The following is a 72,089-nucleotide window of genomic DNA, read 5'->3' on the forward strand; positions in this document are numbered from 1 at the left end:
GTTGTTTCAAGAGCCATATGATCCCCACCTAGAAATTGTCAACCTGCACACCCTCAGGATAGGTGATTGCAAAGCCATTGTGCATCCAAGAACCAAGGAATTTATACAGTTTCTACTTCTAAGGTTCCGGGTTGTGATATGGTCCTCTATGCTGTAGAGAAACCTCAATCCCCTTGTAAATATGGTTTTAGAATTTGTACTTACAAATACTCTCTGAAATGCTAATTATCTACATTAATATGATTCTTTGTACTTCTCAATGTGGTGCCATTGAAATGTATGTGTGTGTGTGTGTGTGTGTGTGTGTGTGAGAGAGAGACAGAGAGAGAGAGAGAGAGAGAGAGAGAGAGAGAGAGAGAGAGAGAGAGAGAGACAGAGAGATTATACATCAAACTCTGCATATGTTGTTCAAATTATACAGTAATCACAGTTCCAGCTAACAAAGGGACAGAGGTAGTGAGACAATTTCATCTTACAATTGAAATAAAGATATAACCAAATTGGAGTCTTACCATAAACCGAGTAGACTTTATCGAGCAAATCGAAAAACTGAAAGGAAGTATAACAACATGAATAGGATCAAATTTAGTAAGTTGGGCTTGCAAACCTTAAACCGGCAAAGTCAAGGACTATAATAGCCGTGAGCAGGAGACCAAAAGAATAGTCTAAGAGGGATCACCTAACACCAGTCAACCAGCCAGGGGATTATAGACTGTGGTTCAAACCTAGAACTAAGTTTCCAAAATAGTTTCCAGAGCCATCATCCCGTTTTTTCCAGAGAGAAAGAACTTTATGTATAGGATGTGTGTGTAGCTGTTTTACCATAAATAATATGACATAATTGAACTTTTAAATTCAAAAGACAGCTGGTTTTGGAAGAAATGAAATGATAAGTACAAAAACAATTCAATCTTAGAATTGTTTTGTACAATGTTTGTAAGAATGAAGCCTCATTCCAGTTATACAAAGTGACAGAATAACTTCCCAAGCAGTAAGTGAAAGTGTAGTCCAGTGTAGGACAGCTTGCCAAACCTAAGTATATATATCCAAACTAAATTCAGTATAGTCCTTAGTGAGGCCAAGGTAAAAGCGGCCCAACATTTTTTTACACAAACAAACTACAGCGCAGCTGGATAGAGAGCAATCACGGCTAGCCACTAGTCTATGTATGATTAAGCAGTGTAGTGAATAACTTAACCAAGTTAGGTAAAAAATAACCAGATGGTGAAACCGAACTCAAAATATTCCAGGATCTAGACAAAAGGAGGATAAAGAACTCCGACCACTTAAGTAGTTAAATATGTCAAGCAAGTTAACCAAATCTATGAACCAACAGGTATTCGGTAGGCTCTTTTTTGTATCAATTTTCCTCCGTTAATTTTTAGTCAAGCAAGGTAACGTAGCAGCAATCCCAAGAGGACAACCCATTGCTACAGTAGAGTGGTCACATACTCAATCCTATTTGATGACAAAATTCAACCAAGCGGCCTAGTAGTTGGAAAACATACCCGGCTGTAAGAGAAAGACAATTTTTACAACCAGTAGCCAAAAATAGCGACACTTTTTATTAATCCATGTAGTATGCTGACGCCTTTTTAGGCCATCATGGTATGCTCAGTACCCCTCAAATGAAATAGATTTAGGTTCAACAGAGTGAGAGAAAAAAGGCAGAAAAACCTCATGCATTAAGCAAGTAGTAAACACATTTATCATTAACAATGCCCACAACTTACCATAGTCACCATGACATGGCATTATTAGCCATATATGCTTCTCATGAAGGAGTATCACAACCAGGAATTAGAGAAAGAGCAACATGCTTAGTAAAAGAACACCCTCAGCAATAGTTACTTCAAAACAATGCTCCCCTTTTCATTTTTTTTTTATAAACTTGCAACGAAAAACATATCGCCAAGGAAGCAGACCTGTGTGCTAGTAGTAGTGAGCTCCATGCTTCAATGTCAAAACAAAACACAGATTTTTCTGGGCAAGGTGGCAACCAAAAAGCTAAGTGAGGGCTAGAGAAGTGGCCTCAACTCTTTATATAGAGGAAGGAGGGAGGCGGCCTGCTAGATCGTAGTCAAGAGAAGAATCGCCATGAGTGTACCGACTCCATTACGTGACAGTGAGGCTGCGCATGGTTGCAGAGAGAAAGCCCCTGCGCCTTTACGGAAAGTATTGGTATTAGGGTAGTAAACCAGTAAGTAAAAACCTACTTGCAGGTACTAGATGGTAAACGGTCCACAATAGCATGGTGAACGTTTAGCAACTTTTCTCATTTTCAAACTTTCTCAATGCTCCAAAACCTTGAGGAAAACCATGTCTCCTTCTTGGAAAGTAGCAAGACGACGATGCTCATATGCGTACTTCTTGTAAAGATCTTGAGCTTGCTTAACATTCTGTTGAGCAACTTGAAGCATGTCAAAATGGTCTTGGAGAAAATCCTTCAATTGTTGTATTTTCTCCTTAGCCAACCCCACCATAACGGGTGATCTAGGTTGAAAACCATATAAAAGCATAAATGGACTAAACCATGTAGTCACATGCTTGGAATTATTATATGAAAATTCCAATATAGGTAAGTCGTCTTCCCCATTGGTTTTCTTCCTGCTAATGTACACTTGTAGCATATCCTCTAACACTTGATTAACTCTTTCAATTTGGCCATCTGTTTCTGGATGATCAGTTGTACTGAGATGTAGTTTAGTTTCCAATGTTTGAAACACAGCTCTCTAGAAGTGATTATCGAACTTCCAATATATGTCACTAATGATACTAGCTAGAGGACCATATAGTCTATATATATGCTCTACAAATAGCCTTGCTAATTTCATGTCTTAACCATAGTCTTAGTGGGAATGAATTGACCCATCTTTGCTAGACGGTCTACAATTACCCATATGGAATCATGGCCACGATTTATAGTAGGTAGTCCTACTACAAAATCCATAGAGATACTCTCCCACTTACCTTGTGGAATCTCTAAAGGATGTAAAAGTCCACCTACCTTGAGGCGCTCTGCCCTATTAACATTGGCACTGTTGGCAGTTTAGTATGTACTCTTGAACATCATGGTGTAAGCCTCGCTAATAAAATTTCTGTTGAACTAAGTCATACATCTTATAAATACCTGGATGACCAGCACTTGGACTATTGTGACATGCTAATAATATTTGGCACCTAGTGTATGAGTCCTTTGGTACACATAATCTTCCCTTGTGGAGTAAGTAGACATCATCAATGGAAAAATCCTTCCATCGCTTAAGCTCTTCCTGAGTAGGGGTGGAGCTCTGTGTGTTGAAGTTTTTATTTGCGCGTGCAGAGACATGTGAGTGGAGGGATCCCTTTTTAAAAATGCACTCCACACTTTAGCATATGATTGATCTTGTACACACTTGCCACGTAATGACTCCAAAAATCCACTCTTTAATTCTGTGAAAGAAAGTGAATTAATTTGAGGCACCCGGCTGAGTGCATCCGCTACTACATTATATTGCACTTTGTGACATCAGAGCTTACAATCATAATCTTAAGGGATCTTTGCCCATCTAGCCTTACGACCCTTCAAGTATGTTTGAGTAGTAAGCCATTTTATGCTCTCATGGTCAAAAACTACTTCAAACTTGGCACCATATAAGTAGTGTCACTACTTTCATAAAGCGTGAATTATGGCATAGAGATCTCTCTCATAGACATAATAATTTTGTTGAGATCTATCTAAATTTTTACTTTCAATGGCTATAGGTCTTCCCTCCTTGAGAACTACCTCACCAATTGATTTATCATTAGCATCAGTCTCTACCACAAACGGCTTAAGTGGGTCAATGATTGCTACGATGAGAGCAGTTGCTATAGCTACCTTGAGTTGTTCAAAACTGCGTTTTTGGGCTTCTTCCCAAGAAAATATCTTACCTCGTGCTTTAAGATGATCCATCACAGGAACAACAATTTTGGCACAATCACGGATATACTGTCAATATGTGGCCATCAAAGAATGGTAGCGACCTTGTAAGTGTCTATCTTGATGCCAGAATAAGAGATCACATGACTAAGGTAATGTATCTCTTTGTTAAATAAATCACACTTGCTTTGCTTAGCATATAGAGCGTGAGTTTATAACTGTTCAAACACTAATTGTAAGTGTTCGATGTGGTCATCTTTAAACTTACTGTAAATGAGAATGTTATCAAGGAAAACCACAACAAATTTTCCAAGATAGGGACGTAAGACACTATTCATGAGTTTCATAAATGTGGTTGGAGCATCGGTTAAACCAAAAGGAATAACCAAAAATTCAAAATGCATGAACCTTGTTCTAAAGGTAGTTTTGGAGATATCTTGTAAAAGTATACACACCTGGTGGTTTCTTGAACGAAGCTCTATCTTTGTATAGTATCTTGTCCCATGGAGTTGATCAAACAACTCATCCACTCAAGGTAGAGGATACTAGATCTTGATGGTTATGGCGTTTAATCTGTGATAATCTACACACATGCACATGGTACTATCTTTATTTTTTACCAATAGAATTGGTGATGCCCATGGCGAAGTGCTAGGTCTAATGAAACCACGGGCAAGGTAGTCAGTCAACTAACTCTCAACCTCCTTGGCTTCTTTAGCACTCATACGATAAGGCGGCTTACTCACCGGTTTAGTGCCTATCAAGATATCTATCCCATGTTGCACATCACGTGTAGAGGGTAAACACGGTGATAAATCACTTCAGAATACATCACTATACTCCGTGAGTAAGTGACACAATTTTTGACATGCAAAAGGAGAAAGTAAACTAGAGTTATACTGGGATGGAGAATCTTATAATTCTTGTATTGTTTGTTTTACAATAATTTCATGTTGCTCAATAGAATTAAAATTGAGAGAACTTTTCTCTTTAGACTTGTTAACACTTTGCTTATCATTAAAATTCATAGCACTTTGCTCTTGAGAATTCATAGACTTGGAGACAAGCAATAACACAAAAAGACTTCATCTATTAAATCTGCTTTTTGTAAAATAGAAAGCTCGATTGTACATATAAGAGGTGCAAATGGTATATTTTTCTCACCAAGCAAAAGCACATGTTTACCATTGTCCATAAAGGATAAGAAGTTGTGTTTATAACTAGTGTGCAATGTGTTTCCTAAACTATGTAGCCACTCCCATCCGAAAACTATATCAGCATGGTCCATGTTCATAACTTGAAAGTCAAGGGTCATTGTATGATCTTGAACAATAAGCTCAACCCCTTTAACTACTGTGTCCCATACTTCTTTATTATTACCAGACATCTGCTCTATGACATACTTGTGAGAGTAGGGAGTCTGTGCAAGCTTCAATTTCTTGACTAGTTTATAGTTCAGGAAGTTATGAGTCGCACCATCATCCACTAAAATACGAACTCATTGTCTATTAATAGTGCCATGCATGTGAAACAACTCATGGGGGCGAAAGTTTTAAGAGACAGACTTGTTTCCACCGAAGCCGTCTCAACCTATGAATGTCATTCCATTTGTGTAAGAATGTATTGACTGCATCCTTGTTGCGATCACTCTCTTCCCCGTCAAACTCAGGAATGGTGATATTCTTAAGCATTGCATTTCTACCTTCTACATCTTCTAAAGAACTTGTCTCTTGGACTCCTTGAGTCATGCGAGCTTGGTTTCCTTGAACCCTGCTAGTTGTGGCTCCTTGAGCCGTCTGTGAATTCATAAATTTCACAAGTAGCTCAGTAAGATTTGAAACATTTTCATTGAGTGCAGAGAAGTTGCGTTCAATTATGCTTTGGTAATTTTCCAAAGTCTTGAAAGCGGCCATGTCTACAAGTCCATGATCTCCTAGATCATCATCGTCATGCATATTAGTGTCGACAGCACCCGTGGTGCCTAGATTTTGATGTACGTGCTCAAAATCAAAAGTGTGCGTAGGTGGAATATCCTTACTAGCCATAGTAAACACACACTAATGTAAAGAGAGAAACAAAACATTAACTTTTGCCTTGTAAACCTTGAAGTCTTGGTTTGTGTTATGCTTGATGACGTTTTTGTTGCATGCGAACATCACGTTCGTTGTAAGAATACCTCTGTTGATTCTTCACAAAAAACTCATCGTTTTTGTGAAGGCTTTTCTTCACATGTGAGGCTTCCTCCTTGAGGAAAAATGAATTTTGGAGCAAAACTTGCCTTCCACTAAGAAATGAAAAGGAAGGGTGAAACCACTTCCTTGAAGTTTGAAGCTTTCCATTTCTTTCTAACTTTCTTATCAACACAAGTATGCTATTTTTTGTTGTTATACATAACAAGGCTCAATAGCTTGATGGTAAAGTGTGGGCCTCTCACCCTCATGGGGTGGTTACAACCCTCCTTTGTGCAAGGTTTTATGGGGCCTTCCTATGCGTGCAGCCAAGAGAGCTTGGTGTCGTATAGTTGCTGGTCGAGTTTGCCTTGGTCACCCGCTTTGGAGGGTGTAGGTGGGGTGGTAGAGGCAGGCTGTCGATGTCTGTCCTTGCACGTTTTGCACAGAAAATTGTGCCTAACTTCTTTTGCTGCAGAGCGAAGACATTACTGTCTACAAATTGTGGGAGAGAAGCAACACATCTCATGCACATGCAACCCGCTTTTCCCCTTTTCCTAAATAGCTCCGACACCAAAGACCATATTAGGTATTATGGTAAACGTCCCTCGTTATGGGAATCTCCAAACTGACTAAATTCATGTAATTTGGGAATTTTTCATGTAGAGTGGGAAAAATGTTGATATACTTGCTGATGGGGTAGAGTGAAATCTTAAAGAATTGTGGTGTTGATAAACACCAGGGTTCGAGGAAGCACAAAGCATGAATTCGAATAAATACTAGTAATGAAATAAAAGAAAAAAAGGTCATTACAATCAAAGGTCTTGTTTACAACCATTATAGTAACAATAGAAGCTCTATATAATCGACTCTAAATTGGACGCCATGTCCAAACTTTGGTCCAAGTGTGGTTGATGATGTGCACGAGCAAGGTCAGTTTTAGCTTTTAGAGCATGCCTTTTTGGAATCTTAATCCTTGAAAATGGACCTTCTTTGTTGAATCTCCAAGACCAAACAATCGCATCTACAGATTCCCACACTTGCGGGTCCTTATAGTTGACAGCCCAAAAGCCCTTCTAACAATTATTGTAAGCTTGAGTATCTGTCATCCCACTCTTTCTTGCACAAGGTGCCCAATATTGAATCAAAACTTTTCCGTAGTTTGGTGATGTAGGCTGGTTGTCAATGTTTGATAAAGCCATTGCAAGCCAAACTGGATAGATATCCATGTCACTCAGAAGTAGCATAACAAAGTCACCTTGGTGCACATCAGATAGAGGGTCAAACTCTTCCCTTGGTCTATCTCGTTGAGGACCACAGAAATGATCATTTAGATCTTCAAGACCTAGGAATCTTTTGACTCCTTGTTGTAAGCTCATTGTACTGCATTGTTCGTGAAGAGATTCTTGCGTTTTTGGCCAAAATTTTTCGTACAAGACTCCCTCTGATATGATTTCTCTTCCAATCTTGTCAATTACCTTAGTCCAGTAATCTATCACTGGACCTATAATATCGTGGCACACTTGAACCATTTCCTAAATTTTGCCAAAACTTAATATAATTCTTCAACCCTGAAATCACTTCTTTAGGGGCCTTGACATACTCTACCTTGGTACCAAAGATGGATCTCCATGTGGTAACATTGGATTTCTTTCTATGTCAGTTTTCCAACGGTGAATACTTCTACTCCAATTTGATACACCTACATGTGCCTTATATTGCACCATGGGTGTCTCATCTTGCATAAAAAACCTAAATTGAAGAGGTTTGGAATGGCCAACAAGTATGTCCTGTCCATCACAAAGGTGCTCCCTTTTGGGTTTTGAACATTGGAACCTGCTTTGGTATTGTAGACGATGTTTTGGGCACACAAATTTGAATCCGCTTGTCTTTAAGCTGTGCTTTTGGTACCCAAATTTGCCTTACTCCTTGCATGCTACTTGTAGCATTTGTTTGTCAATAGGATGGAGAAGATTTCTTGCTTATGGTTTTTTCTGTTGGGCACTTCTTTTCCATTCCTCCTTTCTTGGTGCCATTGGAACAAAGAGTTGTCCGCCTTTAGGTGATAGCTTTAGCTAGTTGGTCTCCCAATCTGGCATTGCCTTGTATGTCCGCATCCATGAGATCCCTAGAATCATTGTCTGATTCATGTGTTCATCCCGTAAGCATAAAAACTGATGAGTGCATGAACATCCATGTACTATCACGTTCAGGTTGACTACTCCTAGTGTCGGTGTTGGGTTCTTATTGCATCCTTTAATAGTCACTATTCATTTTGTCAAAGACTGATTTGTGGCTTTCTTGTACGTGGAATAACTAACTACATTTACTCATCCTCCTGTGTCGAACAATGCATTCGTGTTATGACCGTTCAACTGTACTTTGATGCAAAGGTCCATTACATCTAACCATTCTTCATCTGTTGACACTACATCCTTCGGTAATTCCCATTGTCGGTCAGCTAGCTCCATAGTGTTGATGGGAATAGGTATTTGTTGATTCTTTAGAGCAGCTTTTCTTTTGAGTACTCAAAGCCAAGCTTCTTATTGGGCTTCATCAATAATCTGTTGTCGTTTTATCTTTTGTTGCTTGGCTATATGCATTCTTTCTAGCAATTCATTGGTTAGTGGTATTTTATACTTTTTTAAACAACATACACTAATCCAATTAGACATTGATTCACCATCTAGGGTGGAGAACTTCACTGCTCCACTCGGAGATATATCTTCAATTACAAACGGTCCGTTTCCTTTTTTCTTAAACTTGGGAATGTGTTTCTTAAAAGAATAGACTAAAACTAAGCCCCCTTTCTTGAAGATTTTTGTAACAAGATGGAAATCAAAAAATTATTATTTTTTTCGCTTTTGTGCATAGATGTGGGCTACAGCTGTTAGCCTTTGCTCATCCAGTTTTTCTAAATTTTGAAGTCTGTTTGACAGTTCATGTCCTGTCCACTCAAGATCCTTTGCTACCCTTAGTGTCGATAATAGAAATTCTTCTGACAATATGGCATCGGGACCATAAACAAGGTTAAAGGGTGTAGCATTTAAAGCTATTTTGAATGAAACTCAATAAGCCATAGAGCTGCATGGAGATTCGTTTCCCAATTTGCTCTTTCTAAACTAGCCACTTTATTCAATACTGAGCTAAGAATTTTTATCGTATGCTTAGCTTGCCCATTTGCTTGTGGGTGATAGGGAGTTGATTTGTTATGGATGACCATAAATTCATTAAGTAAATACTCAATTACATCATTGAGGAACTGAGCTCCTCTGGTTCTCGCATCATCCTTTTGAGTTGCTTTAGCCTTGGCCCACTTAGTCAAATAGTCCGTTGCTACAATGATATATTGACCTTGGGTCCTATAATCCGGTGGCTATATTGGCCCAACAAAGTCTATCTCCCATTTTGAGAAAGCTCTAGCCCCCATCATCGGTCTTAAGAACATGCTATCTACACGTGTTGGCATTTTAGCTCGTTGGCATGCATCACACTTTCGAACATATTCCTTGGCATCTGTAAAAAGTGTTGGCCACCATATGCCTGCCATTAAGATTGCTCTTGTGGTGGTCTCACTTGAGAAGTGACCTCCGGCTAATCCAACATGTGCTTGATCTAAAATAGGAGTATATTTGTCTTCATTTGCACAAAGATGTAGATGTTGAACTTTACCTCTTCTATACAATTGATTTCCAATAAAAGCATAGGCTCTTGGTTCTGTTTCAATTGCTCTTTGACAGTGTTTACTCATATCCTCAGAAAATGTTCGGCTTGACAAGTGAATAACTAGATAGTTACTCCACTTAGGAACATGCCACATTTGGAACAGTGTCACATGAGGTATGGGTGTTTGTTTTTGACATTGAGGATAATGTTTCACAAACTAATGAACATCGCTCCTCATAGTTGGCAAAAATACTCCAAGTCTCAAGATTCGTCACTTAGTTTGGTCTTCCGCAAAGTGAAGTCCTACTATTGTAATATGTGCTTGACACAAGTATTGGTTTTTTTCCTCGGGATTACTGCATAAAAAAAATATTCCATCCCGATTTCTTATGTACAACCTTCGAGCAAGTAATTGATACATAGCCAATTGCTCAATTAATCCGATTCTGATAGGAAGTGGTATTTGTGAATCCACTTGAGCTATGATCACCAGGGATACCACGTTTTTTGACCATCTAGGTATCATTTCAATGGAGAACAGATATGCATCTAGTAGATCATCGTCTACTCCCTTAGGTGGTTCTCCTGAAACAATCCTTGACAAATGATTACCTCTTTGATGAGTGGCGCCCTTTTTCACAACAACACTAAAATCAAATTCCAGAAGAACGATGAACCATCTCACTATTCTTCCTGTGTTGCACAAGGCTTGTTGACCAAGTACAATAAAGCTTGGTGGTCCACAAAGAACAGGAATTTGTTTGCACTTAGCACTTGAATATGGAAATCAAATATGCGTTCTACTCTTAGCACTTGCTTAAATCTTGCTAAATGGTCATAGAGATCCCTAGATCCACTGTATTTTCTGACCCATTTCTGAAAATCAACTGGTCTGACACGTCTATTTGGTTCAACTCCTGGTCTCCTGGTAGTTGGTCCTGTTCCGAATCCTTCAAACCAGTATGTTGGAAATAGTGACTCATGTAGCCCTGGACTAGCTTTAGTGTCACCCAGTTTTCTTCGTGATGAGGTTGGTTTTGGTTTCTTAACATTACTCTCGGAAGATCTCTCACGGAGTTCTTCTCATGGAATAGTTTTTGGTCCTTGGCCCAATATCCAATCCCTTATGGAGTACCCTTGGTATTTGGTTTTTCCCACCTCTTCAGGAGTCATCACAAAAAGTTATTGCTATAACAATCCCTAAATAGGTAGGTCGGTAGATCTGCTGGACCCTTGTCTTTGATTTTCAAGATATAGATGATCTTCATGGGATGCAACTGTCCTGATTTGGCATCGGAAGTCCAGAGAAGATCTTTGAAGTTTCTATCCTCCCAATAATAGAGTCCGATCCCAGGATTATTCGTGGTAAGCCATTTTAAAGGCTTCAAATAAACTTGATTGTATCCCTCGAATTCTAATGTCGGTGGTCCTTCTTTTGCTGCCATATCCGAAATGAGTGTATTCACCTCTAATTCCCATTTATCAATCACATCAAGGTTTCCAACTTTTAAGTACTGAGTTTTGTTTCTATCCATGTACATTTTTCCTTGGTTATTTGCTCGTATTTCCTCTTCAAACTCTATTTTGTGGTCATCAATGCGGATAGCATACTCTTCATTAGGATCTAGGTAAACTTGAGCTCCATGTTTATTAGTCTTATAGAATGTGCAAATGTCCTTATACCGCATTGTCGTTCCGGTTCCAGAATGAGTCCAATAGGAAGGCATTTCAGATGTTATATCTGAAAAAGTGTATGAGACGTCTTCTAAGATAGTTTCCAAGTGGTCACCTTGGTTCATACTTTCTTCGATGGATACTCTACTCGAAGTTGAGAAATGGGACAGATGTAAATAATCGTGATTATTTACTTCTGGTAACTTTTTGCATCTTTTTGATGAGCTGAGTATGTACACATGTCTATCACATCAATATAAGCCTATGACTCAAGTTTCATTGAGTTTGAGCAAAATCGTTTCCAATTTACACTCAAGTTCTCGAAAGTTAGTACAGAATTTAGTTTTTACCCAGTTTTTTGTGAGTTTGGTGATCCAAATTTTCTGGTCCTTTACAAAAGTTGTTTGTACATATGCAATGAGCTGAAAGTAAATAATCACGATTATTTACTTTAGGCCCAAAATGAACACGTTTTTGCACTTTTTCAATGGACAGTCTTTTCATGAGCTATTTTAAGCCTGTGAATAAAGTCAAAACTTAATTTGGCCTAAAATATCAAGAGAAAGTAAATATTCTGAGTTTTTGTATACTCTTGAAATTTTTACCTCAATGTGTCCTTGAGCTTACCCCCTGGCTCATACTATTGGGAGAAGAGGGGGAGATTGACCGCTTAGAATATTCCACATAATCTTTCAAGCCGTCACCATCAAATTGTCCACCTCTTCTTTCAATTTTCAAGCACACACACTCACTTAGACTATGACACACACACACACAGTAAACATAGAATTGACATAGACAAGCTTGTAAGACAGTGTAAGAGATGTGTAAGAGATGGAGACTAGATTAGAGAGTACACAACAAAATAACCATAGCTTAAGAGAGTAGAGAAGAGAATCTGCAAGAAAGGCCTAAATCTAGCCCCAAACTCCATGACACCTCTCTTGTGGAGTTGGTATTTAATATATTACTTTGAGTTTAAGGTGCCAAAAATTGAAGCCCCTCTTTTACAACCACTTTACTTTTGCAAATGAGTGAAGCTCATTAGTTCTTGCATGACCCATAAGGGGAGTTCCCACTACAACTATTTATAGAGCCATAGTGGCTTATTGAAATGATGTTCTAAGATACTGTGCAAATATAAAGTGGCCAAGAATAGTTGCCGTCGCCTCGTCATCAACTCCCCGCATTCCACTCTACAAAATCATCATCAACTCAATTAGTAAAATAAATAGACAACACATAATTAACCATTATGCCCAGCTATCCCAATTGCAGCTAACCACTACAACAGGAGGGTGCCCAGTCTCGTAACATCCCTCCCACCAGGGATAGCAACTGTCCTCAGTTGCTCAATAGAGAAATAAACTGGACCGTGAGTGATAGAAAGTGTGGAGAAGGTCGGGAAAGTTGCGAAAAAACTTTTCAGGCATCCATTTGGCATCCTCTCTAGGGTGCCCTTGAAAGTCAAAAGGTAACGGTTATAAACCATTCCAGTGCGTGTAGTGGTGGTCTCATGGTTAACTATTTTGTCAGGGATGAGTTGCTCTTCTTGGTCTACAAGTGATGGTGGGTCTTCATAAATGTGGTGTGTAGGTAGGGGTCCTCGGAATGGGTGTAAAAGACTAATGTGAAAGGCATTGTGAATGTGCCAATGTGCAGGTAGGTCTAAACGAAAAGAAACGTTGTTAATGACAGTTGAAATTTTGAAAGGTCCATTAAAACGAGGAGCAAGCTTAACAAAGACATTAGTATCAACACTTTTGATCCTTCGTTTTTCGATGCCAAGTAAAACATGATCACCTTGTTTGAATTGGTGTGCCTTGCGGTGCTTGTTAGCATGCTTGGTGTAAAGTTCTTGTGAGTGTTTAATGGAAGAATGCACACTTGCAAAAATATCATGAAAGTCAGTAGTGAAATCATCAGCGGCAGGCACAACATTAGAAAGACGTGAAGCATGAGTAGGAAGTGAGTGACCATATACAATTTCAAAGGGAGATTTACCCGTGGCAGTGTGAGTGGTGTTATTGTATGCAAATTGCAAAATATGTAGGTAGTCATCCCATTTCTTAGGTTGAGAGGAAACATAAGCCTTCAACAAGTCAATAATAGTGCGGTTGGTGACTTTGGGTTTGGCCATTAGATTCAGGATGAAATGTAGAAGTGAAATCAAGTGTAGTGCCAAGATTTTCAAATACAGTAGTCCAAAAAGCACTACAAAATTTTGAGTCTCGATCAGAAATAATCACTTTAGGCAAACCATGATGTGGAAAAACAATCTTCAGAAACAAAAGTGTAGCTTGATGTGCTGTGAGTTTTTTCTTACATGGAACAAAGTACGCTTGTTTAGAGAAACGATCAATAATAGTCCATATCATGTCATGTTTGTGTGTTGTGAGTGGGAAACCAGTAACAAAATCCATGGAAATATGTTCCCAAGGTCTTTCAAGAATGGTGAGAGGGTGTAAAAGTCTCAATTTCTTACCTGTAGCTGCTTTGATTTTTTGACAAATCAAACAAGTTGACACATACTGTTTAACATCCATTCTCATATTAGGCCAATAGAAATCATGACATAAATTTTGAAAAGTGGCAAAAAATCCTCTATGTCTAGCATAAGGTGGTTTGTGCAATTCTTCAATAATTAATGTACGAAAAGGTTTAGTTACACACAATTTTTGTTTGAAATCAAGGAAGTTTCCTTGAATAGTGTATTCGAGGAATGTGTGTACAGAATTATCAAGCATGTGCAACCATGTCGTTTTGAAGTCATCATCATGTGCATAAGTGTCAGGCATAGTATCAAAGGAAGTTCCCGTAATGGTTGATAGATGATTAAGTGAGGGTCTTCTACTCAAAGCATCAGCTACAACGTTTTCTTTACCAGGTTGGTATTGAATGTTGGGCTGGAAACATTGAATAAAAGCGGCCCACTTAATATGTCTATCATCTATTAAGGGCTGAGAAAGTAAATATTTGATACTTTGTTGATCAGTTTTAATGATCAAGTCAGTACCCATTACATAGTGTTTCCAAATTTTCAATGCATGTACCACAGCAGTTGACTCTTTATCATAAGTACTGAAATTTGTTTCAGACGGTTTGAATTTACGACTTTCGAAAGCAATGGGATGGTAATCTTGCATAAGGACTGCACCGATACCTTTCCCACTAGCATCCGTGACTACCACAAAGAATGGTCTTTCAAAGTCAGGCAATTGCAATACAGGTGCATTAGTCAAAGCATGTTTAAGTGCATTAAATGAGATTTCTTGCAAATTGGTGCATTCATAAGGCGTGTTTTTCTTCAATAAGAAAGTCAAATAATGTGCTTTGTAAGCAAAATTACGAACAAATTTCCTGTAATAGCTACAAAGACCAATAAAAGATCGTAGCTCATGCAAGTTTTTGGGTCTAGGCCAGGATTGAATGTCTTCAATTTTCTTTGGATCGACATGTATTCCCTTACCCGATACAATATGTCCCAAATATTCAATTTCAGATTGGAAAAATGAATTCTTGTCAGGATTCAAATACAAGTGATTTTGTGCAAGCAGATCAAATACACGTGTTAAATGTTGCTTATGATCTTCTTCAGATTTACTGAAAACCAAAATGTCATCAAAAAATACAATCACAAAATCTTGGTGGTCAATGAAAATGCGATTCATCATGCGTGTGAATGTAGCTGGTGCATTTGTCAAACCAAATGGCATGACAAGAAATTCATAGTGCCCAGTTTGTGTTCTGAAAGCAGTTTTGTAGACATCATGTTCAAACATTTTGACTTGGTAATACCCTGATTTAAGGTCAATTTTGCTAAAGATGTTTTCCCCTTTCAGTTTGTCTAGTAGATCATCCACTCTAGGAATAGGAAATCTATTCTTAATGGTGATCTTGTTTAAAGCCCCGTAGTCGATACACATACGAAAGGTTCCATTTTTCTTTTTAACAAGAAGTACTGGAGCTCCGTATGGTGAATTACTGGGTCGGATTAGGCCTCGGTCAAGTAAATCAGTGATTTGAGTTTGTATTTCCCTGTGTGCGGTAGGATTTGCACGATAAGGTGCTCTACGAGGAGGTTCACTCCCCGGTATGATGTCAATTTTGTGGTCTTCAGGGCGTGATGGTGGAATTCCAGGTGGCAGATCATGCATGAAACATTCTTTAAATTGTGAGAGAAATTCATCGTGTGTGGAATTACGCGAAGTTTCAGTTTCATTAGAAATTTGATTTACCAAGACTAGATATGTTTTCCCCAGTTTTTGAATTGCTCGTTTGGCTTGAGTGTGAGAGAGGAGTGGAATTTTTTGATGTGCCAGTGTTGCTTGGATGGAGAAAGTTTTATTATTATGAGTGAGAGACATTTTACGTGTTTTATAATTAATCAACAGGTCAAATTCATGACGAAATGGCATTCCCAAAATCATATCGAGTCCATGCAATGGTGCTACCAAAAATGTACGTGCTTGTGTGAATTCACCAATGCAAACTTCAACAGTGACTTGAGTTTTACAATTAAAATGCTAATTATTAAATACAGTTTTGACCTTATGAGGTGATGAAATTTCAAAGAGTGATAGTTGTTGTGCCAATCGTGTGGAAATGAAATCATGGCTACTACCATCATCTAACAGAATTGTGACATTTTCACCCTTCACAGAGCCTTGCACTTTAAACAAAGTGTGAGGAGATATAGGAGTACCTGAGGATGGGTTTTCATCGTTATCATAATCAGGATCATATCCCTCACCGTAGTTAACTTCCACTTCATTGTCGTCGGGTGTAGCATCTTTGATGAGGTTAAGAGTAGCTCCGATAGGGCGGTTGTTGTTGAAGGGTTTCTGATTTGAATTCCTGTTGACTCCATTTGAATGGCCATTGGATTGACCATTGCCCTTAGCATGACCATTTGGGCACTTGTCTGCATAGTGACCATATTGAAATCATTTAAAACACTTCACCTTTTTGTTACCATTAGAATTTGGAGGAGAACGTTGGTTGAAAGAATTTTGGTTGCCTCGTTGTTGGGTGTTGTTGTTGTTGTTGCTCGTATGAGGTTGAGCAGTTGTAGGAGAATTTTCGAATCTACGTCTTTTGAAAAAAGTACGGCTTTGGTGTTTGTTTCTGTCAAAGTTAGTAGAGAAAAGAGGTCTCTTGTTGCGGTTAGTGTTAGCAGGTTGATCAGTGTGAGAGGAATGTCCACCTTTCTTCTTTTCTGCGTTGAGAGCCAAATTAATAGCCTTTGACACAGAATCTGGTTCGAACATATCTACCTCAACACCAATTTGTAGTGCCAAGCCTGATATATACTTACTCTTCAATTTCTTGCGACTAACATGTTCAATAGCTTGCAGCTGAATTAAACAGTTCAAAAAACGATCAGTGTAACCCTGTACATCTTCATTTCGATCCTGTCGAATTAAATCCCATTGACGTCGTGCTTTAGCTTTGTATTATGTGGGCAAAAATTGAGATAAAAACACTTTTTTAAATGCATGTCAGGTGCGTGGTCTTCTACCGTGTTGTTTGGATGCGTTCCACCACAATGCAGCGCTTCTAGTGAGATGATTGGATGCACACTTTACCATTTCACGCTCGGGAAAGTCTTCATCATGAAAGTAGTCATCTAACTGACTAACCCATGATAGAACCATGCTAGCATCTTTAACGCCATCAAAATATTTGAAAGTAAAGGCTTTTCTGCTAATTTTGTTTTTCTTGGGTGCCGGTGCAGATTCGGTGCGTGTAGAATGCAATAATTTATCTTCAAGTTCTTGCCTTCGCATGCGTTCATATGTGAGTGACTGCTGCAAATTTTGAAGTTGCTCTGCAATCGTGGGTGCACGAGGAAGATGTTCCATGATTGCGTGCTTTTTTGTTTCCTTTTAAATAAATAATTGAGTGGTAATGCTTAAAAAGGCTATTTGGTGATATTTACAGTTGCAATTTGCGGCATAAAATAAAATAAATAACAGAAATGTAATGTACTTAACTGAAAAAGAGCGGTGGTGTCCAGTCCAAAATGGCGATGAGCTACGAAATTGCCAGAGAAGAGATAGTCCGACGGTGCGTCACCGAGCCAGTTGAATTTGTAATGTCCGGTCTCCCTTATCCTCCCGAAAGAAGCCAACAATGTCAATTGTAGAACAAGAGTCCGCAGTTTATTCAATTGAGTGATAAGTTTTTTGATTAATTTGACGATGTTCGGATTCTCGGGGAATAAATTTGCAGCTCTTTGAAAACAGTAGCCCTTTGTGACCGAATGAGGGGGAGTCGATCGATTTGGGAAGCCGTCAAGTGGAGAGCACCATAGGTAGTAGGGGTGAATGGGAGTTAAGCAAGGGCGGCCGAAGTAACACGTGAAAGACCTTTGGAGGTTTTTGGAAAAAAAATTGGGAATTGCAGTGGGCGGCCGAGTAGAACAATGGGCGGCCCAATAACAAGGGAAATGCTTTTGAAGGTTTATAATGGAAAATAAAAGTTTTTGGTACTATTATGGGCGGCCCTGGACATCCAGTGGGCAGTCACTTTACATGCATGACTTAACTTTAGTATGTAAAGCTTGGAAGACAGCTGCAGGCAGCGAGGACGATAGCGCGCCAAAGTTGATGGCTACTGTGTGGCGTGCAGGGGCCGTTTGAGGCTGTGAGGAAGAAGGCAAAAATGCCCAGCAAGCCAAGGCGCCCCTACTGGGGTTACCGGGGTGCACTTTGGTGAAGGTTGACAGCTAGGAACAGTTCCCACTACAGTTTTCCATCTCCAAGGCGGGATTTTTGAGTATATTCCTTGTCTTCACTTACACCTCCCGAACTCCGCTCCTGGTTTTTTTTTTTTTTTGTCAAGGGCTTATTGGCCTTTCAACCCCTTCTCTCTTTTCTTCGACCTTCAAGTCTTCAAAAGAAGATTTTAAAGCCTTACCAATTTTCAAAGGCTTGCCGATTTCAAGGGCTTGTCAATTTTATTTTCTTTTTGAATTATGGTCGACATAGCTTTCCTTGATCCTTGCTCGGATTCTACAATCCCTTGCTACTTTCTTCTTGCCTTCACAGTCCGCAAGGATTAAGCATTAGAATTGAAAGTGAATTCTCGACATACCGTCTTTTGACCATCATGAAGCCGAGATTGAGAATCAGTTGCCGATTAGCCACCAATTAACAATCAAGTTTTATTCTGTGAACTCGATCAATTATACTTCGAATTTCCATGAGCCCTTGAATTCTTGAATTGCAAAGTCGATGAATTGCAATTGGGGTTTTGTCGATTAGAGGAAACTCCTTAGAACGGAAATCTGGTGCTGATTAATCCTCGAACTTGACGCTCTGATACCACTGTTGGGAGAAGAGGGGGAGATCGACCGCTTAGAATATTCAACATAAGCTTTCAAGCCATCACCATCAAACTGTCCACCTCTTCTTCCAATTTCCATGCGCACACACTCACTTAGACTATGACACACACACACACACACAGTAAACATAGAATTGACATAGACAGGCTTGTAAGAGAGTGTAAGAGATGTGTAAGAGATGGAGACTAGATTAGAGAGTACACAACAAAATAACCATAGCTTAAGAGAGTAGAGAAGAGAATCTGCAAGAGAAAGGCCTAAATCTAGCCCCAAACTCTAGTGCACCTCTCTTGTGGAGTTGGTATTTAATATATTACTTTGAGTTTAAGGTGCCAAAAATTGAGGCCCCTCTTTTACAACCACTTTACTTTTGCAAATGAGTGAAGCTCATTAGTTCTTGCATGACCCATAAGGGGAGTTCCCACTACAACTATTTACAGAGCCATAGTGGCTTATTGAAATGATGTTCTAAGATTATACTGTGCAAATATAAAGTGGCCAAGAATAGTTGTCGTCGCGTCTTCATCAACTCCCCGCATTCCACTCTACAAAATCATCATCAAATCAATTAGTAAAATAAATAGACAGCACATAATTAACCATTACGCCCAGCTATCCCAATTTCAGCTAACCACTACAACAAGAGGGTGCCCAGTCTCGTAACACATACAGCTTTTAAAGTGTACACTCCAGTCGGATTGAGAGGTTGACAGCCTTTTGGTGTTATTTCTAACCGTAGACTTGAAATTCTGCAACTTCATATAACAAACAGCTCACAATTGATTCTTTTGGAGAGAGCAATGTCTTGAAATCCACCTCGGATTCTACTTACCCTACTTCTAGGGTCTACTGCATTGGGGTTGTGGAAAGTGTCCACAAACACTCGTTTTTTTGTTTTTTACAATTTTCAGAGTCTTGATCTTAAGACTTGTCTCGCCTTTCAATCACTCTGCAAATCCTAATCTAATCTACAATCCTAAAGGCACTCAGCCCAAGTACGATTACATCCAAGCTACCTCTACACGTCAAAAGACGACAATCTTAAGCTATACAGTTTTCAAAAGAAAGTTTTGACTCTAGGAGATCCTAGAGGAAGTTAAAGGATAACTTCACAAGATGCTTGTGTTTTTTCCTAGTTTAGGTATCTTCGATCCCCGACAGCGGCGCCAAATGTGGGACAGGTGCCTAACCTCACTCCTATCTTAGCAGACAACGAGAACCACGAATAAATTGTCAATCCATGGGACGAAGTTGACTCAACTAAGGCATAGAGGACACAAGAGGTTGTCAATCTCTAGGAAACAACAAACAACTCGCATCTAGCTCAAGCTACAATTAAATGACCGAAATCACCAAAAACTAGTCGCTCATCAGCACACATGCTTATGGTCTCAAATTCCACTTTAGGTGACTGCAATAATCGCGATTATTAACAAGGGTGGATTTTTGACCTAGTCAGTTTTGACCGAGAATTCATCTAAATGCTTAGCAATGATGTCCCAAAACCCGCCTATGCTTAGTTTTTTATTTTGAAGTCTAAATTCGGACTTATGAAGAGATTAGCCCCCGGGTCGGCGATGCCAAAAGCTACAAAATACTGTGAACTATTTACGTCAATGTGTAGATCTCTTAATTGAGGTTGCAATGTAAAAGACGCGACTGCAATGTGACAACCCGGAAGGGAGTAGGAAGCAAGAGAAGGAGATAAGTGAGCGCCATTAGCTCACGCTGTATATTTTATTATCCAAAACTTGAAAATAACTTACAAAAATTGGCTTTTATACCTTAGCCAAGGTTTTTGGTCATCAAAACTAATACTCTAGGACCTCTAACTAAAGATAGGTTGATACAATCTGGAAGCTTGTAGCCCCGGCTCATCAATTACAAAGTTTATCCGGAAACAATATTCCCGATTTATCAAAATAATAAGTGCTTTTACAATGAGAGCTTTAAAAAATGGTATCTAAGTTAGTTTGTTTCTAACAGCTATGCTTAGACACCAATGTTTAACCTATACACACAATCGTCTCGGAGTATGCCATCTAGGAGGGGTGGAAGGGAACTAAGTAATTAAGGGCAATGTTTGCAGAGAGAGGAAAAAGTTGATGTTAATGTGTGAATTTTTGCAAAATTATCTAATAATGCCCGTAACAAGTCGTCAACAGGGAAATTTTAACTGATAACATCTCTTTGATGAGTGTGAATACTATATATACTATCAAAAAATCATTAAAAGATGGTCTCTTTTGTCATTTTCATCATTTTTTCTTGATATTGAGACTTAAAAATGGAGAAATCCACCAAAAAAAAATAAAGCTCAATTTTTCAATGGATTTTTACTTTGCTTTTTTAAAGCATTTTGTCATTTTCTTTGATTTTTTCAACAAGCAGGTCAAAAATTAGTAATAAATAGCAGATGAGCTCATTTCAAAAAACTAAAGATATGCTAATGATCAAAAGGACAAGGTAGACATGCACAAAAAATTTAATCAAATCTATGGATGAAAGCGGGAAGCCTAAATTAGGCGGCCATACCAACTTTGGCAGAATTCTTGCAGAATGAGCTACAAGAGTCCGATTGGGAAAATTTTTGAGTCCAACATAGATTTCACATTCTAGTAGGACTAAAAGGGGAATTTGGGAAAAAAGGGTTTGAAAAGTACAAGAATAGATACCCGAGGTAGGCTAAAATCTCGTCATCTCCACCTCTCGCTTTTGGAGAGAGAGCTTTTCGACCTCTTTCGCGCGATATTTCCGAAGTCCATAATCACCTGTTTACAGCGCCCTCTCACACGAGACATGAGGGGTAAGTTCTATATTATCAATGATCCATTCTCTATGGCCGATAGCTAGTCTAAACCCGAAGAAAAAACCCTAAAACCTGAGCAGTGCACGAAGACCTATGATCAAAAAGTGACCATAGCGGCTTGTCAGCTCAACCAAATTTGATGAGACTTGAATTTTAGCTTTCTCCAACATAATAAAACACGTATATATCAACAGTTGACCATTTTGCAAAGCTCGAGGGGGGTCCCAAGTAGAAAAGCTAGGTTTTTGGCAGATGCCAGAATTCGATTTTGACTCCACAAACAGCTTCTAGACAGGGTCTATATACAATATATATGGTTGGTTTCATAAAATCAATCAAGGAAAGTCCTCGAAAAGTACAAAATGGCTTGAAGGCTACAAGGCGTCAAAATTGATATATGAAGTCAAACTCACTCGGAATGGGCCAAAATCGGATGAGTTGCTTGAGGACTATGTAGCGGAAAAGTCCAAAGCCTCGAAAGTGACTAACTCACTCCACAGGCCATGTAGTCACAAAAATTGGTGATCTCAGGGTTGACAAAGCCCAAAGTGATACCAACAGGACAAAACTTTACCAAATTCAATTTAGGACTTGTTTTAGGTGTATTGAATATGTTTAGGTCAAAATTTTCAAGTTTTGCAAGAAAAAGTTGACTGTTGTAAATAATCGTGATTATTTACTTTTGTAATATTTTGGCTTGAAAATGGTACGTTCACATCACCCATCACTTGTACACACCTATTACATGCCACATTTCAAGTTTGAGCCAAATTGATCAAAGGTAAATTGGAAAATTGCCAAAAAACGCAAAGAAGTCCTTTGAAACCAATTTCTGAGTTATCACATGATTTGATCCAAATGACCTCATACTTCATACACAGAGTCTACATCATGCCTAGAACCAAGTTGCTTCAAAAAATGTCCATTTGGGTAAAAATTTAATAATCTCAATTATTTACTTTTTGACCAAGATAGGGAGACATTGCTACTTTGACCTCATGGGACCAAAGAACACGATCGCGATGTCCTAAGCCCACTAATCAAGTTTGAGCTAATTTGGATCCCAAAATCTCAAAATTCCTCTATATCTACTGTTTCAAAGACGGAAAGCTTAAATCTAGCACCATTTTTATCATGTGCACTCAAATGAGCCCATACTTCACTCAAAGTATCTATTTGTTATATTTTCAAGCCTATAATGCCAAAATTGCAAGAAATTGAAAAACTTTCTCAGCTGTCAATAATTGCAATTATTTAGTTTTGTTGCGAATTTTTTCTTGGACTTCATGATTTTAATCTTTACATGTTTTTATGCATCTATGCATGTTCAAAAATTGATTTGAAGCAAATTGGACTCAATTTGTCTGCAATTTAAACAGAAGGACATTTCAGAGTGGAAATTGCAGAAATCTTCTAACTTTGACAATGTATTCACCTAACAAGAGCCATGCAAGCTGCGGAGAAGGCCAAGAGAAGGGTGATCAACAAGGAAAAGTTGCAAGAGATGCCAGCATACCAATTGGACCCAGCTTCAATAGTGAAGAAGGACATCAAGTAGAACTACAAATTTTGCCAAAAGAGGTCTACAATGTTGCAGCAAAGCCTGAAACAAAAGAATCTAACAGGAGGCTTACACTTAGAGCATTCTACGACCAAGAGCCATGTGGTGTAGACTTTCAGGAAGCATATGAGCTCTTGTCCACGATCAAGAAAGATGGAACAACCCAAATTTCTGACCAGCACATGGTAGAAGTGGTAGTTACCAAGGAGATCATGGCCAAAGCCCTTAAATTACTCACAGAAGGGATGACCATGAGAGCAAGAGACAAAAATATAGTAGGCACTTACACCAAAGATACTATTGCTGCCACATTTGCTGATCTCATCCAAAAACAGGTGGAAGAACCTGCAAGACTATATCATCAACACTTCCACTTTCTAGCAAAGAGATCGCCAAGTTACACAACACCCAATCATGCAATTGCGGCTACATTTATACGAGTGTTAAAGTCGACAACCAGCAGCAACCCATCGACCACGCACATTTCGTGTTATCCACACTAAAGGGTACAAAGAAAGAGGGTAAGATAACATATGTGGGAGCACCTGAGGTACTCACAAGAATTTCCTACCACACTATCGGCATGGCAGATAATTTGCCACCTGTCTTAGATCAAAACACATGGATAATGTCAGCACAACCATCCCCTCATTCCACAAGGTCCACCAAAAGAACGTACAAACCTGATGAAGATTCTATCGAGAGCTCTGCAGAAAGGCATAGCACTGAAAGATCAGATAATGAGGAAAGAAGAGCCCGCATCAAAGAGATAAAAAGAAAAGCAGTGGCCGCACATCAGGAGGATTCTCAGCAGAAGCAGTCAAGGTTTGAGAGCGAGAAGCACTCTTATGAACAAATCCACCAACCTCAAGGAAAGGACCCTGCAAAGTGGGTACCTATAGAAGTAAAAGGACCAAGAACAAAGCACACTGCATGAAGAGAAGCAGAAGATCCATAGGATCTATTGGAAAGAATGTGTAACGAGGCAGAGACATTGAAGTTGAAAGAAGCTCAAGAAGCAGAAAGAAAAGCTAGAGAAGATGCGGAGGAACAAAAAAAAAAGAGCAAAAGAAGCAACTGCATAAGGAGAGGCCCAACATGAACAAGGTGACATGTCTCTCCGACCTTCTTCACTACTACAGAACAACATGACCACCCCATGCCAAGCCCTCCACCATCACAAGCAGATAGAACCACACAAGTTGATCCCCACTAAAGAAAAAGAGCCTGAACCACAAGAGGTAGCAGAGTCTGCACAACAGGCAACAACTACTCTGGAGCAAGTTAAAGCAAGAGAACAAGAGCCGAAAAGGGCAGCAAGTCCTGCACAAGAGGAGAAAACAAAGTTTGAGCAAACAAAAGAACAAGAAACACAGAAAACCCCTTCTACCACCACTAAGCAAGAAACGCTTGAGACATCCATGAAGCCTCAAGCAGACAAAGCAAAAGATGCCCAAGCACACCCATTAGAGGAAGAACAAACCCGACCGCTACCACAAACAGCTGTTGTCATGCCATGACACGTTCAAAATGTGAAATTAAAATATCTACCTCACTCTTAATGTTTATGATGTGTGGGACCAAATGCTATAATGTACATAGTGTGATATATGCGAAAATAGATGCCACGGCTGCAGCCGTGTACATACCTTGTCGGATAGACGAGGCACTAACGTGACACTATGGCATGCTTATTTACATAAATATATGCCTATTTTTCTTTATAAATGTACAAATGTCAAGTGTATCGAAGTGGCACACTAATTTTGTTAGAAAGTTCAATGCGGGCAATCTCGGCCAAAAAAATGTAGGTTTTGTGCGCTGGCATAAAAGACGTGTCCAAAGTGCTTACCAAGTGGTAAAATGAGGTTCAACATGAAATTCGATCCCAATGGGATTTTTCCACAATTTTAGGGATTTTTCCCAGTCCGTTTGGGCTTTTTACAAACAAAAAGTGACTTTTTGGGCTAAAAATGGCTAAAAGTGGCCTTAAAATGGTCAAAAATAGCTCAAAATAGCTCAAAATGCCACATCAACGATGCTAGAATTGTTGCTCAAGTTCTGTGGGAAGTTTTAGAGCCAAGGAGATACAGCCATTCCTTTACAGGGTGCTAGTGGAGTCCTGTGCTGCTTCCACTACATGGTTGAGATTGTGAAGCCTTCAATTAGAGTTTCCCCTCCTCAAATAACTACTTGTGATTCTCCGATGAAGTACTAAAGCTTCCATGAAATGGTCACAACAAAGAATCAAAGCGTCAATTTAGGGTTTTTAACAGGTCGAATGAGCACTGCATCTGTGCAATTGGGAGCAAGGCTACACCTAATCTTCACACACACAAGATTTTTGAGTTAGTATTGGTTCTTTTTCAAAGTGGAGCTTTCATGGATGGAGTTTTGTTTTTTTTTAGTGTGTTTTAAGCTTCAAACCATCTACACCTTGCTTGATTTTGCTTCAAATCCTCACAGTCAGAGGCCCGGTGCTTTCCTAGTCGCATTGCACACTTCTTGACACATTTTTGGTGAACCCGATGCGAAGTAGGCTAGGTTGAGGGTTCAAAAGCTTCATTAAAGGTCTCAAAACAAATTTTTAAAGATATGGAGCAACAGGGGGTTCGGTTTGATCCAGTCACAATGCAAATGTTTCAAGCTTTTGCAGTGTTTATGCAGCAGCAGCAAGCTGCAGAAAGGAGGGAGCTCTCCTCAACCAAAGTGCTTCAATCTGTGGTGAAGAAAATGGACCAATTTAAAGGTAAAGATGTAACAAAGTATCTTTGTGGATATGTAAAGGAGATGGAGATTCATCGAGTGCCCGAAGCAGAGATGGTGCAAAGTTTTGAACTTGTTGTAGTTCCCGAGATAAGAGAGCATGTAAGGGGAATTTGAAATGAGCATGGGGCAACTTGGGAAGCATTCAAATTATCCTTGAAGGAAGATTATTTCATGGAGGACTCCGAAAGGGTAACAGAGAGGACTTTCTTAGGGTGGGTAGTTCGACCAAAAGAGGGGCTCTCGCCTACCGAACTGCTAAGGAAATTCGAACGCCGTTATGATCAACTTTCAGAACTGAAAAGGCTATCCTAAACTCGGAGAAGACAGAGCTATTTTTGCAAGCCGTAGGTAAAGAGATTTAAGAGCAGTTAGAGCTACTACTTGAGGATAAGGATGCGGAACAGGGTTTGAAAACCGATTGGAATGAGGTCAAAGATGCTATTTCACTACTAACTTAGCGACAACGACGAAGAGACAAGATGATAGTCAATCCTACTCAATCCCCAAGTGTTCCTGAAAGTCCTATAAATCCTGTGGTTGTGGTTCCAAAGAGTGACAAATCCATCCTAGATGATATTGTCAAAGCAATGCAAGAGCTCAAGTTAAAGCTTACAAGGCTAGAAGAAAAGGAACAGCCATCAGGACAATCTACAGGGCAAAGACCTCAAAACAGAGAAGGCTTTGTAAATAGATGCATATGGTGCGATGGTACTGATCATGGAAGGAGGGATTGTGAAAGTTTTAAAGACGCTTTGAAAAAGGAGATTGTTTTCTTTAAAAATGGAGAAATTCACTTAAGTGAAACGGGTAAGCTCTTGGGAACAAACTTTGGCAAAGGCGGGATGAAGAAACTAGTTGAGGACATGGCTACTAGCCATGCCATCTCAATGGTTGAGGCAGCCGCCTATGGGTTGAAGGTGGATCCTATTAAGAAAAAGGACTAGTCAAAGTTGGAGAAGAGGAATATAATGGTATTGGAGAGCTATGACCGTGCACTATAGAGTCTGCTATGAAGGGTAAAATGACTACAAAGGTTTTACATGAAGCTGGAGATTGCATTCTTCTTGAAACAGATTGGAATGACCTTGTGGACTCTTTTTCAGTGCATGCATACATTTCCAAATGTCTAGAAAATGAGGCCATTGTTGAAGAGAAACGTAGGCGCAAGAATGGGGATAAAGGGCCTTCAAAGCGGGCCATGAGGAGTGGAGGTAGAAATGACACAGTGCCTCCTAGATCACCTTCCCCGCAACAAATTCTTGTCCCCAAAGTTCCTATGCAATAAGCCTGTAAAGACAATAAGAAGGATGCAACAAAATCCAAAGCAAAGGGTCCGGCCTACAAACTCCAATCCGAGGCAGCAACGGATCTCAAAAAGGTTTTGGAAGAGAGGATTATAAACAGGAAGGTGGAATTTACCTTGGGTGAGGTCCTTGGTATAGCAAAGTGAGAATTCCACGAATAAATAATTTCTATCATAAAAAGGAAGCGACAGTCTCTTACTGAATCTATCCACGTACAGGGTGAAGAAGAGACTTTAAATCCACAAGGTGTATAGGTCTATGGCGAGCAAGGTGAAGAAACTGTTGTTGGATGCTACAATTCTAGGGGAGGAGTAAAACACGTTCTCTTCTTGGATGATGAAGATGAAGTTGAGACCACTCACAAGAGCTACTACTTGAAGAGTCACTGGGCAAGAGTAACTACTGAGACCCTGGTAAAAGTGGGAGACTTGGAAGAGCCACACATTGTGTTGATAGATCATGGGTCATAAATTAACCTCATGTCAAAGAGTCTAGATCAAAAAGGAAAATGGCCAATTGATATAAATCATGGATGGATGATTTGTGCAGCAAACAACTCATCAAGGGAGCTTGTCCAAATGTAAAGGTGACTATTCGGGATGTGAAAGATTATCGAAATATCTTTGTACAAGAGATGTCTACATATCCTCTTATCCTTGGACAACCATACATCATAGCTACTCACATGGAAACCAAGGTGATGGATGTTGGGTCAGCTTATGCAAGAATAACGAGCAGGGATGGAAAGCGTGTTGTACAATGAATGGATTTGTGAAAGTCTTAGAGAGAAACCCTTGCCAAAGACAAACAAAGAATTCAAGGACTACAAGGATATGAGGGGTTTTGGCCATGTACCATTGTATAGAGGGATTGTAGTGGTACAAGAAGAGAAAGGTTCTCGCATGATGTATATGCAAAGGAAACATTTCTTACAGGCTTTGTAGGATTATCAGAGTATGGATATATTGCTTTTATAGAGTGTGAGGACTTAAAGTGGGGTGAACGACAACATGTAAATAGTGTACAAAGAGGTTTGAAGATAATTGGTTTGCTAGAAGTTTGATGAGTGTTCGTTTGTGGATACTATGCAAGATTTGGAGTCTTTAATGGATTTGCATATGGGAAGTGAGGTTGTGAACGTATGCTCAATAGAAATTTTCAAGGTCATTGAGGATTTCAAAAATGCTCAAGGTGTTGATGTACGAGTGGAGACTAAGTATAAGTCCATGGCAAAGAAAGTGAAACCAGTGGCATTACATCTACCAAAAGATTGCACAAATAAGATGGAGCAAGCTGCTTTGCAACCTACATAACTCAAGTAAGATTGGACACAAGTTTACACAGGATTCTTTGAAGGGGTTAAAGGTTGGTCGCGAGGACATTTTGACAAAAGCTGAAAATATATGCTTTGAAGACATGCTTGCCAAACACGGAAAAGCTTTTGCATTTGAGCCTTATGAGATAGAGTGTGTTGATCTATCCATTGTTGCTCCTATGGTGATCTTCACTATACCTCATGTACCTTGGAACTTGAGGCCTATTCCTGTTCCAAAGGCTCATTTGCCAAAACTCATTGAGTTGCTTAATGAAAAGATCAAGATGGGTATCTTGGAGCCTTCTTGTGCTCCATATTCAAACAGGTGGTTCATAGTTCCAAATAAAAATGGTTCTTTATGATTTATTCAGGATATGCAGCCTGTAAATAAGGTGACAATCAGAAATGTGGGTATAGGGCCTGTTGTCGATGAGTTTGCAGAGGCATTTGCAGGAAGGGCAACATATTCTATGGGAGATTTGTACTCAGGGTATGATCAGTTCCAACTAGCAATGGAAAGCAGGGACCTGACTACCATGAGGACACCCTTGGGTTTAGTAACAATGTGCACCTTACCTCATGGGGCAACTAATTCAGTTGCACATATGATGAATGGTATGAACAAAGTCCTACATGACTTCATACAACAAACTACAATGCCTTTCCTTGATGATGTGCCAATCAAAGGATGTGATGTAAGCGATATAGATGTGTCTCTGGACTCGAGGGGGTGTCGTAAGTATGTGGAAAACCATATCCATGATTGTGATGAGATCTTCTCAAGATTAGAAGAGGTGAACCTTACCTTGTCTTGCCAAAAGTCAGTGTTTGGTGTGAGCGAAGTTCTTATTGTGGGCCATATGGTAGAAGACCTTGTCCTGCAAAGATTGATGTAATTCAAAGAATGAAAGAGACATCTATTAGTGTAACTGAGGTTCAAAGGTTCTTGGGTGCATGTGTGTTCTATGTTATCTGGATTCCACATTATGCGCATGTGGCAGAACCTTTGTAGCAACTTTTGAGAAAGAACCAAAAGTTTCAATGGGAAGAAATGCATACATATTCCATGAGGAAATTAAAGAAGTTGTTGCTTATGTCTCCAAATTTGAGGAAAGTAAACTATGAATGTGGAAGATATGTAATTGTGATAGTGGATACTAGCCCCACAGGAATTGGATGGGCGATCGGGCAAGACAATGATTATGGCAAGCGATATGTAGTGAGATTTAGAGCAAAAGTCCGAAGTACTCGTCAATGCAACTATGCACATGTAAAAAGAGAGCTATGGGAAGTAGTCACAGCTTTGAAATGTGAAAAAGAGTATTTGATAGGAGAAAATGTAATAGTGGAGACTGATTGTCTACCCCTTCTTGGAATGATCACAAGCTGCTCAACTCCCGACATTGCTATGTTGAGATGGATTGCCTACATAAAGTCCTTAAATCCAGAATTTAAGCATATTGGAGGGAATGATAATCCAGTTGCAGATATGCTTTCAAGAGCAAGGTATGAAAATGAAGAAGACATGGTTATCGAGGGTGATGATGTAGGCACACAGTTCTATAGTATCTCTAATGCTAAGGGTGATCATGTTTGCCTCTCAAATGCACTTGAGTCATTTACAGAGGACCTATATCAAGGTGACTGGTTTCTCATTGGACGTTATTTGAGCACTTTGACAAGGCAAGAAGGATGGACTGATCAAGAGTTCCAAAGAATACGGAGAAAGGCCTATGGATACTTTTTAAAAGATGGGTACTTATGGAAGCGTCCAAGACAAAGAAATGGAATGCCGATGAGAGTCCTGAATGATAAGGACGCTCAAAATGAGCTTATGAAAAAGTTTCATGAGAGTCTTTATGCTGGACATAGAGGTGTATGGGCCACCTTTACTAAAATCAAAGAGAGGTATTGGTGGAAAGGTATGTATAAAGATGTATATCACTTTGTGGAGTCCTGTGAGACCTCTCAAATGTATTCAAATGTATGTCATCGTGATGGGTTGCACCCTACTTACCCATTCGCCATGCACTACAAGTGGGTAGTAAACTTGCTCTCACTATTGCATATAATCCTGAGGGAAATGGTAAATCAGAGAGTGGGCATCCTCCTATCATTAAAGCTTTGGCTAAGGCCTAAAAAGGTAAAATGGGAGAGTGGCCTAGGTTATTGACTTATACTTTATGGGCTGATCGTACAACTCATAGCTCAATTACTGGTTATATGCCTTTTGGGTTGATGTATGGTCATAAACCTTTATTGCCAATTGAGGATGTAATTCCCACATGGATTATATTACCTTGGGAAGATGGAATGATTAGGGAATACCTTCTTGATTTGCGCATACAACAATTAGAAAGAAGGCCCCAACATATTGAGATTGCAGTAGCACGATTGAACGATGCAAGGTTAAAGAATAAGGACAGATTTGATAAGAGGCATACGCTCAGACCTAAATCTATTGAGGAAGGTGATTGGGTGTTGGTGTATGACAACATTCTTAACAACCAGCATTCAACAATAAGAAAGATTTCAAAGAGATGGTCTGGTCCTTATGTGGTTCAGCATGCACATGGGAATGCAATTTATACCTTGCATGAATTAGATGGGACAAAAATTAAGATCCCCATCGCAGGGAAAAGAATCAAGTTATCCAAAAGAAGAGGTGATACAGATCCCTTTGATTCATAGGAAGGTCAGCATCAAGGCTCTGATGAAAATGGTATGGATGTGGATGAAGAACAAGAGTATGATGCGTTAGATTTTGTTGAAAGAAATGATGAAATCGACATGTATGCAGACTTAAATGAAGACTAAACCGGAAAAAGATATCTGTGGCACATGCCGGAGGATATGCAGGTTTAGAGGGGGTGGATGTCGTGCCATGGCACGTTTATAATGTGAAATTAAAATATCTACCTCACTCTTAATGTTTATGATGTGTGGGACCAAATGCTATAATGTACATAGTGCGATATATGCAAAAATAGATGCCACGGCTACAATCGTGTACATACCTTATCGAGCAAACGAGGAACTAATGTGGCACTATGGCATGCTTATTTACATAATTATATGCCTATTTTTCTTAATAAATTTACAAATGTCAAGTGCATCGAAGTGGAACACCCGTTTTGCTTAGAAAATTCAATGCGGACAATCTCGACCAAAAATAGCAAGTTTCGTGCGCTGGTGTAAAAGACGTGTCCAAAGTACTTTCCAAGAGGTAAAATGATTTTCAACATGAAATTTGAGCCCAACGGGATGTTTTCACAATTTTAGGGATTTTTCCCACCCCGTTTGGGCTTTCTACAGACAAAAAGTGACATTTTTGGGCTAAAAATGGGCTTAAAATGGTCAAAAATAGCCTAAAAATAGCTCAAAATAGTTTCAAATGCCACATAAATGATGCTATAGTTGTGTGGGAAGTTTTAGAGCCAAGAATGAGCTCATTTGGGCATATGATCAAGGAGATACAACCATTCCTTTACAGGGTGCTAGTGGAGTCCCGTGCTTCTTCTACTACATGGTTGAGGCTGTGAGGCCTCCAATTATGGTTTCCCCTTCTCAAATAACTAGTTGGGCTTCTCCAATGAAGTACTGAAGCTTCCATGAAATGGTCACAATGAAGAATCAAAGCGTAAATTTAAGGTTTTTAACAGGTCGAATGAGCACTGCATCTGTGCAATTGGGAGCGAGGCTACACCTAATCTTCACACACACAAGAGTTTTGAGTTAGTATTGGTTCTTTTTCAAAGTGGAGCTTTCATGGCTGGAATTTTGTTCCTTTTTAGTGTGTTTTTAGCTTCAAACCATCTACGCCTTGCTTGATTTTGCTACGAATCCTCACAGTCAGAGGCCCGGTGCTTTCCTAGTCGCACTGCGCACTCCTTGACACCGCCAACTCCCCACCAAAAGAATCGCAAGAGACTGCCAAAATGAAGATTGGCAGACAAATGCTGAGGTGATCCTGCAAGTTAATGAATATGCTAAACAGATGTAGGACATGACCAAAAAATTGCGATCAACAGCACTTAGCCGCAGCACAAAGGCTTAAGAGTTGGAGATGGTGATCGACACTCTCCAAGGAGAGTTAGAAGACATAGATAATGTCATCACCAATCTGCAAAAGCAAGTTCAAGATCTGAAAGCTGAAGCTGAATAACACCAGCTAGCAAGGGATAAGCAGCACAAAGAGATGGAAGAGCTAGGCGAACTTCTCACGAAGTTAACAGATGCCTGCAAAACCAAAGACGAACAACTAACAGAGGTTACTAACAAACTCTTGACTACAACTCTGTCAGTTCAAAAGATCCAGGTAGTGCCGCTAGACATAGAAAATGCCTCATTACAATATTCAGAGCAGAGGATCAATGATTAGGAAACCTTCTTGCGATAGATTAGAGAAAATCCCGTAGTTGCCTCGATCAAAGGTACAGATGAAGTGTATAAAGCACTTGAAAAGAAAAATAAAGATCTGGAGCTCGAGATAAAGCTAGAGCAGTCACAATGCAGAGACCTTCCATTAATGCGGGTCCAAAGAGAAGAAGATCTACTCAAGGAGATAGCCGAGCTCAAGAGAGTTAATCAATTACTACGATACGGATAGCAAGAGACAGCAAAGGAGGCAGGTACTTCAGATCAAACTCACATTGGCATTCCCTTGGTCTCCTCTGCTGACATAAAAAACACATTTTTAGATTTTTAGATACCAATAACAAATGCCGATCAAGTGCCAACGGTCCAGCTCTCAAAATGTGAGGAAGATGCACTTAAAGAGCAGGTAGCACAAGAAACAGATGAGCAATGGAAAGCATCGATGGATTGGGAGCTGAGAGTTCTTCATTCTGTCAATGTTACTCAACTCACTCCCAACCAGATCAATGCACAATGGAATCAACAAACACTCCCATATCCCCTTATCAAGGTATAGTTTTTACAAATTAAAGAACGACTCTATAAAGGCATGCAAGTAGAAGGTGCAGATGAAGTCCACCCCAAGTGGAGAAAGAGCTGGTTGAACAAGAATCCCAGATACTTGATTCTGTTGACAAGAGCACCTGCAGTCCTTCAAAAGGATCCAACTTTTTGTCTTGCACCAAGAGTGAGGACATGGCAAGCACATGAGGCAATGACAAAGAAGCGGCCTACATGGCTGAATTATCCGAGATTGCTAGCCCCAGAAAAGGGAATGCCGATGGAGGAATACATGGTGAAAACTCTAACAGGCGCCATGTATTTCTTCAAAAGTCTCCTTGATGTCTCATGTGATATACTATGCAAGATCTGTCGAATGCTGCTCACGAAGCTTTCCATGATCCAGAGAAAGCACGAGCCCCCTGGATGTCATTCCTCGTGGGAAATAAAGTTCTATGCTACGAAATAAAGTCCTTTATGTCTTCTATGCCCGTTGCATGTTCTTTCCATCTCATAATATGTTGGCGTTTGAGAATGCATTATACACAGGGTTTTTCAATTGGCGAACGAAGATTTTTGAGCCAGTGATCAGGAACCTGATTGTCAAATTCGTAGGCAACTCAGCCATCGATCTCAAGAACAAAGTAACTAAGCAATTTTTACAGGTTCCAGACAAAGAAAGAAAGATCAGGTATGACAAGTCACTTCATGCACTTAAAGACCGCCTCGCTAGCCATCAACCCAAAGATTATTTCAGCCCATAAAGCTGTGTCAAGGGACGACACAGACGAGGAGGGGGGAAATGTTAGCAACAAGCTAACCAACCCAATGACCATCTTTTGGAGCTCTCTTTGTAAAAACACTTATTATTTTGATGAATCCAGAATATTGTAACTCCTATTTTCCAGATATACTTTGTAGTTGATGAGCTGGGGCTACAAGCTTCCAGATTGTGTCAACTTGTTTTTAGGTAGAGCTTCCAAATTATTAGTTTTAACCACCAAAAACTTTGGCTAAGGTGTAAAAGCCAATTTTTGTAAGTTATTGTTAAGTTTTGGATAATAAATACATAGCGTGAGCTAACAACGCTCACTTCTCTCCTTCTCTTGCTTCCTATTCCCTCCCTGGTTGTCACATTGCAATCACGTCTGTTGCATTGCAACCGCAGGTAAGAGCTCTACGCATTGATGTAAGCAGTTCACAGTATTTCATAGCTTTTGGCATCACTGGCGGCCCGCGGCCTACCTAATCTCATTATAAGTAGTAATTTAGACTTCAAAATGAGTAAATAGGCATAGGCAGATATTGGAGCATCATTGCTAAGCATTTAGATGCATTCGAGGAAATCCATACACCGAGCAAATAAAACTGAGCATGTAATTGTCTCGAGAGAAAATAAAGAGAATCATAACACAAATTGATTTTTCAATTAAGCCTTGCCATAATCTCAAGTACACGTAGTCTAACAAAATGGTCAATCACATTAAGGTGATTGATGGTACAATATAAATTCATATTTTATTAAGTAACATAAGCTATCAAAACTCCAAGCACCCTGCAATGGCAATTGTAAATAACCCAAAACAATGGCCAATCCATAGAGGAATGTAAGCCTTAGTTTGTGAAGCCGATGCTATGTTAAAACCCTGGCCCCACTCAATCCCTAGAACAACTCTACTTTTGTTAGTGGAGCCTAATACACAAACTCAAAGCTATAGAGTCCAAGCCAAGGACACAAAAATACACAAAGTACGTGTGTTTGCAAGGCACATATGTGAGGTGATGTTTGTCTCTTTTTTATAAATCCTCATAAGTACATCAAGGGAAGTCTACAATCAATGGTCACAACATATATCACCCCCTTTTCAACAAAGATAGGAGTACTAACATGAAAAACATGTGAAGCATTAGGCTCCAATATAATCTTTCTTACTAGATATGTCTGTGTGCTTCGGCCTAATGCTATCGTATCATTCAGTCTTTGGTTAATTCTGACCTCCATCGTACATGTTTTCCATCTTTGAATTTAGCACGGAACGGACTAGTCACAAAAAAACCATTTTTTATCTTAGAGTTGAGTCTTGCGTACAAGCTCACATACGATCAAGACATTTAGTGAGATTTAAATGTAAATTTTTTTGTCCCATGGTCATGCTACTTGTTGAAATTTAAAACCCACTTGTTGCACAATCTTCTCTTCCCCTAAAAAAGGAGTCACCACCTTCACTTTTGCTTTTGCATTCTCAATTGTTGGTCTTCCTCAAAGTGAGCTAATACTCACAAAATGCATGGTAAGCTTGCAGCAAGAATTCGAGCTGCCAAATCATCCGCACTGGACAATCGATCGGCAACTCGAGCCTCATAATCCATGGACGCAAAATAAAGGAGGATCTAGCCTTCTTACTCTAAAATACATTCCCACTGAAACCTATAAGGCATACAAGTAAAGAACACTGAGTAGCTTAGCTTCGCCTCTGCTCGGTCCAGCTTTCCTGTTAGTACTGCTGAGTGACATACACCCTAGGGGAGAGAGAGAGAGAGAGAGAGAGAGAGAGAGAGAGAGCAGAGAGATGGGGACAATGGATGTGAGAGATAAATACAAAGAACATGGGTTGAGATTATACAAATTTAGTGATTTAGTGATGGTAGGCAAAAGATTTTGCTTGCAGGAGGGCTACAGTTCAGCTGCTCCTCATAGTATGGGGAAAAATATGAAAAGCAAGATACAGAGGGGGGGCACAGCAGTGGCCATTGCCCTCTCCTTCTCTCTCAGTCTCTCTCTTTAATATCTTTATCTGGGCTAGGGCTAGAAAAAACTGAAGTCGAGTGCATTCTAACGGGTTGAAATTGTAAAATCTTAGTTAGATTTTGAGCTTAGATTAAAGAAAACCAAGAAATTTCCACAAGTTGTAGTGTAATTACTTGCAAAAGCTTTAAAGTTTGACCTAAACAGGGGTTTACCCTTATTTTCGGAAAATGTATTTTTCTAGCCTCGATCTGGGCCGCAAGCTGTAGCAACTCCAAAGGGAGACAGTGTGAAGGACGAGCTGACGCAGCTGCTAAACGTCAATAAATGACAGTAGAATCTGACGAGATGGTGCACGCTCCGCCATAAGTATTTGTTCTTTCTCCTTTGTTATGCAACAGGGACATGGTCCTAGACTATGTCGCGCCGGCGCGGGATCTTTAGGGCCAGAATCCAGATCCGTGATTACACATCGCATAAGCATGAAGTCCTGACTTAAGGGTAAAAGTATCTGCATTCTCGCAGACTTAAATTTTGTCCTTTGAACCTGATAAAATCCTGTGCTACCTGCATTGTTTTACATGATGCGCGCTCCTTCAATGGCATAATCGATCGGAAGTTTTGTTGGAGAACCTCGAGGCAAAAAAACGCAAATGCAGGACTCATTCACTCAGAGTGCAAAAATTCGCAATGATCACGCGCCTGGGCAGCTCATAGGCAATACTAGTTATAGTGGCAGGCATAATATACATGCTCAGTGCTATGGCCGTTGAGGAATAAATGCCGCTAATCAGGCGAAAGGACACACAGTTAGTAGCTCACAGAGCAGGTCGCAGGATCACTTCCATGTTTTGAGACAGCCTACAGGGAAACTTTGGAAGCCGAATTGCATTATACTTGCCCATATAACGCCGGGACGTACCCCTAACTGGTACCGCGTCGGCGCGGGAGGGTCAAAGGCAGAAAACGTGGTCTCTCAGGCTTATAGAAATTAACGTTATGTATTAAATAAAGTAGACGTTTTGGGATGATTTCAAGAAATTTACATTGTTATTGCTAATTACTGATGATGTATCCATGCTCTCAAGTGGCACTTTTAAATTCCGCATAATAAGCTGAGACACGTTTTTCCCACACATTTGGACTTGGCGTTCAAATTTAGAATAAAGGTGTATAGTTTAATGAGAGAGTGTCTTCAATGATGAATTCATCAATTAAACAAAGAAAATGGAGTAGAGAAGCAAACGACACGGGAGGGATACAGATGAAACACATGCAATTTGTTGAACTTGCAAAGTAAACTTAGCATAACATGGGACATTGCCTCACTCAGTACCACATTGGCACGCGAGAGTTAGTGCAGAGTACTAATTGTCAAGCAAACAAAAGATTCACATAATTGTTTTGGAGCATGGCTCTAATCCATACCGCATAAGTGCAGGATAGGTAAGTTCAATGTCCTGTTTTTTTAACGACTTCTTGAACTGCTCAATCTTTACTCAGTTTGTGGCCTGTTTACATTCCAAGTGCCATAAAGTTTTGAAAGTAAGTATCCGTTTTTAGGATGGGACATTTCCATAAATGCTTCCACGCCAACGTGATATGGTTAAGAGGGATGGCTTGATGCAGGGATTTCATGTACATTGTAGGCTTTAGAGTCTTTCTCAATGGTCATCCTCAGCCGCTGTCAAAATGTGCCATTCCTCATTATTATGTGGACATGCAAATGAGAGTATAATTTGTTAAGGGTGGGGCACAAAAGGTTACTAGGCAGATCTGTGAAAATGAAATGTTTGTGTCTTAGCCTAAGATATATAGATCATGTTATGGCTATGTATTAATTGATTATGTCACCATCACAGGTCTATCCTTCCCATCATCATTTTGCTAGACAATTCTTAATTATATCACCATCATAGACCTATCCTTCCTATCATCATATTGCTATGCATTTCTATGGGGATCATGTTGGAAAGGTTTGATTTCGCTCGGTTTTTGTGTTCGCTCGATAAAGTTTGCTCGGTGTTCGGTAAGACTCGATGCATTCTGGGTCAAAAATGACTAGGTCAAAAATCCACTACTGTTAATAATCGCAATTTTTGCACTTGACCTAAAGTGGGATTTGAGACCATAAGCATGTGCGCTTAGGTCTTATATACTTGTCCTAGAAGTTTCGTATTGTTTGGATGTCATTTGATGCTTTAACGGATGTGATTTGTTTGTCGATGAGCGACTAGCTTTTGGTGATTCAAGTCATTTGAGTGTAGCTTGAGTCAGATACGAGTTGTTTGTTGTTTTCCAAGAGATTGACAACCTCTTGTATCCTCTATGCACTAGTCGATTCAGCTTCGTCCCATGAATTGACAATTTATTTGTGGTTGTCGCTACGTCTGCAATAAGATAGAAGTGAGGTTAGACACCCATCCCACAAAAGGTATCTTGGAGGAGGTCTCTGCACAGATGATGACTCCTGGATCCTTCCCATGAAGAACCTTAAATGATGCCGTTAGAGACAGGCGAGCTCTTGCTGGACTGCAAACCGCATGAGCCTGTGAGTTTGAGACAAGGCAAGAACAGAAGGCTTGTACCAATGCAATCTTCAAAGAACAAACACAGGGCTAGGAAGGATGCATGAGCAGAAGAATTTTTCCTAAGAAGCAAGATGTTTAATGAATTGGGGGAATCAAAAGTTTCTTTTGGAGATTTTCACAGAAGAAATGCAGGGCAGACGATTGGGTTTGGGTTTCAGGAGGATAGGTGAAAATTGCCATTATTTTACAGTAATGACAGGGCACGTTTTTTTTTGGACAAAGCAAGAAAATTGTTTTTAAAGATTTGATCTCACTTTGTAAAAAAATTATATAGTGAGAATCATTCTTCTAAAACAAAAGCCATGATTGGTACATGAACATGCGAATCTCCTTAGGCGGCTTGTAGGTATGACTATAGTTTCAAGTTTAAAAAATCAAAATAAATCTAAAACTTTGATTCAACCTATTGTAGCAATCTATACACTACCACTGCTTCCTTGTCATTTGTATCAATATTTCTAAAATTTTGCTTATCACACTGTTAACTCATGGGGATATGCATTACAGTTTTTGGGCCACGATGTGGACATAAGGTAGTGCTAATGTTTGAAAGTAGATTTTATTCAGTAGCAGTTTCTTCTGTACAAGAGCATTTTGAGATTCGTGATGCCAATTTCTATCTTTGACTGTTAACATTATTTGGATCGCAAACAAAACTGAAGGCTACAATATCAGATGATGGTGGGAAAAATTTTATGCTTGATCATGAGTTGCACCAGTTCTACAAGGTAGATTTTAAAAGTGAACACCATTAAAACTATCACTACTACAAGCGTTGTACTTTGTACACATGTGGCTATCATGTCTTTGCTCCATACCACTCATACGCAATGTAGCCATCATATTTAAATGGGAGCTCTTAAGTCTGGACCACCTTCTTGGCTTGATGGAGTGCAATATGTAAATTGCTTTGCAGTGGCATGCACTTAATCATGCCAATCACACTTGCATTGATCTTTGAGTGATCTACACTGTGTACATCATCATTTAAATGATCTCCATTGTTGTCTCTCTTGTCGTGAGCAACTTTGCCGATGCCTGCACCAATTTGATCATTTGCGTTGCATTAACATTGATTGTCCATTTTATTTGCATTAATTCAATTATGTCCAATTGATGAGTCTCAGTGGAGAGGTCAGCTTGTTAAATCATGTCCTAAAGGATTGATCTTCTCTCAGTATGGCACACTGACATGCACTCACTGTAGACAAATGCCAAAATTTGTCTCTACATGTCCTGCAATTATTTTCTATCCTTTTCCAAGAGATAAGCACCATTGTACTAGGTGTGCTTTGCATCTTAGAGAACATAATCATCCATCTACAGAGGGAATGAGTGGGATGGTTGAGAGTCACATCATGATGAAATGTTGCTTGATCTTGAAATTTGAGATCCTTTGTGACTGCCAAATAGTTGGAGCGAGCCACTACTCATGATATTATCATGGAAAAGCTTATTGGAGCAGGTGCAACGGCAAGACGTGTGATTGAATATTTGGAGTTTGTTGAATTTCTGGACAATATGACTCCCCTTTCAAATAAAATGAGAGTAGAGAGAAGTTTGGAGTGTGCAAAAAGATCAAATAATATCACTACAGAGGGCCTTGAGGTAGTACTTGACCTTAAAAGAAAAATTTACAGAGATCATTTTATCCATAGTATCCTCTTCCAAGCCAGTTGGTTGATAAGGTGCATCCCCATGTGTTTAAAATGTCAATTAAAGGACCTGACAGTGGAGTTGATTTAGTGAATTGGATGCGCCTTGGAGGTAATTTAGAGAAAATGTGGGTGCACTTTGACTATGTCCATTGTGTTCAAGGATGGCTGACTATGTCAGCACATGTCTATGACCCTTACGTACGAGAGCTTCTCACCATTTCAACTATTGAGTTTACTATGGAAAATCAATATGCTCATATTAAATTGTGGAAGATGCTAAATAATGTGATTGAGCAACAAGGTTTTGATTAACCAAAGTTGAGAGGATTCATGGCAGATGAAGCAAGTACCGATTGGATTGTTGTGTGTATGGTTTATTTTAGAGGAGAAAAGAAATCTATTCCAAATGAAGAGAAAACATGTTTGCTCCATTGGGAGCAAAGTATGGTTCAACATACTAGCAAGTGCATCCGTCCAGCATTTCAAGAGGAGCACAATATTTTGTGACGCAAATGGAGAACTACACCAACAGAGAATGTGGCTAAGAGTTGTAAGGGAGAGCTTAGGAGATTTTTGAAAATAGAAATGGCCATTGAAGGGCACGTTCCTTCATTGGAGACATGGTTGGCTTGGTGGGATGTATGGGTCCCTCATTGGGGGGAAAGATTTGTAATTCAAGATGCTGAAGGTATCTTTGTCCCTAACACAAACGTGTTTGAATCAAAACATGCTAGTATGCATGTCTCTATTGGTTACAAGGGCCACATACGTTTGTATAAAGAAGCATGTGAAGATATGGCTTTAGATGTGCTTCAAAGTGTGAAATATAATTCCCGCTATAAAAGGTATTGGTAGCTCCACCAGTCCCGGCATTAAAGACTTGGCAGATTGCTTCATGAACCGACCTTCATCTAGTGCAATAGCAGTAGGAAAGAAACTAGGTAACCTGACACACTCTTCAATGCATGAAATGGGTGTCAATAGTCCTAAAATGAATAGAACTATACTCCAAGAAAAGAGTATTAGAAGAAAGAGGCCAATTTTTGTTGATGCAAATATTTTTTTGGAGGAGGACAGCCACCGACCAGAATATGTTATAGTGACAAATTCAATTGGTGGGCTCCAGCACATAAAAGATCCTTCAAGGAATGTCCCATATACAGAGGTAATTGTAGCAAAGTCAATTTGGCCAATAAGAAGAACAAATGAGTTGTTTTGGTGTGGTGTCAAAAGATGGAGATTGTTGTGGGAGGTTTATTAATGATTGTTCTATGGATTTCAAAAATGGGGTGCTAGCTCCTTGCTTCTGGGGTCGCAGAAAATATCCTCAATTTGGTTCAAACCCAAGAGGGCTCATAGAAGGATTCATTTGGTTTTGTAAATTCAATAGCATGCACACTTGGAAGGTTCACAACATAGTTGAAGGGCCACCAGGTCCAACTCTCGGTGTTTGGGTGGTCACAAAGGGCACAAATTTTGAACCTCAAGAGGTAACTCAATTGCAAGCCAATGGTTTTGTTTTGCAAGGAGGAGTACTTTGCAACAAGAATTCATGAAACAGTTCCATTGAACCAAAGAGTTTCTAGCGGCATCCGTCCCAAATTTAGAGATGGTAAGATTGTGAAGTGGAGATCATGATTAACAAAGGAATTTCATGGCGATATTGAAGTGGATAGAACCATGGCACCAGAGTTGATGCGAGAGGTCATTGTGGTTTGCAATGAAACACATATTTACTATGTTAAGACAACGAGGTCAAGTGCAAAGGGAGTGACATACTCTGTGACAAAGTCATATTTTCCTAGATGTACTTGCGAGGATTTTCAAAATCAAGAAACAAAACACCTTGTATATATGCCATGTAAGCACATTCTTTTCATATTTTTGCAAGTCCTTGGCCTTGACCCTCACGCTCATGAGTTCATGCATCAGACTGCTCCAACAAAAATAGAGTTAGTTCAAGCACTTGGAGGTACACGGGTGAAGATGCAGCCTTGAAGGCTTGTGTACCTTGCAATGGTTTGGAGAAGTAGTTTTTTTGTGATATATGGTTATGGGCGTTAAATTTTTTGCCAAGCACTCTTGTTCAGAAGTATTGTTGAACAATGTACACTTTTTTGAATTGTAGGTGCAATACATCTTTTTTGTCAAATTCATTGTTGATGTGAGTGGTTGAATAATTGAAAAAGAAATTTCTAAGGTTAATGAGCTATGAAGGGATTGTTTCTAGCCAGAAAAACTCAAATATGTATATAAGAAATATATTGCACAAGGGTGTCACAAAACATCACAAGTTTTGCTCAGTTTATGGTTTGCTCGATTTTGTTTGCTCGGATTTTGGGATTTCTTGGCCCAAGTAGACCACCATCTGTCACCCTTCCATCTTTCCATACCAATTCATCATATCCTTTCATATCAATCCATAACAAATGTGGTGGGCCAATTTTACATATAATATAACCACAGAGGGTCGTGTCTTACTAGGCGTAGGCACTCTAGTACACATGTATAAACATCCACAAATTTCCATAACATATATTACTGCAAAGTGGAGAGTCTTGCCTCACAAGGTGTAGGCACTCTAATACATGTGTTAATAACCATAAGTTTCCATAACAAGGTGTGGACCAGAGAGTCATCCTCTCTGCACACATAGGAGCTCTAACATGTGTAGAAATTTTGACATTCCAATTTAGTTCAACCCATAAGATCCTTGCCATAACTTTGATCACATTTAGATTTGAAAATTTCAATTATTCTCTTTATGTTTAGCATCTCAGACATAAGCAAGATCATTATTGACCATGTTAAGATCAAGAGCTCATACAAGATTTGAGAGTTTAAGACAAAGAAAATAATGCTAACTACACGGGCGCAAATGCCGATTCATGTCTACTATGTCCCACCATAGTGTCGATCATTGTCTATCCTTCCAAGGTGGACCTCTTCAGATGTCCATGAGAGTGATCAAAAGTTGAATCATCTTATTAATCCTAGATTTGGTCGTGTCTTTCATGTGAGTGTGGATAGAGGGTTGTAATATATGCATTAATGAGGAACACCTTTGCATTTACTTTTGTGCATGGGATGTTGATGCTTGTAGGTAACCCAAACAAAGCTATTTGATTCATGCAAGTTGAAACGCTCGGTGACTTTTTGTGGGGAGATGGCGAGTAGAATTTCATTGAGAGAGAGAGAGATTAATTGAAATAAGTGTTACATTAAACATCTTCAAAAGTTCAAAATGACCGATGAGACAAAAGTGATACAATGCTAGTGGATCTAATCCAGTGTTTGGGTACAAAATTAAAATGAAGTAAAGTAAAAGACTAAAACCTAAAACTAAGAGACTAAAAATGTCAGACTAAAATCATCACAATCATTGTCAATGCTTGAGAATGCTCAATAATGGGCGTTTGTTGAGAAACTATTGAATCAGCCATTGAAGAGCTTCATCAATGTCCACTTCTATAAGTAGTTGGGGGAAACCACTATTGTGTGGGTGTCAGATGCAACAGATGAGGAGGAGAGAGAGTGAGAGGAGGATGGAGAGAGAAATACAGAGACAAAGCATGAAAGACAGTTTGAGAAAGATTCAGAGCGAGTATGAGAGATAGATCGAGATTGATTTGTGGCTGGATGTAATTCTATGAGAGAGAGATAGATGATTTAGGTCGACTCAGAGAAAGATTTGAGAGAGAGTGACAATGGGATAGCAACCTCAGAAATATGGGCACTAGTGGTTGTTGAGGGAGTGGGTTTCTAGAAATCTACCAAACTGTGCGCGCACGCACACACACCCGGAGAAAGTGAGAAATAGTACTAGATCAGGGAGAGCCACTGCATGGGTTTGGTTGGTGACAGTTAGGCAGTGGTTGTGGGAAGGCAGTTGTTTTGAGTCCATCCCTTTTGAGGTTGTTGCATGTAAATTGGATTGGAATTGTCTATCACGAGGGTGGCCGTTAGGTAGGAGAGAGATACATGTTTCACTTGTGCCTTAGTTCCAAGCTCAGAGCCATAAATAAGGATGTCATTCAAATAAGAGAGGACAGAAAAATAAGTAAAGAGACTAAAAAAAATTGAGTGGTTGGCAACTGAGGGTGGGTGCGTGTGTGTGGAGACACCACCATCTACGTTGGCATGCACTTTATGCTGCCATGCACTAGTGGTTGATCACCATGAAAATTTGCTCGTGTTTGAAGCTTCCACCCAAACCGGATAATGGTTGTTGGTGTGTTCATTTCTGTTAATGACACTACCAAATAACATGCAGGTCGATTAGGCTACACCCAAGCTAGCGATGATGGAGGTTTCCTTTTCCTACTACCATGGATGTTGAATGAAACCATTGGGAGTGCTTCCTCCTACCATGCGGTTTGTTGTTCTAGACTTGGCGATCAGTGGGTGATTCTAATGGTGGCTCCATCAACACATGCTAGTTTTATATACATATTAAAATCGATACATTTGAAGTCTCTTGTGGTTTCATCCCACATACACTATTCCTTCTCTAAATTGTATCTTGAGCACAACTCATTTGGGATTTCCTTGAGGTTCCTTAGGATTATGATACTTAAATGAGGTAAATAGTTTAGATGCTTGACCTTATCCAACTCCCGAGATTGTTCCTAGAGCATTAAAATTCATCAAAACTTATATTATTCTTACGCAATTAAGCTTCTCCAACCACCTACGCAAAAACATCTCCAAGTTCTTCTTTTTATGAGTATATTCATCTTACACATATATCCCCTTATCTAAGTACCTTAACAGTAGCCTATGTCAACTACTCAAATCATATACACAAGCTCATTTCAACCTCTATATGAGAAATACTTAATACTTGCATAAAGACCCTCAATAATTTAGTAAAAATGTTGTCTTCCTAATATTTTCCCAGAACTTTTAGCACAACTTCAATTCATTAAATCAAAATAGATTTAGTAAAATAATTGATTGAATCGCAAGAATCCAAATGGAAGACACCATACATGGTACAAAACATCCCTTTCGATTAAAATGATTAATTTCCTTTTGCCACTTTATTCATCTCATGGAGCATGAATTACAATAACATAAATATATGGAAGATAAGAGAGCATGAGATACATAATCAGGAGAGTGTATGCCATATTTAAGATAGAGAATTAGCATAAAAGGAGGCAAAAGTGTATCTTCTCATAAGCTGCATGATATGTTATTTGCTAAATATTTCTATACGCAAATAGTGGTTGTATAATATGTTCAGCCACATTTTGTAAACATATTATACAATGACATATCCCTATTTTTTAAAATCCCATATCTATTTGATTAACTTATTGATCGATAAGATATTTAGTTGATAAGTTAATTGGTCAATTTAAATAGCTATAAATATTGTCAATTTTACCCAAAAGAGAATAATCATGAAATATAATTAGGGGTATTCATAGAAAAGAAAACGTGTCTTGATGTGAGTTGTGCATAGAGATTCATGTTTCCATGATCCATGCGCCACCAGGAGCGTTGATCTGTGCTTTGATACCACTGCTACAAACGAGAGTGTGGAGAGCCCTGCAAAACACTGAACAAAAACATAATGCAAACTATAACACCAAGAAATTTGCATGCCTAGAAAATACCATAGCGCATATTCAAGATTACACTCAATCAGAGAGAGAGAGAGAGAGAGAGAGAGAGAGAGAGAGAGAGAGAGAGAGAGAGAGAGAGAGAGAGAGAGATCACATGCAAGTGCAAGTGCACCTCCTAGAGTGGAGTGCTACACTGGCACAGCAAGAGAGAAGATGGAAGAGGACAAAAGAAGTACAAAAGCATTGGGTACAATCTCCAGCCATGCAAGAGTGATCATTTTCCTCTTGTACATATTTATTTATAGATTCTTCAATGCTAAAAAATGAATACACATTGGTTGGCTGGGCATAAATGGCCATAGCTTATTATAAGCACTTGATTAATAAATGTACATATCCCTTATCCATAACAATACAAGATTCTACAAATAAGGATACATCCTTATACATACCTTTCCACCAATACCTTTCTTTGACCTTGGCAAAAGTAGCCTATACGCCCCAATGTCCTACCCGGCCCATAGACTTTCATGAAACTCCTTAATGAGATTTTGTTGCGTATCTTTATCACAAATAACCCTCAATAGAATCCCTTTCCTCTACTTGGGGTTGTCAAGGTACTCAAATACTGGCCTATGAGCAACCATTCTCCTTCATACATATCCTCTTCAAACCTTTGGAGTGAACTTGCATAGCATACATATTTACCTTTAGGGTAATAGCATGTTAACGTGACACACTATTTGTGCTAGTTAGCGTCTTCATGTTAGCATATCTAAAAGAACTTCGGCACATGATTAACTTTTCACAAATAATATCAAAACTTGTTGGAGTTTTAAATTTGGATTCCTTATTTCATGAGGTTTCTATTGATATACCATACGTCATAGATCCTAGAGATCTAGCTCGTGTTATTGTACTACTTAGCATATGTCAAAATTGTGCTAACTAGCACTATTCGGGATAGCAAAAAAGCATGTCATGTTAACATGATTTCACCCTTTAGCATAAGATATGGTATAGAACTCTATCCCTACATCATCAATCTCATCCATCATATCTTCCTTATCTCCATACCTTGCCCTAGAGAGCATATTTGCAATTGGAGTGTCTTTCCCTACAATATGCTTGAATTCTGGATTCAAGGATTTGATGTATGCAACCCAATGCAGCACAACAATATCAAGAGTTGAATAGCTTGAGATTACTCCAAGATGATGTAAGCAATTTGGTTCGACAATTATACTTGCTCCAATCAAATATTCCTTATCACTTTTCAAAGCTGTAACTACACCCCACTGTTGGGGGCCCCATCGTTGCATAGCTCCAATGACCAACAAAATTATCAATTCGGAGGGATGATCTACCCGGCTAGGGAATGGAAACATGAATGCTTAACTCAAGAGGTGATCTTCTTCGCCTATGGAGGAGCAAAGCCACAACGATTGGCAATCTCCACATCCACTTCCCTTCACCTCCAATCAACCCAGTCACACACACTAACAATTGAAAGACATACACAACACTAATCCTTTCATACAACACACTAATTGCAAGCACACACACATAGATCTATCGAGCACCACACTCCAATCAAACATACATGCACACACAAGCAAAGGAGGAAAATCACACAATATTAGAGAGGGATTAACCACTAATTAGTTAAGATCTATCTAATCAAAGTATCATTAGCAATCACAAGAAGCATAAGAGAGTAATAGTGAAAGAGACTTAAGAATTTATTAGTGTTAACCAAGTCACATGAGCAAGGAGAAGCTCAAGGACTCCATAGCCTCACACCTCAAGAGCTCTCACCAAAGAGTGCTCTCAACAAATGAGCTTGAGAACCCTAATTTCTTTTACACATAGCCTTATATACCTAGGGTAAAAATATGTAATTTATGAGCACCCATGGCCTTTAGGGCTCCGTCACTTACTGAATCTGTTACCTAGACACACTAAATGACATGTTCTTTACAACCTGGAACTCCTATTGAGCCCGTAACACATTAAAAATATTACAATGGCTTGTAACAAATCAAGAATTTACAATACGTGACCATTTTTGGAAAATGTAAAAAATGTGTAACTCCAATCTTTACTGCTTCTTCATGTTGATCTTCGATGTGCATTCGCACATCTTTGATATTTAGAAACTTTTGTTAACTAACATTGACTCAGTTAACATTCCCCCCTTTCGATTTTAGTGCCCGTCCTCACGCACTGTTAAAAAGTGGTCGTGGTGGAGGCTGTGGAAGGTTTTTGATTGGTTGTTGATGGGCTGATCGTCTTCATTTGTCGTTGGATATTTTGATGAGGTTCAATTTGTTGCAGCATCTTCATTGCTCCAAATATGTCTGATGTGAGAGATGATGTTGCATTTGTCTGTTGTCATAGCATAATGATGAGACTGTTGTTTATTTATGAAAAATATGTACAAGAGAAGTAGAATGATGAGGTTCTAAATTAGGGTCTAATAAATGGATGACCAAAGGGAAAAAACCTAGTGAAAAAAAAGTACCTTTGAGATACGCGCATTATTGGAGTACTTATTAGCATGGGAAATATTAATGAAGTACTCAAGGGATTATTTGCTAATAGATATGGAATTAAAAAGGTAGAAAATATGAAAGGGTAGCATGATGGAACGTTAGTTTGCCTGCTCTAGCCCACTCAAGGTGCATAGGTGGAAGCAAAAAAGAGTGTCTAATGCATATGTCCAATGATGGGACATATTCATTAGACATCCAATTTATGCATACACAAAAATGCATGGAAAACAATATGTTGTGCAAATAAGATTTTGAGGGGTTCTTCAAAAATATGGTGTAGCTATAAAAGCATATGACATGGCTTTGCAAGCCTGCACCCCTTTAAGAATGGTTTTTGTTGTCCAGAATATGTGCTCTCATCTTACTGTGCACTATGCGTAAGTGTTGGACTCTACGACACTCCACCAATTATAACTTAATAGAATTGGACTCTTATGCTCATCTCATCCAAGATGAGCGACATGACTTAGATATGCTCAACTCTTTCAACTTGAGCATAAGCCTAATAACTACGACTCTTAGCACAAAGTTTAATATGACTTGAATCTTTGGGATCAATGCTTTGCTCATTTTATGGCTCAACAACCCGACTTTGACTATGCCAAAGAGTGTTTTTTTGCACCCTAGCAACTTTACTTTTTACATTCTTGTGCTTACTACAAACATTTCTTCAGGTAAAAGTAAGCTTGAATCCTCAAAAAGAGGATTAGTGAAGGACCAAGTTGGCATTGAAGGTTTCTTTTTCCATACTTGTTTTTTCATCTTTGAATCTGCATTCGTGTTGGTTATATTGTCCTTCTTTGACTGTAAAGACTTCATTAACTCTGTGATTCTCCAATTAGTCCTGTTGATAGGAGTCTTTGATGTTGTGGTAGGCCTTTGTTGACTGTCGGCATTTGGATTTTGACTAGGAGCATTGGAAGACTTAGAAATCCAAATCTCTTGGTGACCTTTGTTCTCCTTTGTTGACTTTGCTTTGCTCTAAGTTTTGCTGAGTTCTTGAGATCTTCGTGCAGGTCTTGTGTAGTTGCAATTGGCTTGTGGTTGACTAGTAGCCAAAACTTTGTATACCCTGTGTAGAATCCTTGTCTAAGAGGAAGATTCTCTGAGATCCTTCTTTGTTTTGTATCCTCTTGCGAGTTGTGATAGACTTCAGCATCTTTTGATGTTGTTCTATCGTATACCTGCTTCTTCGGTATCTTAGGATATTGTCGAGGTTGATACCTTGTGGGACTTCTTTCTTGGACTTCATATGTTCTAACTTGCGGTTTTGGTACCCATATCTGTATGCTACCTCCATAGTACTCTTGTTCTTCTAAGATCCAATGTGATGTTATCCATCCCATGTGTTTGTCTTTTTGTGTTGATTTCCTGTCTTTAATCCAAACCGGATCATTGACTTTGACTAAATTGGTCGAAACAAACACTTGCTTGACTATCTTTTGCTTTCTTGAGTACTTCGGCTGAAATATCTTTGCTTTTCTAGGTGCCCCCTTAGAGGTTTTAGTTGTGTTAGCAATTGACTTGAAGTTTTGAAAGCTTGACTTGCTTGAAGAAGCTAATCCATGAGGGTTATTTGATGTAGAGGCATACAATGTCACACTTTCATGCTAATTGGTGGAAGGTCCACTTTAGCTTTACCTTTGTCTGCAAGATTTGTCTTTGATTCTTGTGACTTCTGCAACTCTGCTTCCAGCATTAATGGTACCTATAATTGTTGCTTGTTACCTCTTGGAAAAGAGAGTATTAGCATTTTATCTTCTTTGTAGGCCTTGTGTTGGTCTAACCACTGATGTCCAAGGATGACATCTGCAAGCATTTCCTTTGAAGGCTTCACCTAAAACTTTACCTCCTCTTCATGATTTTACCTCCTCTTCATGATTTTGGATGCCAAGGGTAGCAACCATTTCTTTTTAACCTGTATGCATACCTAGCATTGTTTTTTTATCATGTTTGCATGGAGTAATCTCTAGACTGCTCTGGATGTTGTCTACAACCATATTGTACTTTGCTTCTTTATCCAATAGAGCATTGCATCTGACACTTGCTCCTTTTGTACTGCTGAGGACTATAGCTATTCTCATTGTTGGTTATATTGAAGATATCTATCCTGCATTTTCCATGCTCTCATCTTGATCTAGTTGTGTCTCTATGGAGGGTAGCTTGAGACTCTGTTTTCCAATCTGACTTGCATCCGCTCATTCAGTTGGCAATGAGTTATTGGTCTTTGAATATCCTATTGCTTCCTGGTCATCTACAACCTCGTTCTTCTTAATTTCTGGCTTTGGTGGCATTCTCTGCTCAATAGCTTTTGTGGTTGCTCTTTATTTTGTTTGATCTGAACTTGCTATTGCCTTATTTTCTTTAAGCTCTTCTGAAATTTTGTTTGATGGGGATGAATCATCTTTAATAAGCTTTGCTTTGGCATCGGTCTCCATTTTAACTTTGCTTGAGGACTTTGTGTTGTCATCCGTTGAAGCGGTCCGGGGCGGGCAACAAGAAGAGCAACCTCTAGACACCCTTCAAGGCTCCCATGCTGCTCAATTGGGTTGGGGTTGGAAAAAACAACAAACACACACACAAACCCGCAACCAAACCCTACACAAATTTGGGGCACCACCTAGTTTTGGATGCGAACTAGGACGCGTAAAGAGAGAGAGAGAGAGAGAGAGAGATAGTGCTCGGACACAATTATATATGTAAGAAAGAGAGAGAAGGGGGAGGGGGTGTTTGTTGCACTAATACCTTCTTACAAATTTGTCATGACCAATCAAAGTGATATTAGTATTTGTTCAACATAGCTTGAGTAAATTACACCACAACACATCACAAGAAAAGCCACCCCACTCACTGTCTTAAGACCAGGGGAGTCCTCTCCACCCTGTCGCCCTCTTACAGTATGTGGGATTTATGGCTAAATTGATGACAATACTAGAGACAAGCTATCAAGAACTTAACAAAAAAAAACACCAAGACACTTACACATCATTGTTGTCCATTACTTCACATGGGAAGAGAGACAAAGTATCCAAGCTTAGTCCAAATCCACCCTCCTTGATTCAACAAATGTTGGGCTTACAATAGTAGGAGAAATGATAGATTTCCTACTCTCAATTGAGTGATCACTCTCTCTCTTACAATGGCATAGAGTTCCCGTGCTAATCCCCTATTAAGATATAGCATAGTGCTCTTGCTTATGGCCCCCCTTTTGTGCTAGCTACACCCTCCTTTTATAGCAATTTTGAAGGCTAGGGTTACTCCTCTAACCATGGTTGGGTTAGATGTTCAGCCATTTATCTAATTTCTTTTGCTTGGAATTATCAAGAAGTTGGTGGGGAAAGAGAGAGGAGAGAAATGGAGGTGATAGGACTTTTCATAGTGGGTTAGTGTTAGTAGAGTTAGTATTAATTTACAAATGGAATTGGATACTTACAATGGGAGTATCCATGTAGGATAAAAATAAGGAAGAAAAACTCTTAAGAGGTAAGAAAAGGTGGATTTCTTACAAGGTTGATGCTCCAAGTGTCTTGAGTAGGGCCAATTTTGACGCTTGTTGACGGTCCACTAGCTTTGACGGTACATTTTTTCTCCACTCTTGACCTTCCTTGAGAGACAAAGTAATTGAAGCTGAGTAATCAACCACCATGATGCTGTCTTTTAAGAGAAGAGGTTGAATTTTGTGGTTTTTTTGATAGATATGGGTAAATTGGAGGAGGAAAAATGAGACTAGGTGGTCAATTTTGGAATGGAATTGTGTGTGGGAGGTATGAGTTCACCATGGTTTCTCTTATTCTTCAAGGTTGAGGAGAAGGTGAGTAGGGTGCAGAGAGGAGTGGTGAGAGAGGTGGGGATGATGAGTGGAGAAGTGTGTGTGAAAGAGGAAAATGATAAAGTGGAAGAGAGAGTGTGGCTGCATGGCATGGGAAAAATGGGGTCCACTAATAAAATCATAGCTCACAGCTCGTAGCTCAAAAGAATATGAAAAAATTTGAGGCAAAAGTTTAGCCCACGAGCTACAATGTTTGTTTGTATCACCTTTTCAAATTCGGAGAGCAAGTGAACTTTAAAAATTTAGCAAAACCGACCGTTTTTTTCCACTGCACAAGGTCCTTGTGGGGTCCTTCTTTGGATGATTCTTTTGAATACCTCCAAGAGTGAGCCCTCCATAGTGCATGTATGCATGCCACCTACCCTTGACCTTATTTGGTAGGTCTATAATTGAAGATATTGTTGAGATTATGATATAAGTGAATAGTACAACTAAGAAAATCAAATATTGAGGGGTCTAAAAAATATGTACATGTCAAATATAAATAATATAAGTGGAAAAAAATATAAAGGGGTCAAAAGAAATCTCTCTCATTATGAGGCTACCATAAAAAGATAAATATTTTTGGTGTTCTAATTTTTTAGAAAAAAAACAAAATAGATGTAGGAAGGGAAAAATCACAATAGTGAAAAAATATACACATAAATAAAACTAGTTTTTTTGGATTTTTGTTGGGGTGGAGTTACACCAAATATAAGACAAGCTTACATGAAAATATTTCTATATGGAATAAAGAGTATGAAAAATGGTAAGAAAAAATTGTGGTAATGGTGAGGCAATGTACAGAGCATAAATAGCACACACCTAGATATAAATATTTAAATAAATACCAAAATAATTATGAAAAAATATTTTATTTATGCCCTATATACAAAGAAATATTTACATACGCATGGGCCATAATATACTTATATTTTTTATTTTTTTTATTTTTTGGCTCAACTAGCCCAATGACTAGCTAATTGAGGGTTTTTTAAGAAGATATGGGGAAAGTCCCGTGACTCACGCATGCCTATGTACAGTGAAATGGTAGGGATAGCCACAGTGTTTGGGTGATTTTGGTAGGGTGAGGTAACTCACTGTGGCAATTACAAAGAGCCGAAAAAACGGCTATCATTAGCCCTCCCCCTGGATGATGGTATATTCATGCACCATCATAGAGCATCTTTTCCAAAGAGAGTGCTTCAGAGTCCTTGACGAGATTTTTATTGTTTGGCCCCTCAGAATTTTGGCTAGAGTTACACTCATGCTTCATGAAACAATACTTACATGAGACATTGGCCTTTTGACAGATCTTTGGTAGAAGGAGACTCAAATAGGGCTTCAAGCGATACCCGTTTACTTTCCTGGAGTGCTCTTTACCATTCAAGTCCATAAGCTGATAGTAACTTGAATTGAAAGCCTTCTTGACTATGTATGGCCCTTGCCATCTTGTTTCAAATTTGGCATCAAAACGATTATCGAGTCGATTGTCATACCTTAGCAGAAGATCTCCTTCATTGATGCCTTTGTCCTTCAGTTTCTTGTCAAGCTTCTCCTTTGTCTGTGTGGCTTTCCTCTTATAGCACTCATATGCTGCTTCTCTTTTCCACTCAAGCTCAGCTAAGGTAAGAAGTCGATCCATCCATGCTTCTTGATCATCTTGTGCTGCTTTGCCATGAAGTCGCATTGTTGGAATGTTGAGCTCAATTGGTTATAAAGCCTCTTGACCATAGACTAAGTGAAATGGTGTAAAGTCCGTGGCTTCCCTATATGTGGTTCGATACGCCCACAAGGCACCATCCAAGAAGTCATCCCACAACTTTGTCTTGTTTTTCACCATCTTTCTAATGATGCCTGCAATGACACCATTAGCTTTTTCTACCAAAGCATTTGATTGGGGATAGTAGGGTGTACTGTGACGATGTAGAATGTGAAGTTCTTCACAGACTTCTGTGAGCAATCCCTTTCTAAACCCTGGACCATTATCAGAAACAATCTCCAAAGGTGTTCCAAATCTACAACAAATGTGAGTGTAGACGAATTTGCTCACTGTCCTCTCATTTACCTTTGCTAGACTTTGTGCTTCCACCCACCTAGTCATATAGTTTACAGCCACTAGAATGTAGAGTTTACCATTTTTTGTCCTAGGTAGAGGACCCATAGCATCAATGCCCCACTTTTCAAAGGGTCCATTTGCAAGCACAATTTGCCTTGGACCATAAATCAATCTTCTATTCCCATTTACCTGACAATTGTGACAACTTTTACACCAATGTTGGACATCCACATGCAGACTTGGCCAAACATACCCCGCAAGCAAAATCTTCTTCACAGTTCATTCTTGGGAAAAATGACCACCACATGCCTCTTCATGCAAACCTTTTAGAATGGCTGGAATTTCCGCAATAGTTGGTACTCTTCTGCACACTTTATCCTTCCCTCTTTGATAGAGGGAGCCTTCTAGGAAGAGATATGCACTTGCCTTCTTCATGAGTCTCCTCTTCTGAGCCTTCGTGAAGTCTTGTGGAAACTCACCCTCCAAAATGTAGCCAATAATGGGAGCCAATGACTCCAATCCCTGGTATCTCGGTTGCTTGACAGCTGCTGCCACCATGATGACCTGCACTTCTCTCTCAACACATGTAACTGCTTGTTGTGCAAGTAAATCGGCATCTTCATTTTGTTTCCTCGGAATATGATATAGTTGCACTTCTTCAAACTGATTAAACATCCTACGAATGGCATGAACTTTTGTCCTTAAGCTTTCATTCTTGCATGCCCAAATGCCTAAAATCTGTTTAACAATGAGAAGTGCATCTCCTTTTACCATGAGACGTTGTATTCCTTGGCCAATGCACATCTTCAAACCATGAAGTAGAGTGTCATATTCTGATTCATTGTTGCTAGCTGAACTTGGTAGATTGAACTTTTCTTTCATGACCACCTCGCCACTTGGGTTGAGCAACACTAGCCCTCCCCCTGCTTTTCCTGTGGCTCGACGAAAAGCTCCATCAAAGAACAAGGTAAAAGCATTAGGAATACTTTTTGGTGGTGGCAATGGTAGGGTCTTTACTTCAGGCACCTTAATCTCCTTTTCATGCACCCTATAAGTGAGAATCCCTACCAATTGTGCACGCACACTATCTTCTACCTTGAAAGAGTATTGAAACTCTTGCAACTCCATAACCCACTTTGAGATCCTAGTACTAAGATTCATTTGAGATGACACCCAAGGGAACAAATTTTCTGCAGTGAGAATTACAAAAGGTTTTGGTAGCAGGTAGGATCTAAACTTTCTCACCGCAAACATGAGAGAAAGAATCATGAGTTCTGCTTCTGTGTAGTTTCTCTCCAAAGCATTCATGACCCTACTAGCAAAGTAGATGGGTCACATCCTTGTACTGTGGGGATCTTGTTGTAGCAACACAACACCAATTGTTTCCCTTCCAACACTAGAGCTAACAAAGAATGTGTACTCCCAACAAGGAGGCATGAGTGTTGGTAGCTCTGACAAAATGGCTTTAATGTTACAAAAGTACTCTTCAAGCTCATCAGACCATGCAAATTCTACTTGTTGTGTCAACTTTTGCAAAGGATGAAGCAACTCCGAGGCTAAGTGAATGAAGCGTGACATATACTTCACCTTCTGAATGAAAGAGATGACCTCCTTAAGACTCTTCGGTGATGGGAGCTCAATAAGAGCCTTTGCCTTTGAAGGATCCACCTCAATGCCTTTATAGGAAACCTTGTGACCAAGCAAGATCACTTCATCCTCACCTATGTGGCACTTGTCGGGGTTGAGTTGACCTCCCATGTCATAGAGCTTCTTTAATCCTTCTTCTACCCTTTGTAGATGCAATGATTTTGAGCTATAAATGCAGAAATCATCAATGAACACCCTAATTGACTTTCCAAAAAATGCTTGAAACACCATGTTCATGAAACGTTGGAATGTTGCAGGAGCATTTGTCAGACCAAATGGCATGACTCTAAAAGAATAACAACCCCAAGGAATGATAAAGATTGTTTTCAATTGATCTTCCAATGCGATACTTATTTGAAAGTAGCCTGAGTAGCCATCACACAGAGTGTACTTCTCATGACCAGCTACCTCATTTAGTATCTCATCCTGAAATGGGAGGGGAAAGTGATCTCTTTTTGTTGCCTCATTGAGTGGACGGTAATCCACACACACCCTCCACTTTCCATTTTTCTTAGGAGTGACAACAACAGGAGAGACCCACTCTGAATTCTCCACTGGATAAATGAAACCTGCTGCTAGAAGATTTCTTACCTCCTTGAGTAGAGCCTGCTCCTTAATGACTCCTAGCCTTCGTAGCTTTTGAGCCTTAGGTGTGGCCTCTGGCTTCAACTCAATCTTGTGTTGAACAACATCTACTCCACGCACGTTGGTGTAGTCTTTAGCAAAAAGCCTAGGAAACTTCCTTAGCACACATTTGAACTCCTCTCTTTCATCCTTTGTAAGTGTTGTTGATAGCATACCTTCCAGCATCCCTTCATCTTGAACACCTTCGTTCTCTTGAGGACCTACCTCCTCCAAGCCTTGACAAGAGGTCTCTTGGTTGCTTGGCTTAAACCTTACCCCCATGACTTCGATGGAAGACTCCTCTTCAGTAATGCTGCCGCTACTTTCTTCTTCTGAAGTGCTATCGGTCCAACCTTCTTCCGTCTCACTTTGAGATGATTCTTCATGGAGCTCCTCTTGGCGTTGCTCCTTCATGTCAAAGACAACCTTCTTGTGATTGTCATTCCTGCAAATTAGCTTTCCACTCTCCCAATCCTGCAAAGCTCGCATTTTCATTAGCCATGGTCTTCCTAGGATAAATGGGTAACCATTTCCCTTGGTAGACATGACATAAAAATCCACCGCTTTCTTAATGCCAAAGGCCTCTACAAAGACATTTTTGCAAATGCATACACACCTAGCCTTGCTATTGTTTGCCATCTTGACTTTGATTTTAGGTGTCTCATGGATGTGCATGCCTAGTCTTTGCATGAGTCCCTCTGTCATGATGCAAATTTGTGCAGCCCCATCCACTAGACCTTTCCTAACCAATCTTCCTTTGATGTAACATTCTAGCACCGGTGTAATGTCCTCATTCATTTCAGCTTGTGCAATTTTTACAACAGGCACACTCTCTTTTACCTTTCTCCTAGTGCTAACTGCCCTTGTTAAATCCCTCCTTACTTTTGGACATAATGAAAGAAATTGAGGCCATGAAATATCAGGACCCTTACCTCTCATGTCTTCCAACAAGTTGTACGGAGCCATACCATGTCCAAGAGGGAACTTGGAGGTTGATACGACTTCGAGTCCTCTTGGTTTCCTTGGTCTCCTTTGCCTTTTTGCCTTGTCCATGGTCACTCTATGATGTGACTCCTTCTTTCTCTTTACCTTTCCCTCGGCCACGCTTAATTCCATTGGCTTCCATGTCAACCTCATTTGAATTTGTCACCTCTACCACATGCACATTTGGATCTGGAAAAGGTGGAGCTCCTTCTACCCCTTGTGGAGGTGGTCTTGGTCCATTTGGCCTTTGTAGAAGCCTTGGTTGTTGACCAGCTCCTTCTCCTGCATTCATCACTGGGTAATTCAAGTTAGGTCTCCCTGGCTCTCCACGTGGCCAAGGACAATTATACATCCCATGTCCAGACTCTCCGCAATTCCAACATTGCAAGACTCTCCTAGTTCGTGGCTCTCTCTCTTCTAACTTCTTTGCTTGTCCCTTTGGACCTACAGCTTGTGCAAGGTGAACTGACAGGCTGCTTAAAGATTCATTTAACTTCTCAATCACTTCAGCCGATACCTCAGGAAGCTCCCTAGATGTTGATGCTTGTGACTTACCTTTGGGTCTAAGACCTTCTATTGGAACCTCTCCCCTTAAGCACTTGAGTTTCCTATACTTCTCAGCAGCCCTAGTTTCCGCTGCATCAAAAGTAGCAGGTGCACCCGCCTCAACTTTTACCTTAAGGTCAGGAAAGAGTCTGGCTATGAACCTCTCTTTCTTTAAAAATTCTCCACCATCACCAGGGTTAGCAACATTTCGTATCCATAGAGCCCAAAGACGTAGAAACTCTTGCTTGTACAAGTAGTAGTCATCTAAGTCTTTTTGCTTATGAGAAACAATGTCTTGCCATAGTTTTTGAGTGTTTCGGGGATCAAAGAAGTATCTCTTAAAACGATTCAAAACTTCTGTGTAATTCCCCTTAACTTCCTCAGGAAAAGAGTCAAACCAAGTACTAGCATCTTTCCTAAGGACCACCTCAAACATTTCTACATGTTCTTGATTGGTTACTATCCTCTTGATATGGCAAGACATCTTGAAATTTGCTAAAAATAATTCTGCATCCTCTCCAGGCTCTCCAAAGAAAAGAGGATATCCAGACATTTGGCGTTGGCTCTCCATTGAATTGATTTCAAAGTGACGCGTTTTTTTTTTTCTTTCTTTAAAAGATTTACACAATAATATTTTCTAAATTGCAATCTATTCTACAACAAAATAAAAATATTCACATCAAATGACCTATGATAATCAATAAGAGGTAGAATGACAGGGTTTGGTGACGCGAGAATTTCTCCTGCTCTTTGGGCACCAAACATGAATACCATACGTTGTTGAAAATGGATTTGTCTACTAATTGCAATGTTTACTCTAATGTGTGGAGTGAAATGAAAGGGAAAAACCTGTATTCCTGGGCCATTATCCATGGTCTATGCATGACCTAATTCTTAAAACAAAACAAAAATATAGACGTCCAAACTAAGGTCGTACCTAATGAGAGGCAAAATAAAAGGATTTACCTATGCGTTTATCTCTACCAACCTAAGAGGACCTAAAATTCTACGAATTACTCGCTGAAATTGCAACTTAGTACTAACAATTATGTGTACCTTTTGCCTTGCAATGGGAATGAAGGGATCATACAAATTCTCGTGATTCATGCAAGCTACTTGATTATGCTAAAGGTTGAGACTTCACAGAACATACACGAACCTGTCCTCCGTGGGGGCACCAATTTGAAGCGGTCCGGGGCGGGCAACAAGAAGAGCAACCTCTAGACACCCTTCAAGGCTCCCGAGCTGCTCAATTGGGTTGGGGTTGGAAAAAACAACAAACACACATACAAACCCGCAACCTAAACCTACACAAATTTGGGGCACCACCTAGATTTGGATGCGAACTAGGACGCGTAAAGAGAGAGAGAGAGAGAGAGAGAGAGAGAGAGAGAGAGAGAGAGAGAGAGAGAGAGAGAGAGAGAGAGATAGTGCTCGGACTGCTTTGAAACGTATCGGAAATGATCAAGCAAAGACAATTATATATGTAAGAAAGAGAGAGAAGGGGGAGGGGGTGTTTGTTGCACTAATACCTTCTTACAAATCTGTCATGACCAATCAAAGTGATATTAGTATTTTTTCAACATAGCTTGAGTAAATTACACCACAACACATCACAAGAAAAACCACCCCACTCACTGTCTTAAGACCAGGGGAGTCCTCTCCACCCTGTCGCCCTCTTACAGTATGTGGGATTCATGGCTAAATTGATGACAATACTAGAGACAAGCTATCAAGAACTTAACAAAAAAAAACACCAAGACACTTACACATCATTGTTGTCCATTACTTCACATGGGAAGAGAGACAAAGTATCCAAGCTTAGTCCAAATCCACCCTCCTTGATTCAGCAAATGTTGGGCTTACACTAGTAGGAGAAATGATAGATTTCCTACTCTCAATTGAGTGATCACTCTCTCTCTCTTACAATGGCATAGAGTTCCCTTGCTAATCCCCTATTACCACACATGCACATGCATAAGACAATGAGATTCCACTCAAGAGCTCCTTCTAGAGAGGTTGAGCTTGGCTTCTCAAGATATAGCATTGTGCTCTTGCTTATGGCCCCCCTTTTGTGCTAGCTACACCCTCCTTTTATAGCAATTTTGAAGGCTAGGGTTACTCCTCTAACCATGGTTGGGTTAGATGTTCAGCCATTTATCTAATTTCTTTTGCTTGGAATTATCAAGAAGTTGGTGGGGAAAGAGAGAGGAGAGAAATGGAGGTGATAGGACTTTTCATAGTGGGTTAGTGTTAGTAGAGTTAGTATTAATTTACAAATGGAATTGGATATTTACAATGGGAGTATCCATGTAGGATAAAAATAAGGAAGAAAAACTCTTAAGAGGTAAGAAAAGGTGGATTTCTTACAAGGTTGATGCTCCAAGTGTCTTGAGTAGGGCCAATTTTGACGCTTGTTGACGGTCCACTAGCTTTGACAGTACATTTTTTCTCCACTCTTGACCTTCCTTGAGAGACAAAGTAATTGAAGCTGAGTAATCAACCACCATGATGCTGTCTTTTAAGAGAAGAGGCTGAATTTTGTGGTTTTTTTGATAGATATGGGTAAATTGGAGGAGGAAAAATGAGATTAGGTGGTCAATTTTGGAATGGAATTGTGTGTGGGAGGTATGAGTTCACCATGGTTTCTCTTATTCTTCAACGTTGAGGAGAAGGTGAGTAGGGTGCAGAGAGGAGTGGTGAGAGAGGTGGGGATGATGAGTGGAGAAGTGTGTGTGAAAGAGGAAAATGATAAAGTGGAAGAGAGAGTGTGGCTGCATAGCATGGGAAAAATAGGGTCCACTAATAAAATCATAGCTCACAGCTCGTAGCTGAAAAAAATATGAAAACATTTGAGGCAAAAGTTCAGCCCACGAGCTACAACTTTTGTTTGTATCACCTTTTCAAATTCGGAGAGCAAGTGAACTTTAAAAATTTAGCAAAACCGACCATTTTTTTCCACTGCACAAGGTCCTTATGGGGTCCTTCTTTGGATGATTCTTTTGAATACCTCCAAGAGTGAGCCCTCCATAGTGCATGTATGCATGCCACCTACCCTTGACCTTATTTGATAGGTCTATAATTCAAGATATTGTTGAGATTATGATATAAGTGAATAGTACAACTAAGAAAATCAAATATTGAGGGGTCTAAAAAATATGTACATGTCAAATATAAATACTATAAGTGGAAAAAAATATAAAGGGGTCAAAAGAAATCTCTCTCATTATGAGGCTACCATAAAAAGATAAATATTTTTGGTGTTCTAATTTTTTAGACAAAAAACAAAATAGATGTAGGAAGGGAAAAATCACAGTAGTGAAAAAATATACACATAAATAAAACTAGTTTTTTTGGATTTTTGTTGGGGTGGAGTTACACCAAATATAAGACAAGCTTACATGAAAATATTTCTATATGGAATAAAGAGTATGAAAAATGGTAAGAAAAAATTGTGGTAATGGTGAGGCAATGTACAGAGCATAAATAGCACACACCTAGGTAGAAATATTTAAATAAATACCAAAATAATTATGAAAAAATATTTTATTTAGGCCCTATATACAAAGAAATATTTACATACGCATGGGCCATAATATACTTATATATATATATATATATATATATTTTGGCTCAACTAGCCCAATGACTAGCTAATTGAGAGTTTTTTAAGAAGATATGGGAAAAGTCCCGTGACTCATGCACGCCTATGTACAGTGAAATGGTAGGGATAGCCACAGTGTTTGGGTGATTTTGGTAGGGTGAGGTAACTCACTGTGGCAATTACAAAGAGCCGAAAAAACGGCTATCACCGTGAGTGACCAATTTTGGTCTTCATTCTTTATTGTCTCTGAAAACTACATCTTTTTTACATTGTGCATCTCTTACATCTTCTAGGCCATTGGAATTCCCATTATGATGTCGTCTAGCATATCCTTTGTTGTGATCACATGGAATTGGGAAGTAATGTTCTGTAAACTTACTCCTATGTTTGTGGAGATGATTCCTCAGCATTCTGCTCATTTGTTTCCAGATATGCTCACAAATCTCGGAGCATCTTCCAACTGTGGTTGGCCACATTTTTTTGGAGTGTTAAAAGACATGAGGTTCTTGTCTAGCTGAAAATCTAGCTTTACTTCACTTAACAGTGTTTCTGTCCTTTGGTTGAGCTTTATCTACATTTTCTATGCTTTGATCACTTGCTTCAATTGATGTGGACTCCATTGGATGTAACATTGCACTTTTTGTCTGGAACTGATGAGAATTATCTTCTGCATCTGAGTAACCCTTAATCTTAAAAGATCCATTGTACTTTCTAGCAGAATCTGTCTCTTCGGACGAGATTTGGGTGGTGACCTTTGTGTATCCTTCTGGACTTTAGCTTTCATTGACTTTGACTTTCTGTTCTGGCAACTTGAGGCTTTGTAGCATCTTTAGATAGTCTTTGAATTTAGTCGGCGGGCCATCCATAGGGTTTGTACAAGGTTATGATCTTGCTAATATTCGTTACCATGTGCATCTTAATATGCATATGTGAGCTTGGTCACATGTAACTGCTTGAACACTATGGGATTTGTTGGCTTTTGGCTTTGACTTGTGGAGATCAGCTGAAACTTCTGTCCTTGATCATCTTCATATAAAAATTTGTCTGCAAATTCTGAGGGAACCTGGGTCAATTGGAAACTTCCAACAACCATATGATCTCTCAATGGTTTCCACTTTCAAGGAGTTTGTTGGTGACGGCGGGTTTCCGGAACCGGGCCGTGGGAAACAACCCCAACCATGGAGCTTAATAATAACCGAATGTAAGAAAAATAACATTTTTTTAAAACTACTTCTGCCACCCCATCTCCCTTCCATGCACGCATGTAGTGGGCCGCCCCCCCCCCCTTGGCCACACCCTCCCACCCCCCTTTTCCTCCATTATCACACACTCTCTCTCTCTCTTCTCTCAACTTGTGCCAACAGCTCTTTTCTCTCTCCTCCATTATCCAAAAGAGGCCAAAAACCCTCTCTCTCTCTCTCTCAACCCAAGGACTGCCATGAGAGCAACACACACACACACTCTCTCTCTCTCTCTTAGCCATACCCACGAACTCCATGGCCCGCTCTCTCAATCTCTCTCTTTTGCTCGTTCAGCACTCTCTCTCTCTCTCTCTGTCTTCCTCGGCAGCAGCAAGCAGGAGTCATCCTCTCTCTCTTTCATTATTTCCCCATCCATTATTTACACACACACACCTTCCACCTAAGCCTCTACCTGGACTGCTACTCACCTCCTCTCTCTTGCACTTTTGTTGACCACACTCTCTCTCCTATCCTGATGGCGGCATCGACCCAAGAGCTCGTAGGCAGTGGCAAGCAGGAATAATCCCTCCCTCTTTCATTATTCACACACACACACACGCTCACACCCTTGCCCACATACACCCCTTTCACCCTCTCTCCTTCCTCACCCTCTCACACACGCCCTCTCTCCCTCTCTCGTTCTCCCCTGTGTCGACCAGCCCGCAAACGTAGTAAAGACTCTCTCTCTCTCTCTCTCTCTCTCTCTCTCTCTCTCTCTCTCTCTCTCTCTCTCTCTCTCTCTCTCTCTCTCTCTCTCTCTCTCTCTCTCTCTCTCTCTCGTGCGCGCGCGCACACACACACACACACAACCAAACACACACAATCACTCCACCTCTCACTCACGCCACCCTCTCCCTCCCGCTGTCAGGAGTTTTTGGGAGCAAGTGATTGCGCATATGTACATACACATTCATGGTGCATAAAATAAAGGATTGCCCATTTTCAAGAGCCAGGTGGTTACGTGGGTCCCACATGTGTACAGGTAGGACAGGGTGTACATAGGGCATCGATTTTCACTATGACCAGTACCAGTGTGTTTTTCCTATAATAATAAGGAGTTGGTAGTGCATAAAACTTCACGAGGAAGCTATCCACGGGCCGACGAAATGAGGCCCAGCAGGTGCGTCAGATGGCATCTTGTGGCGTGAGTAGGTCGAATGGGGTCAATATTTGCACGTGGATAAGTACGGACACAACGTGGGTGTTTTCTTGTGATGAATTATATAAAATTTCATCATGAGGATTATATTTTGGGACCACTTCACGTGGTTGTGGTATGCATTATTGGAAAAAAGCTAAGTGCCAAGTGTGCGGATGATGCAAAAAGGTGACAACTATGCACTGCGAGATCAGTTTTTGGCCTGTTCGGGGTCCGTTTGAGGTCAACTAAAAGGCCAAAGTTTCCCAAGTAATAAAGCTAAGTGTGGGAACTGAAAAAACAGAGAGAAACCAGAAAATTATTGGAGAGAAGAGGAGGAACAGTCGCAAACATGTTTTTGCTCATTTTGGAGCCTGTTTTGGCCGTAAACTGCTCATCCGAGGTCGGATTTGAGCACTTTGACATTGTAGATTGGGGTTTTGAGTTGTTCCGGACGTGATGGAAGTGTCCATTTTTTCAAATTCCTCACTGTTTTTTTGTTGTTTTGGCTGTGTAAGTTTCTCCTATAAGCAAAGCTTCTACTCCTATTTGTGATTGTATCTGGCATAGTTTACCCATTTTGTGTGAGCTATTTGCCCCATTGGTGTTGTCCCAAGCTCTATTGTATCTAAACATCAGAAATTCTCCTCTTTTGAGCTGATTTTTTTGGGTGTGTGTGTGTGTCTCTCTCTGTGTGGAGTGGGCAAGTGGATAGTCTCTCTCCTCTCACTCCACCGGTGTGTTCCCTGTCTCGGCCAGGTGGGTTGTATAAGCCGATTGGTGCCCCATAGTGTGTGTACATCATCCCAAGAGTGTGTGTTGGGTCATTATAGAGGCATTGTGTGTGTTTCGATCCCGCTCACATTCTTTTGGCACCCCCATGAAGGATCTTCTTGGCGTACCTTCTGCTTCGAGCTTCAAGCTTCGAGATCCGAGATTACAGGTTACAGGTTACAGGGACAGATACACGTACAGGTGATTCACACAGGTATAGGTAGCTGGAGTACAGTGATATACTAGCAGTTGTGTCACTTGCAATTACTATGGGTATGCATTATTTGGCGCCTCTTTGAGCGCATTGTCTGCTGGATTGTACGTTACTTGTGGAAACTACCATTGTACGCCTTTGTGGAGCCATATTTGGTTTTATCTGGTAGTCCCAGCCATTTATGAGACTTGGTCTAGAGGATAGTCATTTCTGAGACTTGACTATATGCGATTTGCATAAGCCTTCGTGTGAGGGTCGATAGCATGAGGTTTTATTGAGCTGGGGGATTCTCAAATGTGGAGATCCTTTCGGTGATACACGTAGCTAGAGCACCCTTTTTGTGACCTCTCCATAGGCTATGTACTAGTGATTCCTAATTGATGCTTGGGTTCTATTGTTGGAAGTTTATGCATACATATAGAGTGTATAGTTTGGGTTCTTACTGCTCTACTTCTGGGGAAACTCTACCAAAATTTTTCCAAGTTGTGATGGCTGGTTTTTTGGTTTTTTAATCCATTTATACTGTTATGCTGTTGAAATTTTGGTAAAATCAGTGGATAAGACAGGTGTGCTTTCTTGGGAGCTGCATGGTTGACTTTAATGGATGATCAAAATGGCCCTTAATTCACTCCTTTTCATTTAACTCAGAGAATCCAGATAAATGTTCATGTGTCCAGGAAGATTTTTTTCCAGTAGCGCATAGTCTTTATGTTCGGGCCAAGAAGATTAAGAGAGATACTGGAATGTCCTTTGCCTGTTGTAATTCCAATGATTAACTATGAAAACTCATTTTATGTGCATGTGTTTGTCCTTATCTAAAGACGAGCTCCATTGAAATTTCTGGGGATTGAGTCAGTCAAAAGTTTTGGGTTCTTGCACGTGTGTTCGAAGGGGTTCTCAAAGCATTGTAGCTTGGGTAGCCATGGCTTTCTCTTATCCGGAGTTTCATGGAAGAAGTGATGAAGATGTGGAAGATTTTTTAGAAAATATGGAGGTTGCTTGCATTAGCAACCAGATTCATGACCCGGTGCAGATGTTACGTCTTCTCCAAATTATTTTGAAGAGTGATGCACGATTTTGGTCCAAAGCATTTGAAGAGGAGTTGCGTGTGACTGATCCACCTGTAAGATTGAGTTGGGACAATCTAAGGCATGGATTGGAAGTGGAGTTTGTGAAGATAGAAGATCCTGACAAAGTGTGGCAAGAAGTACAGGCTTTGGTGCAAAAGGAAGGTGAGCTAGTAGATGCGTACATACGTAAGTTCTCATTGGCATGGGAGAGAATGTGCAAGGCCTTAGCACCACAAGTACCCCGGCCTGACATGATGAAGAAGAACACGTTCTTGGCTGGTCTTTGGGAGAATATACGTTGGAGAGTAGAGCTAAAGAAACCTAGGACATATGAAGATGCACTAGAGGTGGCAAGAAACAAAGAGTGGAAGCTGAGGAAAATGAGCCAGTTAGGGGTAGAGTCTTTGCCCATGAGGTCTGAATTTCAGCCTATGGACTCTTTACAAGGTCGCATGCGAGGGGTTCATCATGAACCAGTGGTTGTTGTTACTCTGCAGGTTATGCCAGCAGTGGTCACTACAGCAGTGCAAGATGATGGGTTAAGGCAAGATATGAGGCAAGTGGTAGATTTAATGAAGAATCTCATCCTAAACATGCTAGGTCAAGTGGGAAGTAATCGAGGTTGAGGGAGGTTTGCAAATCAGTCAGGAGGTGAAGAAAAACCTAGGAAGGGTGTTGGACAAAGCAATGGTAGGTTTTGGAGGCAGACGCCCACATGTTATAATTGTGGAGAGTTGGGTCACATCAGCCCGCAATGTGATAAGCCAGCAAGGATGGGGGGAGACATGTATCCATTGCCACGACAGGTGCTAACTAGGTCAAATGATTATGGCATCGAAATTAAGGGAGATGAAGGAACCAGTGGATTAACCCAAGAGGAAAAGGGAAAGACAAAAGTGATAAGTGTAGTCACCTAGGAGAAGGCATCAAAGCTAGAGGATACATTAGTGATGCCTATTGGAAAGAGGACCACAGAGGACAAGGAAGGAAGAAGTTCCCCAGGTCCTAGTAAGAAGAAGGGAAAGAGCCATGAAGGCGAGGATGTCAAGGCCAAGAGGAAGAGGAGGGCTCGTCACAAGTTTCATGTTTCAGATTTTCCACTAGGGGATGGGCAATTAAGCTATGACTTGAAGGAGGATTTGACAAGCAGGAAAGAAGATGTTACTTTTGGGCAGCTTATAGAGATGGGGCCTAAGCTAAAGCGACAGTGGAAGAGAATGGTTAACCCAATGGAGAAAGAGCGAGAGAGGGGTTTAGTGAAGGTGTTGGCAATGGATGAGCTACCAGACATTTGTCCAATAGTAGATGTGTGGCACAAAAGAAAAAATCTAGGACAAGGATACGTGGATGGTGGAGCCCAAATATGTGTTATAACACACTCATGCGTTGAGAAGATGGGTCTTACAGTGACTGGGATGTCAGGCTTTTGGATCAGATTCGCAAATCATCAAAAAGTAAAATGTTTGGGTGTTGTAAAGAACTTAGAAGTGGAGGCGTATGATGCAAAGGAAGTGGTTTATTTTCATGTGATGCAAGCGGGGTTGGGAGCATATCCTATTATACTAGGCAGACCATGGTTACGTGCAGTGGGAGCTGTTCAAGATTGGAGATGTGGTACTATTAGCCTCTATGGAAAGACAGGTGCCAAGAAGCTATATAATATGGACACAAGGAAATGATTGGAGGAGCTTTATGAGGATGAGGATGAGTCTAGTGATGAAGACTATTCCACAGTGTCTGATGAGGACAATGATAGTACTACCAGCAGTGATGACGATGCTGATGTTGCATTCCTTTTGATGGACAAAGAAATCCAGAAGTCTGGTTTAGTTGCATTTGCAAATGAGGTTGAAGATGAAAGTGAAGGGCCTTATGAAGTGATTGCAAGGTTGCTGCAAACCAAGGTTGAATTGTCAAAGAAGCAGGAATTGATGACACAAATGATCAGTGGAGACCTCTTAGCTATGGAGAAGGAGATATATTCGCACATGCAAGTCTATGCCAAAGTAATTGATGATTTTCTTGATGCAAAGTTGATATATGGCATCTCTACAGGTTTACCTTGGAAACCAGGTGGAAGCTTGATTAAGTTTTTGAGACAGGAAATGCAAAGTGTTTTTGTGTGGGATCCAGGTGGCGAGTCTCATATCTCTTTTTGCTGTTGTTGATCATGAATGATCTAGCAAGCTAGGGGATGGGCAAATTATGTCAGGAGTTTTTTGGAGCAAGTGATTGCGCATATGTACATACACATTCATGGTGCATAAAATAAAGGATTGCCCATTTTCCAGAGCCAGGTTACATGGGTCCCACATGTGTACAGGTAGGACAAGGTGTACATAGGGCATCGATTTTCACTATCACCAGTACCGATGTGTTTTTCCTATAATAACGAGGATTTGGTAGGGTGTAAAAATTCTCGATGAAGCTATCCGCGGGCCGATGACATAAGGTAAGCAGGTGCATCAGATGGCATCTAGTGGCGTCATTAGGTTGAATGGGGTCAATATTTGCACGTGGATAAGTATGGACACAACGTGGGTGTTTTCTTGTGATGAATTATGTAAAAGGTCATCATGAGGACCATATTTTGGGAACACTTCACGTGGTTGCGGTATGAATTATTGGAAAAAAGCTGAGTGCCAAGTGTGTGGATGATGCAAAAAGGTGACAACTATGCACTGCGAGGTCAGTTTTTGGCCTGTTCGGGCTCTGTTTGAGGTCAACTAAAAGGCCAAAGGTGCCCAAGTAATAAAGCTAAGTGTGGGAACTGAAAAAACAGAGAGAAGACCAGAAAAATAGTGGAGAGAAGAGGAGGAAAAGACGCAACTGTGTTTTTGCTCATTTTGGAGCCTGTTTTGGCCATAAACTGCTCATCCGAGGTGGGATTTGAGCACTTTGACATTGTAGACTGGGGTTTTGGGCTGTTCCGGATGCGATGGCACTGTCCATTTTGTCAAATTACTCACTATTTTTCTGTTTTTTTGGTTGTGTAAGTTTCTCCTATGAGCGAAGCTTCTGCTCCTATCTGTGATTGTATCTGGCATAGTTTACCCATTTTGTGTGAGCTATTTGCCCGATTGGTGTTGGTCCAAGCTCTATTGTATCTAAAGATCAGAAATTCTCCTCTTTTGAGCTGAGTTTTTTTGGGTGTGTGTGTGTGTCTCTCTCTCTGTGTGGAGTGGGCAAGTGGATAGTCTCTCTCCTCTCACTCCACCGGTGTGTTCCCTGTCTCGGCCAGGTGGGTTGTAAAAGCCGAGTGGTGCCTCATAGTGTGTGTGTACATCATCCCAAGAGTGTATGTCGGTTCATTATAGAGCCGTTGTGTGTGTTTCCATCCCGCTCACACCGCGTTTTGTATGTCACCCGAACTAGAATAAAATAAAATAAAATAATTATAATCTTTCCCTCTATCTCGTGCCCATGCACACACACTTATCGACATACCTACATACACACACACACCTACAAAACACTCACATATGCAGTCTCATTTTATGTAAGTAAATATCTCTCTTTTGCCGGATGCACACACACTTAGGAGTCTTACCAAACCGCGAGCGACCATTCTCGAGCAAACAAAAAACCGAGCGATCTTTCTCACAAACATCCCAAATCTTGTGCAAGATAGATAGTCGCCTCCCCAACTAGTGAGTCTAGTTTTGCTAAATAGGATCGATCAAAAAGTTCACTCCATGGTCGCCCAGAAGAAAGAGTAGCTCTCAATGAATTTGATAATCGAGACCCAAAAACATGGGCAACTAAAGTTTGGGTTGTAGAGGTCCAAGGCAACTAATGAAAATGTATTCTTTGTCGCATAAAATAGTCTCTCTCTCTCTCTCTCTCTCTCTCTCTCTCTCTCTCTCTCTCTCTCTCTCTCTCTCTCTCTCTCTCTCTCTCTCTCTCTCTCTCTCTCTCTCTCTAATCACCCAAGTGTGGTAGATTGGCTATGCCTTTTCCTCTTGAATAACAGGACTTGGGTTCAAAAACTCTCCTAGTCACCATCTTTAAGGTCGCTTGGGATAGTTTCCTACGACGTTAAAAATCTCGTCTTCTTCTTCTTATTCTTCTTCTCTCTCTCTCTCCTCTCTCTCTCTCTATGTGTGTTTGTGAGTGCACGCGCGCATGTGCACATGCAAATTTTCACAAACAAAAACCTATGTGAAATAGTCCTTGCCTCCTCATCAGCTATACGGAAGTTCATTTGGTAATACTATGTACTTGATGCTACCAATAGCTAACCTTGATTGTAGGCGCCTCATATTTCAAAAACAAAAAACCCAGCCTGAAGTTAGTGAGCTTGCATTGTTGATGATACACACACACTCACACACACATGTACATTGTTGTAGATATGCACACATGCACACACATAGCACATGCACATACATACAACTATACAAACCTGCACTAAACTTTCTTAGTGCTATCTAGATTAATAATGGATAGTGAGTGCTTATCTATCTGTGTAGATTAAGGGAGTTCAAATGACACACTTCAGCATCAAGGCTTTTCTTGTTAAAGGGTTTTGGTGATCATAAAAGCACCTAAAGTGATGGATTTCCATACAAAAGTACAGTAACTCTAGCGTGAATCAACCTTTTCTTCCTTTCCGAGAGACAAGGAATTTGACTATGTTTTAGAGAAGATCTCATGGCTCCCAAAAAGGTTCAGTTTTTCAAAACTTTGTTTGTAAAGGTACTCTTTTTTTTTTGCTGAAAATTGATGTCTCAAGTTAGAAATAGTACTCTCTCTCTCTCTCTCTCTCTCTCTCTCTCTCTCTCTCTCTCTCTCTCTCTCTCTCTCTCTCTCCCCCTCCTGCCTGGGCCACGCGGTTCTTGTAATTGAATCCATGTTTTTTTTTAAATGTGTCTCAGCTTAATATCGTGTCATTTTCAATTTCAAAAATGCCGGTTGAGGACAAGGGAAAAAGGAGAATTGAACCCCTAAATAGTGTAAAAACCCAAAAAAAAGACATACGTTCTTTAATTTCCTCTTAACAAATTCAAGAAAATTAATTTTTTATGTTTGAAAAGATGATTTTTCCCGAACACTCGTTGAAACCGAGTTAAGAAACGTCTCTCTCACTCACTCTCTCTCTGTGGCTGGGTTCATATAGGAGCGTGTCTCTCTCTAAGGGTCTTCCACCCTTCGTGTTCATATGAGCCAACAACAGCGAGCAAGAGTTGCAAAAAAAAAGTGCATGGAAGACCTACTCAACTCTCCCAGCTTGTGCTCGTGCTGATGAAGTCGAGCCTTCTGAGGGCGTCACCTAATCTCATGGCTGGTCCGGAGACCTTTGACCCAATGAACCATGCCATGAAAGCATCTCTCCCCTCCGTTTTTTCTGATTCCAACCTCTCTATCCCCCCCAAATTTTTTTTTTTTTAAATCTACTACAACAAGTCCGCGCCGGCGCGGACTGGTTGCAGTAGTTTCTTTTTACTTTTCTCAACTCAGCTGCAACATAGAATGAGATTGGCCGCTTAGTTGAGTTTATCTGGTCACAGATGTGTCGAGCCTTCCAAGGGGGTGTCACCCAATCTCATGGCGGGTCAAAAGATCTTTGACCCAATGAAGCCATGCAAGCATCTTGCCCCTCCGTTCTGTCTAATTCCAGCCTCTCTATCCGCCCCAAAAAGTTTAAAAAAAACCTACTGCAACCAGTCCACACTGGCGCAAACTGGCTGCAGTAGGTTTTTTTAAAAAAATCTCAACTCAGTTGCAACATAGAATGAGATTGGCTGCCAAGTCATCTCAACTAAGAGTTAATCTGGTCACTGATGTGGCATTAGCCTGCTGATTAAAAAAAACAGGGAACG

This window comes from Adiantum capillus-veneris, chromosome 14 (genome assembly GCF_014529385.1).
Source record: "Adiantum capillus-veneris isolate H3 chromosome 14, ASM1452938v2, whole genome shotgun sequence".
Lineage (NCBI taxonomy): Eukaryota > Viridiplantae > Streptophyta > Polypodiopsida > Polypodiales > Pteridaceae > Adiantum > Adiantum capillus-veneris.